Consider the following 72,089-nt stretch of genomic DNA (forward strand, 5'->3'; position numbering starts at 1 on the left):
CAAGGTTCCCATCCTTGCATAACAGAATCACATGAAGATGTGGGGGCCAACCATGTCTCCCAAAGGATGCCAACGTCTTCATCCAAGCCAAGGCCTGGGCCTAGCAGAAGCTAGAGAAGAGATTCAGCACAGGGTGTCAGAGCAGTCAGGGGACCCAACTCTGCCAATCTGTGGTTTAAGCCACTTCCCATGTGGTACCTTTTACAGCAGTCCTACGAAATTAATACACAGAGCAAACTATACAAACTATGAAAAAAGTATGTCCTTCCGTCCCCAGAGATTCTGATTTAATTGTTCTCTAGAAAATGAAGGCAGTTATAGAGTTCTACCAGGTGACGAGGGAAAAGCATTGAGGAGCTGTGCTGGAGGATGGGGCCCATGCTGGGCAGGATCTCATAGCAGGTCACAGTCTTCCCCAGAAGATGCACCTGGAGACATTCCACTTTTTCAGGATTGCCAATTTTGAGAAAATCGTGAGACCTAGATGATGGCTCCTTTATAAATCTTTTTTTATATAACAAAGCCACCTGGAATCCAGCCTTCCTAGACTCCCAGAATTAACATGTCAGAGGTAGTTGCATTACAGCCACAACAATCTATTAGCTTTATGTTATTCAAGCTTGGGCCCATAACTTACATGGCCAGGAGACGATTGCCAAACTTTCGCCTCTGTTCCCACTAGAGAGCTGTGTGAGCCATTGATGTCTGCTGGCTCTCACCAACAGACGCTCTGGCTCCTCGACAATTGTTATTTTTGGGAAGTCCTCCTTGACCCTGAGGTCCTGTTTGTGTCTAGGATTCCCAGCCCTCTTCCCTTCTGTCCTCTGACCCTATGCACCTGTGTGGGAACAGAGACAAATACGAACCTTCGCTAGCCTAGGCAACTGAGACCCCACACCTCATCATGTCTGAGTATTGCTTCTAGGAAACATCCTTGCCAAGGATAAAAGGCTAACATGAGTCATTATCACTTTTCTTTGATTAATAACTTACCAGGGAGACTGATCATCCTAAGACCCTTGGAATAACATTTCCTGTTGTAAAGATCTCCCAGAAGACATTGGGAGGTTAAAGGGAAGCAAGCCAAGCATCCAGCAGCGAGGTGAACTCATCAGAAAGCATTTTGGAACATTTAACTGCTTGTGATTTTTTTTCCTTTTAATCACTGAGATACTCCAAAAGATTACAGAATGTGTGCCTCCAATGAGACAAAATTCTAAATATGGGACAAGACAAGCGTGATGGTCTGCACCTGTAACCAAAGCACTTAGGAACAGAGGCAGGTGGATCTCTGTACGTTTGAGGTCATTCTGGTCTACATAATGATTTCCAGGCCATCAAGAGATACCTGGAGAGGCCAGGTCTCAAAATAAGTAGATGAAGTATAAAAGCAGCCCCTCCAGCACCCACCATCACAACCTCTTTATGCCTGTTCACCCAGTGGTAATTCTACCGATGCCTTTGCTCAAACCTCAGCTGTCTTTCTCTGCCATACCTCTTCGTGTCTACATCTGAACAATCATTCAATTTAATTCAGTACAAATTTTCTGAGCACCTGCTGTGTGTTGGGTATTTTCCAGTGTTAGAGATAATTTTGTGACTTTCCTTTGTTTTGTTTTTTCTTTTTTTCCATCTTTATTAAATTGGGTATTTCTTATTTACATTTCAAATGTTATTCCCTTTACTGGTTTCCAGGCCAACATCCCCCTAAACCCTCCCCCTCCCTTTCTATATGGGTGTTCCCCTCAACATCCTCCCCCATAACCGCCCTTCCCCAAGAATCCCATTCACTGGGGGTCAAGCCTTGGCAGGACCAAGGGCTTCCTTTTCCACTTGTGCCCCTGCTAGGCTATCCATTGCTACCTATACAGTTGGAGCCCAGGGTCAGTCCATGTATAGTCTTTAGGTAGTGGCTTAGTCCCTGGAAGCTCTGGTTGGTTGGCATTGTTGTACATATGGGGTCTCGAGCCCCTTCAAGCTCTTGCTTCATCCATCTTACTAGTTTGGTGGCTGTATATGTATGGGCCATATCTGGAGCAGGCTCTGAATGGGCGTTCCTTCAGCCTCTGTTCTAAACTTGGGCTAACTATGCCCTCCCAAGGGTCTTCTTGTTTCCCTTTTAAAGAAGGAGTAAAGCATCCACATTTTGGTCATCTTTCTTGAGTTTCATGTGTTCTGCGCATCTAGGGTAATTTGAGCATTTGAGCTAATACCCACTTATCAATGAGTTCATACCATGTGTGTTTTTCTGTGATTGCCCTCCCCCACAACAATCCCATTCAGTCTTGGCAGGACCAAGGACTTCCCCTTCCACTGGTGCCCTTACTAGGCTATTCATTGCTACCTATGCAGTTGGAGCCCAGGGTCAGTCCATGTATAGTCTTTGGGTAGTGGCTTAGTCCCTGGAAGCTCTGGTTGCTTGGCATTGTTGTACATATGGGGTCTCAAGCCCCTTTAGCTCTTTCAGTCCTTTCTCTGATTCCTTCAACGGGGGTCCCATTCTCAGTTCAGTGGTTTGCTGCTGGCATTCGCCTCTGTATTTGCTGTATTCTGGCTGTGTCTCTCAGGAGAGATCTACATCTGATTTCTCTCAGCCTGCACTTCTTTGCTTCATCCATCTTATGTACTTTGGTGGCTGTATATGTATGGGCCACCTGTGAGGCAGGCTCTGAATGGGCGTTCCTTCAGCCTCTGTTCTAAACTTTGCCTCGCTATTCCCTCCCAAGGGTATTCTTGTTCCCCTTTTAAAGAAGGAGTGAAGCCTTCACATTTTGGTCATCCTTCTTGAGTTTCACGTGTTCTGTGAATCAAGGGTAATTCGAGCATTTGAGCTAATATCCACTTATCAATGAGTGCATACCATGTGTGTTTTTCTGTGATTGGGTTACCTCACTCAGGGTGATATTTTCCAGTTCCATCCATTTGCCTATGAATTGCATAGTTTTTGATAGCTGAGTAATATTCCATTGTGTAGATGTACCACATTTTCTGTATCCATTCCTCTGTTGAAGGGCATCTGGGTTCTTTCCAGCTTCTGGCTATTATAAATAAGGCTGCTATGAACATAGTGGAGCATGTGTCTTTGTTATATGTTGGAACATCTTTCAGGTATATGCCCAAGAGAGATATAGCTGGGTCCTCAGGTAGTGCAATGTCCAATTTTCTGAGGAATCTACTGATTCCCAGAATGATTGTACCAGTCTGCAATCCCAACTACAATGGAGGAGTGTTGCTCTTTCTCCACATCCTCGCCAGCCTCTGCTGTCAACACAGTTTTTGATTTTAGCCATTCTGACTGGCGTGAGGTGGAATCTCAGGGTTGTTTTGATTTGAATTTCCCTTATGACTAAAGATGTTGAACATTTCTTTAGGTGCTTCTCAGCCATTTAACATTCCTCAGCTGTGAATTCTTTGTTTGGCTCTGAACCACATTTTTTAATAGGGTTATTTATCTCCCTGCAGTCTGACTTCATGAGTTCTTTGTATATTTTGGATAAAAGTCCTCTATCAGTTGTAGGATTGGTAAAGACTTTTTCTCAATCTGTTGGTTGTCTCTTTGTCGTAACAACAGTGTCATTGGCCTTACAGAAGCTTTGTAGTTTTACAAGATCACATTTGTCGATTCTTGATCTTAGAGCGTAAGCCATTGGTGTTTTGTTCAGGAAATTTTCCCCAGTGCCCATGTGTTTGAGATTCTTCCCCACTTTTTCTTCTATTAGTTTGAGTATATCTTGTTTGATGTGGAGGTCCTTGATCCACTTGGACTTAAGCTTTGTACAGGGTGGTAAGAATGGATCTATCTGCATTCTTCTACATGCTGACCTCCAGTTGAACCAGCACCATTTACTGAAAAGGCTATCTTTTTTTCCATTGGATGGTTTTGGTTCCTTTGCCAAAAATCAAGTGACAAGGTGCATGGGTTCTTTTCTGGGTCTTCACTTCTATTCCACTGGTCTATCTACCTGTCTCTGTACCAATACCATACAGTTTTTATCACTATTGCTCTATAATACTGCTTGAGTTCAGGGATAGTGATTCCTCCGGAAGACCTTTTATTGTTGAGGATAGTTTTAGCTATCCTGGCTGTTTTGTTATTCCAGATGAATTTGCAAATTGTTCTATCTAACTCTATGAAGAATTGGATTGGAATTTTGCTGGGGATTGAATTAAATCTGTAGATCACTTTTGGTAAAATGGCCATCTTTACTATATCAATCCTGCCAATCCATGAGCATGGGAGATCTTTCCATCTTCTGAGATCTTCTTCAATTTCTTTCTTCAGAGGCTTGAAGTTCTTATCATACAGATCTTTCACATGCTTGGTTAAAGTCACATCAAGGTATTTTATATTATTTTGGACTATTATGAAGGGTGTCATTTCCCTAATATCTTTCTCAGCTTGTTTCTCTTTTGTGTAGAGGAAGGCTACTGATTTGTTTGAGTTAATTTTATACCCAGCCACTTTGCTGAAGGTGTTTATCAGGTTTAGTAGTTCTCTGGTGGAACTTTTGAGATCACTTAAGTATACAATCATATAATCTGCAAATAGTGATATTTTGACTTCTTCCTTTCCAATCTGTATCCCTTTGATCTCCTTTTGTTGTCTGATTGCTCTAACTAGGACTTTGAGAACTATATTGAATAAGTAGGGACAGAGTGGGCAGCCTTGTCTAGTCTCTGATTTTAGTGGGATTGCTTCAAGTTTCTCTCCATTTAGTCTATTGTTAGCTATTGGTTTACTGTATATGACTTTTATTACGTTTAGGTATGGGCCTTGAATTCCTGTTCATTCCAGGACTTTTATCATGAAGGGGTATTGAATTTTGTCAAAGTTTTTTCAGCATCTAATGAAGTGATCATGTGGTTTTTATCTTTCAGTTTGTTTATATAGTGGATTATGTATATAAAATCATCCTTGCATTCCTGGGATGACACCTACTTGATCATGATGGATGAACGTTTTGATGTGTTCTTGGATTCGGTTTGCAAGAATTCTATTAAGTATTTTTATGTTGATATTCATAAGGGAAATTGGTCTGAAGTTCTCTTTCTTTGTTGGGTCTTTGGGTGGTTTAGGTATAAGAGTAATTGTGGCTTCAGAGAAGGAATTCAGTAGCTATCAGTGTGTTTCAATTTTTGGGAATTGTTCGGATAGTATTGCTATGAAGGTCTGATAGAATTCTGCACTGAACCCATCTGAACCTGGGCTCTTTTTGGTTGGGAGACCTTTAATGACTGCTTCTATTTCGTTAGGAGTTATGGGGTTGGTTAAATGGTTTATCTGTTCCTGATTTAACTTCAGTACCTGGTATCTGTCTACGAAATTGTCCATTTCCTCCAGATTTTCAAGTTTTTTGAATATAGGCTTTTGTAGTAGGATTTGATGATTTTTTTTAATTTCCCCTAATTCTGTTGTTATGTCTCCCATTTCATTTCTGATTTTGTTAATTTGCACACACTCTGTGTCCTCTGGTTAGTCTGGCTAAGGATATAGCTATCCTGTTGATTTTCTCAAAGAACCAGCTTTTGGTTCTGTTGATTCTTTGTATAGTCCTTTTTGTTTCTACTTGGTTGATTTTAGCTCTGAGCTTGATTATTTCCTGCCTTCTACTCCTCCTGGGTGTATTTGCTTCTTTTTGTTCTAGAGCTTTTAGGTGTGCTGTCAAGCAGCTGATATATGCTCTCTCCTGTTTCTTTCTGCAGGCACTCAGAGCTATGAGTTTTCCTCTTAGCACAACTTTTATTGTGTCCTATAAGTTTGGGTATGTTGTACCTTCATTTTCATTAAATTCTAAGAAGTCTTTAATTTCTTTCTTTATTTCTTCCTTGACCAGGTTATCATTGAGTAGAGCATTGTTCAACTTCCATGTATATATGGGCATTCTTTCCTTATTGTTATTGAAGAACAGCTTTACCCTGTGGTGGTCTGATAGGACGCATGGGATTATCTCTATCTTTCTGTATCTATTGAGACCTGTTTTGTGTCCAATTATATGGTCAATTTTGAAGAAAGTACCATGAGGTGGTGAGAAGAAGCTATATCCTTTTGTTTTAGGATAGACCATTCTATAAATATCTGTTAAGTCCATTTGGTTCATAATTTCTGGTAGTCTGTCTATGTCTCTGTTTAATTTCTGTTTCCATGATCTGTCCATTGATGAAAGCAGGGTGTTGAAATCTCCTCCTATTATTGTGTGAGGTGCAATGTGTGCTTTGAGCTTTAGTATGTATGCAGGTGTTTTTTATGTAGTATGTATGTATGTAGCTTTTTTATGTATGCAGGTGCCCTTGTATTTGGATCATAGACATTTAGGATTGAGAGTTCATCTTGGTGGATTTTTTCCTTTGATGAATATGAAATGACCTTCCTTATCTTTTTGATGACTTTTGCTGGAAAATTGATTTTATTCATTATTAGAATGACTACTCCAGCTTCTTCCTTTAGACCATTTGTTTGGAAAGTTGTTTTGCAGCCTTTTACTCTGAGGTTGCATCTGTCTTTGTCTGTGAGGTGTGTTTCCTGTAGGCAGCAAAACGCTGGGTCCTCATTACATATCATGTTTGTTGATCTGTGTCTTTTTATTGGGGAATTGAGTCCATTAATGTTGAGAGATATTAAGGAGTAGTGATTGTTGCTTCCTGTTATCTTCATATTTGGAGGTAAGATTATGTTTGTGTGCTTGTCTTCTCTTTGTTTTGTTGCAAAATGATTAGTTTGTTGCTTTTTCTAGGGTGTAGTTTGCCTCCTTATGTTGGGCTTTATCATTTATTATCCTTTGTAGGGCTGGATTTGTAGAAAGATATTGTGTAAATTTGGTTTTGTCATGGAATATCTTGGTTTCTCCATCTATGTTAATTGAGAGTTTTGCTGGATACTGTAACCTGGGCTGGCATTTGTGTTCTCTTAGGGTCTGTATGACAACTGTCCAGGATCTTCTGGCTTTCATAGTCTCTGGTGAGAAGTCTGGTGTAATTCTGATAAGTCTGCCTTTATATGTTACTTGACTTTTTCCCTTACTGCCTTTCATATTCTTTCTTTGTTTTGTGCATTTGGTGTTTTGACTATTATGTGATGGGAGGAGTTTCTTTTCTGGTTCAATCTATTTGGAGTTCTATAGGCTTCTTGTATGTTTATGGGCATCTCTTTCTTTAGGTTAGGGAAGTTTTCTTCCATGATTTTGTTGAAGATATTTACTGGTCCTTTGAGCTGGGAGTCTTCACTCTCTTCTATACCCTATTATCCTTAAGTTTACTCTTCTCATTGTGTCCTGGATTTCCTGTATGTTTTGGGCCAGTACCTTTTTTTCCATTTTACATTACCTTTGACAGTTGTATTGACGATTTCTATGGGATCTTCTACTCCTGAGATTCTCTCTTCTATCTCTTGTATTCTGTTGGTGATGCTTGTATCTACGGCTCCTTGTCTCTTCCTTTGGTTTTCTATATCCAGGGTTGTCTCCCTTTGTGCTTTCTTTATTGTTCTTTATTGTTTCTATTTCAATTTTCAATTCCTTTACCTGTTTGATTGTGTTTTTTCTGTAATTCTTTCAGGGATTTTTGTGTTTCCTCTCTAAAGGCTTCTACTTGTATACTTGTGTTTTCCTGAATTTCTCTAAGGGAGTTCTTTTGGTCTTTCTTGAAGTCCTCCATCATCATGTTCAAATGTGACTTTAAATCTAGATCTTGGTTTTCTGGTGTGTTTGGATATTCAGTGTTTGCTTTGGTGGGGGAATTGGGCTCTGATGATGCCATGTAGTCTTGGTTTCTGTTGCTTGAGTTCCTCCGCTTGCTTCTCGCCATCAGGTTGTCTCTGGTGTTACCTTGTTCTGCTATATCTGACAGTGGCTTGACCGTCCTATAGGCCTGTGTGTCAGGAGTGCTATAGACCTGTTTTCCTGTTTTCTTTCAGCAAGTTATGGGAACAGAGTGTTCTGCTTTCAGGCGTGTAGTCATTCCTGTTCACTGGCTTTCAGCTGTTCCTGTGGACATGTGTCCTATCAGGCAGGTCACTTGGAGCAGAAAAGTTGGTCTTACCTTAGCTCTCTGTGAGGGCAGCAACCAGAAGGGCCTGCCCCTACTTCTGTGTCCCTGTGCACAGGGGGCCCTCATGGCACTAGGCATTTTCCTCTAGAGTCAGAAATGTGGGCAGAGAGTAGTCTCCTCTGGATTCCCAGGCACATCTGGGCGATGAGCTCTCTCTCCCATGGGGTTTGGGTGCAGGCAGCTCATGACTTTCCTTTCTTAAAAAAAAGCAAATAATGAATTAGTTAACAATAGTGATTGTATATGCTGATTTATCTACGGAATGAAAAATGCATTAAGAACAGGAGAGCGTGAGAGATGACTTAGTAGTTAAGAACACTGGTTAATCCTCCAGTGGACAAAGGTTGAATTCCCAGCACCTACATGACAGCTAAGAACTATCTGTACTTCCAGTCCCAGGGACTCTTATGCCTTCCTCTGGCTTCCACACATAGCAGGCAACCACATGATATGCACATGCCTGCAGACAAAACACACACAAGCACAGACAGACAGACAGACAGACAGACAGACAGACACACACACACACACACACACACACACACACGAAGTAAAAACAATGGGAAATTCTCTAAAGAATAGGAAAAACAGGAAAGTGTTGTTAATACTTCATTTAAGATGAACAGAGAATAATTTCCTGACAGAGTACTGTGACAACAGATAAGTGAAGGAGGGGACAGACTGAATCATCTGGCTATCTGAGTCAAAGGGCACTCTGTGCAGATGTCACAGTCATTAGGCTAGGTTTTGACATCTCACTGAGAGAATACAGAGTCTGTTTATTCATTCCCACATGGCCAACTCCAGTACTGGAACAGATTCTATGCTTAACACTTCTTCATATATTTTATTGGGAAGATAAAATAAAATTTAGAGTTCTAAGTAATCAAGCATCCATGTGTGGGCATGAATGCATACATGGGTTAAATTCAGCTCCTGACTGATAGATCGGTGCCCAAGGAAGAGCAGTTGTGAAATAATCTTTAAGGTCAGCCTGTTTGTTTATTAGTGAGTAATGGACATTGCATTATCTCTGCAGTGTATTATCTACTACATCTGGGTCAAAGACTGCATCAGCAACAGCAGCAGGAGGAGAAGGAGGAGAAGGAGTAGGAAGAGGAAGAGGAGAAGGAGGAGGAGGATGAGGAGGAGGAGGATGAGGAGGAAAGGAAGGAGGAAGAGGAAAGGAAGGAAGAGGAAGAAGAGGAGGAGGAGGAAAGGAAGGAGGAGGAAGAAGAGGAGGAGAGGAGGAGGAAAGGAAGGAGGAGGAGGAAGAAGAGGAGGAGGAGGAGGAAGAGGAAGAGGAGGAAGAAAAAACTATCTTAGGAGAAGTAAAGAAACAAAGAACCAATTCCCTATGGAAAGTTTAAGAGTAAGAATATGTATGGCTTCTGGTTTTGTGTTTTTAAGGGGTTCCTGTGTGTGCAAACATGTGTATCTCTGAATCTATACTTGTTTATTTTGATCTTTTTCTTACTTGGTTGTATTGTCCTATTCTAATTTGTTTGTTGCCATTTTATTTTATTATCATCCCTCAGATGCTTGTTTGTTTTATAACAAGAGACAGAAAGGATATAGAGTTGGAGGATAAAGGTGGTGGGGAGGAACTGGGTAGGGAGATAGGAAACTGTAAAAAGAATATATGCTATGAAAAACACTCTTTTCAATAAAATAAAAATAATAATAAGAAAATTACATTTATGAAAGAGTGAGTATATGATGGAAATGGGCTTCTCAAAATTTACATACGAAGTTAAGAGTCAATAGACACTCAGATGAAATGATTCTCCCAGACTTTGCCTTCACCATCTCCTGGGGGAATAAGTGAGAAGAATCCATTCATGTTCTCCAAGCATGCCTATTTCATAAAAGGTTCTTCTACTGTCACTGTATAACACTGTATCCCAAAACCTAGGTCAGAAACCATACTAATCATTCATGCTTATTGGGAATATAATCTGAGTAGGACTTGCGTGAATGCTCCACCTGTGCTCTGTGTATTATTAGCTGGGACAAATTTGCTTGAGATTCGAAAGCTCATTCAAGTGAACTTCACAGCTAGCAAACCAATGCCGGTGTTCAGTCAGAGCTCCATCCAAGTGTTCTCCATTTCCTCTCAGCACAGGTACCTGGTTTTAAGCATAATGCAAAGATAAAATGAAAAAGAGTAGCATTGTTAGAACTCACCCTTGAAGCTCATATGGTACCTCAGTGTGCTCTGTCAGTCCGGCCAGTCAAAGAAAAACCTCACCCAGGCTCAAGAAGAGGAGACATGGATGAAACATCTCTCTCAATGGAACTATTTCTGTTTCTGGGATCAATAACCGAAAAAAAAAACAGCATTGGGAGACCATATTCATGAACTAGAAGAGACTATACACTGAAAGTTGTTATGAATATTTCTAGCACACTGTAATGACAGACAGACCTCCTTAAGAAACCAAGTTGGTGAAAACAGAACAATGAATAAGAAATCATCTGACTGGTCATATATTGACTATCAAGCCAGTTAGCTATTTATTCGAACCACCTGGAGTGTTAGCTTAATCTAAACATCTTACTGCATGTGCAATTATTTTCATAACATTTCAACATCTCTTAGAAGTGTTAAACTTGACTGATTTACTTTTGAAGGAGAAATAACAAGAGCCTTAGACATGAAGAACAAACCAAGTGCAAAGATTAGCAGTAAGATAAATTAATTATTTATTATGGCTATATATATACATATATATACATATATATATACATACATATATATATATATATTCCATGAGTGTGTGCACATGAGTTCAAGCGCCTGAGAATGCCAGAGGAGTTAGTTATAGATTATTGTGAGCCACCTAATGTGGGCACTGGGAACTAAACTCAAATCTTCCGAAAGAGCAGTCAGTACCTGCTCTTAACTGCTGAACCATGGCTCCATCCCCAAGTGTTAATGCACCTGCTATTAGTAGACAGAATTCATGTTGAGAAAAAATATCAAAGAAGGGGGACAGGTATATTGATCATTTTAGTGATGCTTGCCATGGAAAACTAGTGACATCTGGAGCTGCCAAGATTCAGAAATATATTGACAGTCATGACCCTAGGGACAGTGGAGCTCATAGGGAACAGAGAATAGACAATTCTGTCAAATGAAATTGTGCAAAGTGTTCTCAGGGTGTCTGGCTAAGTTCCAAACCATAACCATGATTAGGCACGTGATTCAAGACTTCAGGAAAAATTAACAGCCACACAGAGAACTTTCCAAGTAGCTTAAAATTAAAATAAGAATACATAAAGGGTATACATAAAGGCAATAACCAAGGAACTCAGAAGTTAACTTTGGGAACAAGCTGAAACATGAGAATATGGAAGGGATACTGAAAGGACTTTTTAACACCGGGAACAGAAATAATGAGGGCTGGAACTTTAATTTCATAGATGAAAGAAATGTAGCAAAGCTTGTGAGTTCTCCATCTTTTCTACCAAACCAGTTGATCTGTTAGTTGGAAAGGATGAAATATATACTGAACCAACGGATAGAAATCAAGTTTGGTACAGGTGTGATATCATATGAACCAAATTATATGCTCTGGGATTCTTATTAGGAATAATTGCATCACAGAGATTATGTGGAGACTAACTCTTGTCAGTTATCACAGTGGTGTCACCCATAATGGGAAAGTGGACAGATGGATGTAAATGTCTTTATAGAGGAAAAATAGCTTTATACTAAGCATAGGTCAACAGTTTCGAAGTCAGAATAAGCCAAGATTCTAATTGCTCTCATTAAAAAGGAGAAATTTTACATTTTCCTGGAATAGACCACTTGGAGAAAACCTCCCTTTCTTTTTTAAAGTAGAATTTCTAGACATAAAGGAAAGGACCAGAGCAATGCATCTATACTGCAACACAGTGAATCCACACTGCAACACAATGCATCCACACTGCATCACAGTGCATCCCATACAGCATCACAGTGCATCCCCACTGCATCACGGTGCATCCACACTGCATCACAGTGCATCACCACTGCATCACAGTGCATCCACACTGCATCACAGTGCATCCACACTGCATCAAAGTGCATCCACACTGCATCACGGTGCATCCACACTGCATCACGGTGCATCCACATTGCATCACGGTGCATCCACACTGCATCACAGTGCATCACCACTGCATCAAAGTGCATCCACACTGCATCACAGTGCATCACCACTGCATCAAAGTGCATCCACACTGCATCACGGTGCATCCACACTGCATCACGGTGCATCCACACTGCATCACGGTGCATCCACACTGCATCACGGTGCATCCACACTGCATCACGGTGCATCCACACTGCATCACAGCGCATCACCACTGCATCACAGTGCATCCACACTGCATCACAGTGCATCACCACTGCATCATGGTGCATCCACACTGCATCATGGTGCATCCACACTGCATCACGGTGCATCACCACTGCATCACGGTGCATCCACACTGCATCACGGTGCATCGACACTGCATCACAGTGCATCCACACTGCATCACGGTGCATCCACACTGCATCACGGTGCATCCACACTGCGTCACAGTGCATCCACACTGCATCACGGTGCATCCACACTGCATCACGGTGCGTCCCCACTGCATCACAGTGCATCCACACTGCATCACAGTGCATCCACACTGCATCACGGTGCATCACCACTGTATCACAGTGCATCCCCACTGCATCACGGTGCATCCACACTGCATCACAGTGCATCCCCACTGCATCACAGTGCATCCACATTGCATCACAGTGCATCCACACTGCAACACAGCGCATCACCACTGCATCACAGCGCATCACCACTGCATCACAGTGCATCCACACTGCATCACAGTGCATCCACACTGCAACACAGCGCATCACCACTGCATCACAGTGCATCCACACTGCATCACAGTGCATCCACATTGCATCACAGTGCATCCACACTGCATCATGGTGCATCCACACTGCATCACGGTGCATCCCCACTGCATCACGGTGCATCCACACTGCATCACAGCGCATCACCACTGCATCACAGTGCATCCACACTGCATCACAGTGCATCCACATTGCATCACAGTGCATCCACACTGCATCACGGTGCATCCACACTGCATCACGGTGCATCCCCACTGCATCACGGTGCATCCACACTGCATCACGGTGCATCCACACTGCATCACGGTGCATCCACACTGCATCACAGTGCATCCACACTGCATCAAAGTGCATCCACACTGCATCACAGTGCATCACCACTGCATCACAGCGCATCACCACTGCATCACAGTGCATCCACACTGCATCACAGTGCATCCACACTGCATCACGGTGCATCCACACTGCATCACAGTGCATCCACACTGCATCACAGTGCATCCCCACTGCATCACAGTGCATCCACATTGCATCACAGTGCATCCACACTGCAACACAGCGCATCACCACTGCATCACAGCGCATCACCACTGCATCACAGTGCATCCACACTGCATCACAGTGCATCCACACTGCAACACAGCGCATCACCACTGCATCACAGTGCATCCACACTGCATCACAGTGCATCCACATTGCATCACAGTGCATCCACACTGCATCATGGTGCATCCACACTGCATCACGGTGCATCCCCACTGCATCACGGTGCATCCACACTGCATCACAGCGCATCACCACTGCATCACAGTGCATCCACACTGCATCACAGTGCATCCACATTGCATCACAGTGCATCCACACTGCATCACGGTGCATCCACACTGCATCACGGTGCATCCCCACTGCATCACGGTGCATCCACACTGCATCACGGTGCATCCACACTGCATCACGGTGCATCCACACTGCATCACAGTGCATCCACACTGCATCAAAGTGCATCCACACTGCATCACAGTGCATCACCACTGCATCACAGCGCATCACCACTGCATCACAGTGCATCCACACTGCATCACAGTGCATCCACACTGCATCACAGCGCATCACCACTGCATCACAGTGCATCCACATTGCATCACAGTGCATCCACACTGCATCATGGTGCATCCACACTGCATCACGGTGCATCCCCACTGCATCACGGTGCATCCCCACTGCATCACGGTGCATCACCACTGTATCACGGTGCATCCCCACTGCATCACGGTGCATCCACACTGCATCACGGTGCATCCACACTGCATCACGGTGCATTTGTACTGCGGCAAGGCTATCAGCACTGTCACACAGTTCCAATGGAGACAGTAAGTAGATATGCAGCTGATTTATTGACTGTTTTTGTCATCTGTCAGTCTTTTCCTGGTTTATGATGGGGCAATCTTCAAACACCACTTTAATAATGGCATACTGATATGAACATTTATAAGTTAAGAAAGCATCCCAATTCCATGGATTTGTACCATAGGAAACTAGCAAAATGAGATTAACATGTCACAGACACACAGGCATGGTTCCATTTTTTAAAATATTTTCATAAGGACTTATTCATTTTTCCATATCTAGGGATCAAACTAAGGTACTCACTAGTGTTGTATAAGTACTCTACCCCTGAGTTTACAGCCTCAAACCCTTAAAATTGTTCTTTTTAGCAAACGGAGAAATATGTAAATGAAGATAACTCTTGTGAGTTATTGGGAAGACTTCAGGACTTTAACTTATAAACTGAATCTAAAAATGATGCTGTTATATTGATTGAGTTCAGTTTGTCGATGAAGACAGCAAATGTCTTTTCTCAGGGGGAGATAAAAGGCACATCTGTAATAGGAGATGGTATTATATTGTTTTGTCATGCTAAAGATTGGTTGCTGTATCTACATTGCCTATCCCAGGAATGGTTACTGGAATGCAAAGAGAAGTTTCAAAGATGACTTGTATTATTAGTAAAAGTACTAATATTAGCAAAAATTAATCAAGAGATCAGTGAATCAAGGACCACAGTTTTTAATACTAGAGCTACAATAAATTATTTGTTTCCCAAGTATAATATTGTTTGTCAATAATTTCTTAGCATATGTTACTGTAATGTATCAGATTTTTCTCATTCTACTGATGGTCAAATTAATGATTTGTACAAAAGGGATAGATAAAATCTCTCAAGTGACCTTTGAATGGCTATTGTGGTTAAGATGGATTTTCTCTTTCCTTGGTCTTTTGTTGGCTCTTCTTGTAATTATCTTATACTTGCCTGTATTAATTAGATTTGCTATAGAGGCAATGCATTCTACTACGGCCTCTACTGCAACCACTATTTGAAAAGAGAAATCTTAGAAATAGAAAGATAGCACAGGCAAGAGGTCCTTATGCACATAGATAAGCACTAAGGAAACCTGTGAGTTACACACAGTCTTATCTCTACAAAGGAAAGAAATGTTTACCAGTCTTCTACCTGGAACACTAGAAAAGAATGTAATAAGACGTGTTAATAACACAATGATCTTTTTCTATCTGTGGGTCAGACCTCACCCAAATCCCCCAGACTATAATGTTTGTTTGTCCCATTCTCTTATGTAAATCTTGAACATTGTTTCTTGGTCCATTAAATCCATCCTTATGAGAGATGTCCCCTGTACTTTACCATAGCCCAAATAATGTCACTTAGGTGTGTTGTTAGCTTAGGTCCAGGCCAATCGTGACTCCATAGGCATTATGTTTACCTCAGTCATTCTCCCTAGACCCTTATCTCTGAGTCTGCAGAACCCCTCTTTGTGGAAGATGCCATATGCACTTTGGAGAGTTTCAATATAAATATGTCTTAAGCCCTATTATACATATGGGATTGCTTTAATTGTCATCAGGAAACTTTTTTCCAAAGTTATAATGTGCTTAAATATGGCTAAAATAAACAGTCTGGTATCTGACTAGAAGTTTGAACCAGTCTAACCAAGTCAGGCTAAACAGAGTTTCATTCTTGATTCCCTTCGGATCATTTCTCTGCCAGCTATGACACTTACAGGGGCGCCCAGATTTCACACATACAAATAAACCAACAAATAAAATGTACCCCACTGAGTGTATTTACTGTTGTCTGTATGTGATGGATTTACACCATCTTTGACCTTGTATAAAAAGTCTTTGACCTTGTAGAACCTATTAGATGTCTTGGCCCTGGAGAAAACAGATTCATGTTCTCCCTCCCTCCCCCAATCTCTCCAGCCATTGACTACTTGAAACTCTTCATTCACAGCCAGAGCCTTGGGATATTTCTTCCATTCACGTTGGTTGCCACAATGCAAGTCATGTTAAGGCAAAACAAGACAGGCATGCTACACCCCTGAAATCTCAATGCAGTTGCCTTCATTCAGTTTTTAATCATTCCGTTTTGTATGGTTCTGTTGTGTGTTGAGTCCTTCAGAGGTGACTGGTTGAGATTGGGTCCTTCCTGTTTAAGACTGCACATTACATGTAGCTGTTCTGACCATTATCTCTTTTCTCCTCTAGCATGCCACCCCATGCAACTGTGTTTTATGGCATTGATTCATAGCACTGTCTTCCTGCAGCTGAAGACTCTAGGCAAAGCATTATATTCTTGGACACATCATCGCTGATGTACTGCACCACACAGGACATACTTGCTCTCTGGTTATCTAATACAAATGACGGCTTCATTTTAAGTGGAGGAGGATGAGGTTGGTAGATCATAAAAGTATTTTATACTGAGGAAAAAAACAGCATCAATTCAAAGGGAAGCATTGAAATATTTGAAATAAAATTTAGTGCCTATGACAGAAAAGAGAGTGACTGGAGGATTAGTGCTTCAGGAGAGGGGCACAGAAAAGCTCTTACATTTTTCCGTTGTCTGTGTTCCCAGCAACCTGTCAGACATCAAACAGAAGAACCTTCTGGATTTATCTCTGGAAGCAAAACTCCCCAAAGATTAAATAAGTCTGAGAAGGATTAGTGAGACAACTGCTGCCCAAACCTGTCTACACAATTTATAAAAATAGATCACTGATTTTTTTACCTTAATAAAAGACTTTTATAGAAAAGTCAAGAATCTGTTTGAATGTGAAATGCTTGCCCTGTAAACCTGGGACAGAGTGACCTCCATTACATACCCGAAGTGGAGTTTTCTCCTTCACATTCATGGATTTGCTCTGTCAGTTAAAATGACATGCTCTGAAATACCAGATAAGGTCAGAGGAACTTGTAAAGGATGCTTCTATCAGTCTGCAAGCCACAGTTGCTGTACTCCCTAGCCCTAGCCCGTGTCTGCTTCAGACCTTAACCTTGTGAAGGAAAATGGGCCTCATGTGGCCTCAGTTTAGCTGAAATGTAAATTCTGTGAGATGGCAATATTCTCAGTTGCTAACATAGTTTGCTAGGAGTAGACACAAATGTGTGTGTGTGTGTGTGTGTGTGTGTGTGTGTGTGTGTGTGTGTAAAATCTTTTTGCTTGATTGCAAGAAGTTATAAGGTAACACTTTCAAGAAGCATGAAAGAGAAGATATGGTAGCCGAAGAATCTTTGCTCTGTTGGTCAAAGTACAGACTGCCCCACACAGCTCCGTTGCCCAGCAACCGTTTGAACTGCTTCCATAATCTATGTGCCAGAGACACCCACCTCAGAGTAGAGGAGAGTTACACTCCTGGAGGCCCACAGACAGATGCCTCATGTCAGAATTATGGAACAGGCAGCTGCCTGAATCACATTATGATAAGCAGATGAAAACTGTGGCAGCAGAGGTTTGCCTTTCTTAGAAGTTGTGTACTGGGGATCACTCATCTTTATTTCCCACTGACTCCTTCAGTCTACTCAGAATGCTGAGGTTGACCTCAAAATACTATCTTTCATGAAAAGAGGAAATAAATCCCTAGCCTGACAAGGCTCATAGTCGATGGATGCAGGCCCAGGGATCCCAGAGACACTGGGAAGCATTATGAAGAATTCACATATGCTGGTTGTTGTCCTGAGTTACTGAGATAAACACCATCCTTGTTCCTAAAGAAATAACATCTAGAACCTCATCAGTCTACCATTCTTTAATCTATGTAGTCTACAGGTCACCCATGTACTATATATGACTAGGACTTGTTGCATGTGTCTGGAAACCAACACTTGAAAATTCTGGGTTAATCATAAAAATATATTTTAATGTGATAAAAGAACATTCTTAGACATGTAATGGATATTGTTCCAACAATTTCTGACTTTGACTTTCTGAATGCAAGTGTCTAATCTGCTTTTGAATCTTGGACTCAAGGAAGAGATAAAACAAGGGAAAAAGTCAAAGAGTTCTTATTGACCCTGTTCACAAAAGCCTCAGTTTTTGGAGAATCAAAGGGTTCCCATGTTAGATAAAATGTTAGAGAAAACTAATGAGAGAGCAGGTCAACAGAACATTTACTGCCTGTTAGACAGAGGTGCCCTAGATGGAACAAAGAGGTCAGTGAAATAGTGAGAATGGAGAATGGTGGACCATTCAACCATACCAGACAGGGGGTTAGCAAAGGGATATTGTGAGGGTCTTGTTTGAGCACCCAAGAACTACATAGGAGCTGAGTAAATATCCAGATCTTTCCAGCCTTTGCTTTACCGATCATCACTATGCTCTAGGTCCAAGTCAGCTGGCTTAGCAGAGGATTGACTTTGTATCTTGGGTGTCTCTGGCAATCATCAAGCAGAAGTGACGGCAAACCAACCTTGAAGAAATTTCTCCCTTATTGTCCAGATATCCCCATAGCACCCCTAAAACCATACAGGCTAATTTAATCGCTCTTGCTTGCTCACCAGAACTAGATGGTAAGACACTCTTGGTGAAGATATCTCACACACATTGGATAGAGAATAGAGAAATCAAGCTGTGTAGATCTAAAACCTTCTTCCCTACTGGCAGAATTCGTAGTGCCAGAAAACACTATGCAGGCTGCTGAAAGGAAGAAGTCATTGTTTTGCCCAGCCATGAGCCCAGAGTGCAACCTAATCAAGATATGTCCACTGGAGCAATAGTGGTGTAGCTGTTTGGAGGGTAACCAAGTATTTTCTCAATGAATACAAAGTCTGCCCCACTGGTAATGTATGCCTTGTACTAAAAAAAATGTGAAAAAAGTTAAAGATAAATAAAAATAAGCTATGGCTGGAGAAATTACCAGCCTGGGGAGACAAACTACTGTTGATGTTTTGCTAAAAAGACAAGTCGATCTAACTTACTTCTAAGTATCTATGGTTAAACCCATAAACTAGGGCTGCCTTCAGTCTTGCTCAGAAAAGTTTCTTTTGGCAGTGGATAATATCTATTTCAAAGACACACGACTGGTCAAAATGCTGAGAGTAAGTCCCTCAGAGTACTCAGCATTAAGTGGGACGTCTGTATCATTCCCTTCAAGGTAGACAGAAGAACAGTGGGCAGATTGTAAAAGATGGCAAGCAAGAAAGAGTACTATAAGCTATTGTCTGATATGGCATGGCCATCATAATCATGAACTTCCAGATGCTGCCATTACCCATAAAACTAAAAGGAATGAACGTTTAGAAGGTGACAAGAAAAGAAAAAGTTAAGAGAGAGTAATGGGGCAGTGACTGTGTAACAATACACTGCATGTATGTTCTTTTTATATACTTGGGTAGGGACCTTGTGAATCTCCCTAGTGAATTATTTATTTCCTAAGTCTCAAAAGCCTCTCTCTTCCCTGGGTAGAATGTTTTAATTGAGAGGAAATTGCTATACACCAAATGATCAGAAACTTGGGAACTGAAAATAGCTGGAATATATTTTTCATATGCAGTGCTATGAACAGCTTCTACCACATACTCTTGCCATCACTATGTGAACAGAGCTGTCCTTGCTCACCTTCCCCACTGCTATGGCTCCTAAGACCTTGAAACCACTAGCAGAAGCAAATCTTTCCTCCTTTAAATTGTTACTGTACAGGTGACTTTATCACAGTAGTATGCAAATAACTTACACAGAAAATTGGTGCCAGGTAAGTATGTTTGACTAAATGCTGTTCTTGGGCCTTTGGAACTAGTTTGGAAATGTTAGCCACAGAAGCCTTAGACTATTGTAAGAAGAAATTGAAGGGCAATTCTTGTGGGAATTTTAGAGACCGCCATGCCAATAGAATTTGTAAACTGTAAAGATTGTACTTGTGAGATTTCAGAGCAGGTAAGAACGCCTTTCAGAATCAGACCTAAATCATTCAGGGCACATCCTGGTAGAGAATACGTCTGCAATTTGCCCATGTCCTAAAATTTTTGATGACACTGAATTCAACCATAACAAACTAATTTGGCAAAGGAAATTTCAAGACAGCATAGAAGTTAGTGTTTGGCTTAATTATTGGAGGCTGCTTTGAGTCAAGTTTACTATGAGCAAAATACAGAGCAGAAAGATGTGGTAAAATGTTTAAATTAGCCAGAAAAGAAAAAAAAAGTGAACTTAAAACTCATGAATAAAGGAGTCACAGATGCAAAACAAATTAAAAAGAAGCCAGGCAACTGTTACTGATTCATTCAGAAGGATGATTTGAGGATGTTTCATGAGTCGGTAAGTGTAGTTTGAATAAGTTTGGCCCCCATAGAGTCACGTGTTTGAATGCTTGGCCCATGGGAAGTGGCACTATTAGGAGGTGTGGCCTTGTTGGACTGGGTGAGGCCTTGTTGGTTGTGGGAGCGGGATTTGAGGTCTCCTATGCTCAAGATAAGTCTAGTGAGGAAGAGAGCCTCCTTCTGGCTACCTTCAGATCAAGATTTAGAGCTCCCAGCTCCTTTTCCAGCACCATGTCTGCCTAGACAATGCCATGCTTCCCCCATGATAATAATTGACTGAATCTCTAAAACTGTAAGCCAGAATCAATGAAATGTTTTCCTTTATAAGAGTTGCTTTGGTCATGATGTCTCTGCCTGGCAATAAAACCCTAAGACAATATAATACCCATATTTCGAAGGCACTGGAGTTTAACAACACAAACTCAACCTAAAGGCATCCCTTTGAAAATCAAGAGCTATCGGAATACTGCACTGGAAAAGTGCCGTCTTTGGAAATGTTTTCCTGGGTTGAGTCACTCAGGTACTCAGAATCTCCCATAGTTCTCTTGTCCAAGAGGACCCAGCTACTGTTTAAACTGATATCAAAACTTAGTGTCTTTGACATGGTGTTCTTTTACAGGTATTCATCACACAAGGGGGTCATGGTGGCTTCCATAAAGATTTTTGAGAGATGACTAGGTCATCAGATAATACACATAGAGTCAGAATCTATAAGAAACCCTTAAAAGAGCTCTGCACAAAGATCTGAGGCCTAAGTCGAAATGGAGACCTAGGATGATGGACATATCAGGAGTGTCAGATAAACACTAAGGAAAATTATAAACATGAGGTGCAGCTATCCCAGCAGGTCATGAGAGCTACAAATAGTAAGGCAATAAGGGTTGGTTTACTCAAGCCTATTTTAAAGTTCTCTTTATGCCACCATATGCCCTGAATACCAATCATGCAGCTATAGGATTTAATATCTTGCTTGGTTTCAGCTTTACTTCATTCCAGTCTTTTTTTTTTCTTATGATCTTTCAGAATGAGAGTGCTTACTTTGTGCCACTGTATATTGGAAATAAGTATTTTTCTTTCTCATTTTACGGGAGTTCACAGGTAAACAGATTTCCTCATCTCTCCACCAAAATTCTGGGCTTTGACTTTTAAACAGTCTAAGGTAGACATAAGTCATTATGGCCAGCAGAAGATTGTCACAGTTTGAGTCAGAAATAACTGCCACCAGAATAGCCAGCCACGACTGCTATTGTGAGGGTTTGTAAGAGTTTGAGGAGATAGGGCCTAGGTAGCAGAGGTAGAAAGTCACTAAGTGTGACTTTGAGGGTGACTCTGACCCGTTTCTATCTCTAACTGCTTCCTGGTCTATCAGGATGTGAATAGCCTCTGCCAACATGCTGTGAATGGAGCTGATTCAACAGCACTTCCCCCTCTACAATGAAACCATATAAAATCATGAATCAGCACAAACCTTCCCTTCCTCAAGTTGTTTATGTCGAGAATTTTGGTCACAGAAATATGAGAGAAATATGCAAAGAAGATGCCCAGGGTGGTGACGAATCATCTTGGAGATTACCAGAGCTAGTCAAGCAGCATAGAAAGATTTAAATGGTTTAAAGATGACTGGAGAAATCCCATAGCAATATTTTAAGAGCATCCTTTAAGGACGTGAGTCTATCTCTCCAGTGAACATGCTGAGTACCAGAGAGGCTAAACAACTCACTCAAGTGTGTGGACAGATAATGGACGACAAATTGAATTCCAACACATCCCCTCCAACTCTAAAGTCTGTAGATCTAACTGCTTGGTTTCCCTCAATATAAAATTATATTCCTAAGCTTCAAGTTTTCAGTTGTTAGATCCTCTTATGTAAATACACACTTAAAGAAAAAAATCATATATTTTACATATTATTTTCACAGCATTATATTTAGGAAACAGTTTTGGGGGCAAAAGGGCCTTAGGTGAGGACTTGACTTCTGACCTCCATTTTGAATGAATGTTCCAATTTTTATTTGTAAGACTGAACAACTTCAATGTTTTGAATTTGTTGTGCCTTCAGGAGAATGGACTTGATTTTAAAATTTCGTCAATTTTTTCTTGATATTTTTAACATAGTATGTCTGAGGAATCTGAGCATGGGACTGAAGTGTTAACATTTTACAGAGTAGGTAGTCAGGATCAGCTCCTCAAAAGAAATGTGATAAGAATCTGAGAAGAATTATTCAGCAACTGAATATAAACATGAACTGGTAGGTTCCAGAAGCAGAGAGCTGAGAGCAAATGTTACTGAATTCCCTTAATATCCTCTTAACAAGGCATAATTCATTGAGATAACAGCACAGAAGAAAGCAAGGAGCTCACTGTAACACTTCTGTGTACTTGAAGGCCCCTCTCAGCCAAGCAAGTCAGACTACAAAAGCTTTGATGTGGTCTGAGGTGATGTGGGGCTCTGGGAAAGGTTTTGTGTTGAAATTCTGGCCTTTGGCCACCTGGGTGAAAAAGACGAAGCTGGCATCAACACTGCCTACTGGCAGCCAAGAGAAGATCTCAGGGTGAGAAAGTACTCCACAGGCAGACCAAGGAGAAAGGGACAGGCCAGGGATGCAAAGGTAGATCCCTGGGAGCTGTGAACACAGGCCCTGAGAGAGGGAGCGGAGCCTGTCGCTCGTACCTGGAAGGGAATGATGGGAGTGCACTGATAGAGCTTGGCTGGGTTTCTCCCAGCTTCAGCTCCTGAGCCAAATACTTCTTGCCTTTCACAGATGAGAATAGAGACAACTCTGAAAATAGCCCAGGGAAACAAGTCTGGACAAAGGAGATGGTTTGTGGTTGCATTACTCTGCCGTTGTCTTGACATTATAATCAGGGTTTTCATGGCTTCTTCATGCCTCTAACAACTGGATTTCCATATAAACACTCAAAACCAAGAATGCAGTCCAATAAATTTGAGATGCTGCTTGGTGTCTCACCACTGCAACCTTCTGTTAATTTATGTGCACAATTGCAAGGAAACTGTAAACCATGAGAAATAAAGAATAGATAGAAAAGGGAAACTTTGAGTTTGGTCTCAAGTCACTCGATAAAATAACATTTTAAAACAAAAATAAAAGGGAAAAAAAACCTTCTACTTCAATGGTTAGGAGTAAGGTATAACGAGTGGGAATCTGAAGGAAAATTACCAAAGAGGATTGTTTTCCTGTATGGTCAACCAACAACCTCCAAGAAGACCTACTGGGTGCATACTGGATGAGATCCTTTGTATATTCATGAGCATGAATTTGCATGTGCATTCTTTGTAAACTGGCCAGTTGCCAAGGTCAGTGAGGTCTCTGCAAAAACCACTAGAAATAGTATGTACAGTACATGGGTTGGGAGAAAAGGTCAGCCCAAGACTGGTTCCACAGCTCCACAGATTTACAGTTCTTAGAGATGATTTTGTTTCCCCCAAGAAACTCCCATGCTCTTCTTCGCATGAAGGTAAGTGCCTGTTTTCTCTGACATTCTTCCATCCACTTTTCATAGATGTTAAGTCCTACGACCTAAAACTCCATTTTGATTTCCCCACCTTTCCCCATCTTAATTCCTTTATTGTTTTTGTCTCTCATGTCTCCAAAGTACAACTAGGATAAGGAATCTCTTGCAGAACATAATGTAGTCATGCTGACGTTGGCAGGTGACCAGAAAATGTAGGTGTTTTTGTCAAGACTGACGCGCTGGTGAGTCAGAAACGTACAAGGTCATCATCAGGCAATTTGGGGTGTGTGTGTGGTGTATGTGTGTGTGTATACACATGCGTGCACATGTATGTGGATCAAGCTTAGGTGCCATTTCTCAGGAGCCATCCAGCTTGCTTTAGAGACAGGTTTTCTCACTAGCACACCGGTGAGATAAACTGGCTGGCCAGCAAGCCCTGGGGACCCTCTTGCCTTCACACATCCAGCACGTGTTTGACACATGTGTGTAACCATGCCTAGCTTGTTTGTTTGTTTGTTGAGATTTTTGTTGGTGTTTGTTCTGTCTTGTTGCTTTGGGGAGGTTGCTTTTGGCTTGTTTTGTTTTTTGTTTGGGAGGTTTTGTTGCTGTTGTTTTGTTTTTGCTCAGGTTGTTGTTATTGTTTGTTTGGGGGTTTGGTTTTTGATTTGTTGCTGTTGTTTGCACTTTGAACACTGCGCTGGGGATGGACTTTGGGTTCTCTTAGTAAAGCAACTACTTTATTAATTGAGCTTTCTCCCCAATCCCAGTACTGGTTGATATTTTAATTAAAAACTGCAGAAAAACAGGGCTGTAAAGAAAGTAAGAAAGGCAAAGGAAGCCCCAGATGTCCTGGGATAAGCTGAACTGGCAGTTGGGATATAGGCAGAAAATTCCATTTTGGCAGCTTGGTCAGAGCCGAATGTTGTTTCTAAATATCAAGTTAGCAGCAAACCTTGGGCTCCATTTTCTTTTGAACTCTGCTCTCCATGGCTTCAGCGAAACTGTTGTGCTCCACCGAGGCATTTGAGAAACAGAATCTTCTTGGTGGCATTTCAAATCTGGCATTTTACTCAAATAGACACTGTACAATTCAATCAATTGTTTAACAAAAACCAGGTAATGGGCCAACAAAACTGGTTCTGCTAATGAGGTTACTGAAAGAGTCCAGGTTCACAGATTTAAAAAACAACTTAAAAAATCAACTGTGTTTGGATTTCTGGGGTGTGAAGGAGTTCCACAATAAAGCAATTCGGTAAAACAATCTCGAGAAAGAAAAGCAACAGGGGCATCAGGATGTTCTAAAGATAGCTGAAGTCATTTGTGCCAAAAAGAATGACCTGTGAAACTGCAGGAGTCCAACTGGATGGACATTTGCAGGTCAAAGCACTCAGAGCCATGATCCCCTTCTGCAAATTCAATATTTTCTGCCTGTAACTGCATTTGGTCACCAAAACACAAAATGTGCTTTTCCTTCTCTGACTTATCCCAACTCCCACAGCTTCCAATGCTTTGACTTCTCCTCATCCATGAAAACTCTGGTCTTTTCTTAGAAAATGGCAAAGTCTAAAAAGACCATCTCAAGTTGGACACTGGTGTCTGGGTGCTGGAGTCAGGTTTCTATGGGAAATAAGAAAGCAGCTTCTTGGTACCTATGTAGACTGATCAAGTCCTCTGTGAACAAAGACCACACCAGACCCTAAAGAAAACTTCCTCATAGCCAGGAAAACTGATGAGTGGTGCTGGTGGAAGAGAGGTAGGCACTCTACGACCACCTAGGAAATGCCTGTGACCTGTACATACTGCTTCAGGAGAATGATTAGTAGTTAGACCCTTTGGAACAGATGGCTCTCATAGTATATTCAGTTTAAGAAGAAATGTTTACTAAAGGTTCAGATTTCTGCCATTTTACAAGACCCAGCTCTAGAGAGAGCAGGTACAAGCAGAACAGATACAAACAAAGCCACCGACATAACTTCAAACAGGAGGGCAAGAGAGGCTACAAAAGAACAACATGTGGTGGTTTGGATCCCATTCCTCCTTTCCCACTTCCTCTCTCAGGAAAGCCACTTAAGAGGGAAGTGAAATTCCTTGGTGACAAAAGAGAGAAGGGATAAATATAAACATTTCCCAAAAGGTTGATGGACTAGATGTGGTAAATGAAATCATGCCGGGTGTTGACTCTGCAATCCTTTGGCTTGGCTCCCTCCTCTCCTGTTGCCCTTGAACTAGGTCATCGCTTCTTTTCCATCGCAAGAAAGAACGTAGGAAAGAACAGCAAGAGGAGGTGGCATAAGAGCCAAAGTGCGGTCCTGTGGGGCTAGCCTGGTCTAGGTCCTAGAATGCCTTTCTTAAGTGTTGCAAGAGTTTTACTGCTAATATGGAAGCAATTGTTACTAATTGAACTCAAGCATAATAGTGTAATCTCAGATCTTTAAACCAAAGTCCATTTATACGCATTCTTACCAAATCAAGAAAAGGTCAATCTGCTACAAATAAAATCCATAATTAAAAGTTATCAAAATCCTGGTCTGGGGGGATTCCATCTCATTGTTTTGATAAATTACATGGCTGTATTCTGGTTTCTACAATTTTTTATCCAGAAAATATGAGAGGCAGTGATATATTGGACGCATTTTCTGAGATACTCCTCGTAAAGTTGACTTTTAAAAATAACTTTTGGTCAGGTTAACCGCTCTAAATTGAGTTTCTTCTTATCAGTCTCATAAAACATTACTAGAAGTGGTCCAACTTGCTATAATTCTGAGGTATTTATTAAACAGTTACTGTATACCAGGTATTGTTTGCATTACTGAGAAAATAATGAATAAAAAGCAAGGCTTCTGGTCTTCTGACATTTCCATTCAGTGTGTGTGTGTGTGTGTGTGTGTATGTGTGTGAGAGAGAGGGGGGGGGAAGAGTAAGGAGGAGTAAGGGAGTAAGAGGAAGAAGAATAAGAAAGCTGACATGTTTCTGTCCTCAAAGAGAAATAAGTGTTATAAAATATTAAATAAGGTGATGTAAGAAAGAATGGGACAACCTACTTTGGGTGGTCAAGGAAGACCTCCTTCACAAAGATAAATTGAGCTGAGGTTTCCACTGAGGTAGAAATGTTTCTTTTAAAGGTCATTAAATGGTGGGTATGATTCATCAACCTGTGATTCCAGCACTTGAAAAACTGAGGAAAGAGAACGGTGAGGTTTAGATCAGCCTGGGCTACATGGTAAGATTAGATCCAAAACACAGAATTATCAGGTATACAAATACTAAAACTTAAAACATTGAGAGGAATTAGCTCTTACACAGAGAAAAACAATAAGACTCATTGTATTTTATGATGTAGAACAGAGTGGGCAAAGTACCATCTGCCAGTCAAATCATGGTCACCACCTGTTATCTCAAAGCCTTGTTGTCACAGCCCCGCCGACACATCATCATATGCCTATGGCTGCTGTATGTACAAAGGCAACAAACAGTTGGTACACTTTGTTACAATACCACAGATAATAGAGTTATATTATCCTCGAAGCACAAAATATTTAGTTTCTTTGCAGAAAATATTTGCTTACTCTTGATTTAGAACAATGTGAATTTGTTCAAAAGAGACAACAGGAAGCCCAGGAAAAGGCATAGATTTCCAAGATAACATGGAAGAACATACAAGCGTAGCTGATCCACAAGGTTGGCATTATTGGCCAAGGAACAGAGCAGGGAAAAGGAGATACTCATAGAAAGAGACATGTAAATATTCTATCTTTGTACAGTTCCTCAGCAATCTCACAAATACTGAATGGGAAATATTGGCATATTTTAAGAAGTCCTGAGGGGTTTTTTTGGTAAAGGTCTATTGGAATCTCAAGTCTGTCATCCCATGATTACATTGGCCAGGTCAACACAACATGACCCAACATATTCCAATGAATCTAAACCATCCCCTGTTAAGGGCTGTACCTTCATTTTATGCATCCCTTCACGTCACTGTATTATCTGCTACTCCACTGTAGTGGGGGACAAACTGTCACTAGGAACCTCTTTCCTCTTGCTTTTCATTGAGTATCTTCTACATAATTCATGATTTCTAAAGAGGAAGATTCTGGCCACATGGCAGCTGAGATGTTACAAAACTTTCACAGCAGAATCTCCCACTCAAAGGGATAATAATTTTTAAAACTCAATTGAGTCGAGACATTCAGCTCTTGTACTTCCGAGCCAGCTGGTCATTTAACACACATTCCGCGCACAGGAAATGTCCCTGTATCACAAACCTCACTAAATAACTATGACAATAAGCTCAAGAATGTTATGGCCAAGGACACAAACAGAGCAAAAGGATTTGGGGAGTTGTTCCAAGGAGAACCACAATATGATTCTTGGTATTTCATGGTGCAGAATAGTAGCTAGCTGGTAAAGTAAGCATGGTGACAACACAGTGTCTGACCAAATTCTAGTACACATTACTAAGTTGTTGAAGAAGCGGATGACAGTAGTGAGCCTCTTGGCCATAATGCAGGAGTAGCCGTTAGGACCATTAGGGACCAAGAAGCAATGCATTTGATTGAGCAAATAAAAAAAAATTATATAGCAGAAGTTTAAAAGATAACTAGATGAGGCATAGTATACTTCTGAATGTTTTAAATATGAAAGCATGTCTACCTATGCAGTAAACACTGTTGCACATTCTGTATGAAAATTCCTGTAGGAGAAAGTTCCTGCTAGTTTGGGCCACATGACAGGCTGCAATGAAACTTTTAACTTGAAGCAGTTTGTATGAAGTTGGATGGTCATCAGACCTTGAAAATGGTCAATTACATGCTTGTTGAATGAATGAATTTGTGTCCTGGCAAAAATAAAAATTTATGCCAAGAGTAGGATACGCTAGTGGAACAGTGGATGGCCTCTTCTTCATGGTTTCTTCCATTTAGTCTTGCCTGTGCATCATGGCTCTCTTGCCTGCCCATGGTAGTCACTGAGCAAAAGGGAGTTAAAAGAAGAGAGGTGGTACCATACCAGGATTACTATTAAATCCCAGAATCCTTATGGATCAAGCAGCTTTGGAATTTTCCCGGCCATATAGTTTTGTTTTGTTCTGTTTTTTAAGTCAGGAACTGAGAAGTCCTGCCCCAAGTTAGATTCTAATAAAACTTTGACAAAAAGAAAGAAGAAAGAAAGAAAGATAGAAAAAAGGAAGGAAGAAAGAAAGAAAGAGAGAAAGAAAGAAAGAAAGAAAGAAAGAGAGAAAGAAAGAAAGGAAGGAAATTAAGACAGATGTTTCTGTATGAGTACATATGAGGTATATCTCCAACTTTAAATACCTATAAATTAAGTATATGTATTTAGTATATTAAATTTATTTAATCTGATTATGTGTATAAAAATCACCTTTTTCTTTTTTTCTTGTGTGGTGCTAATTGTAGCAGACATTGTGTGTGTGTGTGTGTGTGTGTGTGTGTGTGTGTGTGTGTGTGTGTGTTGGGGCTGGGAATTGAACTTAGGGTCTTCACACGTGTTTTAATATCTTCACTTGGTGAATTTAAACCATGGCAATGCTGTCTGACCCACTGACCACAGTTGCCAAGGTTTTGAATTTCACCGCTAAAGTACATGTAATCTGAAAATTCTGCTCTTCTTGGCCTCCTATATTACTTTGTTTAACTAAAAGTCTGCTGTGCTAATGAAGGCATCTATCCATATTGGGAATGAGCCTCCTCTAGAAATCAGTAGGAAGCAGGATGCTGGACTTCCCTCCCTCACTCCTGTTATCTCCTGGATTTGCTAGCCTGATTTTTCCTTTTGGAAAGGCTCAGAGCGCCTCCTGCACATTCCTGGAATTGGCTGCAGTTTTTGTGGGTGAGTAAAAGTCTGTGGCCTTTCCTGATAAATCAGCGGGAGAATAATTGTCAATTACACTCCATCTCCTAGGAGGAAGAAAAGTATAAGATAGCCAGAACTATTAAGAAACCAGGCTTAGTCTGAGCTAACTACACATTGCATTTGAAATGTCCCTCAAGACCCATGTGCTAAAGATTTATCTTCTAGAGTGGTCCAATTTCTAGACTATGGAGTCTAGTCTTTAAGAGGTATCTTAGTGTGGATCACTGAAGTCATGTCCTCAAAGGGGTTATGATTCCTAGAGGATACAAAGTAAATCTATGGAATATAATAAAGGGCAATTATTATGTAATAGTGACAGAATATACATACGCCAGGGCTGGGAAGATGGTTCAGTAGGCAAAGCACTTGACTCCCAAATATGAAAATGTGACTTTTCATCACAGAAATCATGTGGTGGTACATGCTTGTAATTACGACTCTGGAGAGGCAGAAATGGAAGATTCCTGGGGCTCCCTGACCAGCTAGTCTACCCTAGTTGATGAGCTCTGTGACAATAGAAGAGCCTGCCTCAAAGCAGCTGGACAGGACTCCAGAACATAGGATTTGCAGTTGTCCTCTGGCCTCCACATATCCATGTCCACATGGACTTGTGCACCCTTCTTCGTGCACTCACATGCACATTAAACACATACACACACACACACACACTCACATTTACACACACACATACTCACACACACTCACATTTATACACACATACACACACACACACACACACACACACACACACACACACAAGCTGCTCCATACAGTCAAATATTTCTTAAAGAAAATCTTGTTTCTCTTGAAACATCAAAATAATTTTCTTGCTAAATTGAGTCCATCTGAGGACCTGCCAATAGAAAAATTGTTGTAATTTACAAACTTGTTTCTTTCTGTTGTGTTATATATCCATGTTATCATAGAATGATGCTATGGTAGAATGATGCTCAGTGAGTTAGAGTGGTTCAATAAAGGATTACTGAGAAAAGAAATGTGAAAATGAATGAAGCAGTTGTGAGAGACATTTTACATAGCATCTATTAGAGTCCTTTAGCACTCATATCCTAGAAAATACAAGGAAAACACATGTGAGGAAAAAAACTAAAGCCTAACCCTTACCATAATTTTTTGCATTTCCAGAATAAATCCAATAAAAAGGAGGACATAAAATTACAGGTAAGACTAGAAGAATTGAGCACTTCCACTTTTTTCTTGATTTGCACAGACGCAGATGTATTATAAAACCTCTGTACATAGTTTTTATAAGTTTTCTGGTGCATCTGACCCCAACTCCCCTGGTCTCCATCCCATATTAATCTGTGTTCTGACACCTTCTTCCATGCTGTAAACTGGCTTCATCTACAACTTCACCTGATGGTTATTGTTAGGTTTTCAGTTAGGACCGACCAGCTGAAGTTGAATATTTTCTTTCTTTACAACATACAAATTGTCATACATTAAAACTGAATTTCAAAAAAAAATCTAGGCTGTGTCAGATCTAGGTCCAGGCCTCCATGCATTTAATTGGTCATTAAGACATTCTCTATGAAACTACAATGTTCTGGTTCCTTTCTGTTGCCAGATACTTGTGGCTTTGAGACCTTCGCCACTCAGCTGGGGAATGAACTACCATGAGAAATTTCCTCAAATTAGCAGCATGGCTGACAAAGCTATCCAAAATACACGAAAAACTCTTAGGTAGAAAGAGAAGAGCAGTGGTTTCCAGATTCTAAGAGGGAAATGAGAGAATGAATGTTCAAAGAACCCAGGGTCCCTTTCGATATGATAAAAAAAAAAAGGAGCATGCTAGAGTATGTGACGGTTACAAAACACTATCAATGCACTAAAAGCTATTTAGTTTTATACTTCACAGGGGCCAGTTTTATGTGATATGACTTTTACTTTAATTAAAAATGTGACCCAAGGAAGCCTGAAACTAAATTTTCTATAATATGAAGTACCCAGGAATCTATTCAATTCACTTTGTCCCACTTCGGTGTCAAGAAGAAAACTTGTCTTTATTAAGACCAAAAGAGATGTGGAGTCAGTAGGTTTTTGTCAGCATGAATTATTTTTAACTCATGTTATATAATCTATTCAAAGAATTTTCCGGATCTGAGGTGAAACCACAGAATGAAGACACTGCTATATGACTCTGAAATACAAGACCCAGTGTTTAAAGTTTTTAGACTCACCTTAAGCATATGAAGGCTTTGCCTTCGTGTTTATGTGTGTGTTCCCTTGTGTGTGACTGGTGGCTGAGGAAGTCAAATTACCTGGAACTGGAGTTACAGATGATTTTGAGCTAACACATGGGTACTGGGAACTGAACTCGAGCCTCCGCAACAGCAACAAATGCACTTAATCACTGAACCCAGCCCATGATCCATTTACAAAAGTTTGTGCTCAGCTTATATTTGAGAGAAAAATTTTTTTAATTAGACAAAAAGGGTGAAATGTGGGATGATGTCACAGGTGAGGCATTTACAAGATAGAAGGAGGCCTGTCATTGGGTGAGAAGGAAGGATGGGCAGGAGAAAAGTTTGAAGGAAGAGGAGGAGACTGAAACGAAGGGAGAGGAAGAGAGGAGGAAGAGAGCCCGAGAAGCCATAGCAGGACAATAGAGGCTGACATAAAAATCTTGCTCTGTGCATTTACAGGTTGTTATCAATATTCTTAAGGGATGGATGGTACTGGGCTTTGTATGTTTAAGTGGGCAATTATATCTTATCAATTGGATCTAAAAAAAAACAAAAAAGTTTCTGCAAGTCTAGAACTAAAATAAAGGTGGACAATGGAGAAAGAGAGACAACAGACTACTAAGGTGAGAAAAATACAGCTGCAAGGAAGAAAAGTAAAGGGAGAAATGGTGACTTCTTTAAACACATGTATTAGTCACAGCCCAGTTGCGATTTAAGGCAAGAAGCTGCAGCTGTGAACGGGAGGCTAAAGGGAGGGTGTGATTATTATCTTAAATGTATTTATATTAAATCATTACTGAAAGGGGCGGAACGGGACTAGGAATTTGCAGCTGGGAGTAGGGCAGTGGGAACTTAATTCTCTCCTTAGAAATAGATGTACTAACGAGGTCTCCAAGTAGGTCAAAGGGGGCGTCCTCAGCATCTGGAAGTGGGAGGACCACTGCAGAATGCTAGCCTGTCTTGTTTGTCACTTTAAAATATGCTCCTTCCACTCAATGCAGACACCACTTACAAGATTCAAAACACAGGCAATGGAAGGATTAGATAAGGAATTAACCTCACAGTCAAGCCACTTTGACTTCCCAGCTTCAAGGGATACCATAGACTTTGTTACTCCATGTTTTCCTTCTGGTTTGTCTATTTACTGGGGGAAGTACCAACATTCATAGCATTCTTTAGATGTTAGGTAATTTCTTTGGGAGAGAAGCCATTAACCTTCCAGGTAAGTTTTTTTTTTTCTTTTTATCCTTCCTAATTTCATCTAGCACGCATACAGATGACAGCATCTTTAATGTTTATAGAGTGTCAGATGTAGTGTAGGATTCTCAGACCAGTGTTAAGTGACACAAAATGCACGCCTAATTTCCTGCAGCACGTGATCTCTAGGTGAGAAACAGAGAGAGAAATAGGCTAATGGATTTCACTTTGTGAGACCATGAAAAAGCTACAGGAAAATAAGAGCATGCTGGGAGGAAAATAAAAGCTACAGGAAAATAAAGGATGCTGGGAGTTGGGGAGATTTCCCAGAAGGCCTCTGGTTAACTGAGAATATTGTCACTTAGTAAGAAAAAAACACTGTTCTCCATTACAAAATTATAAATTGCTGGGTCTGGAAGAATTGTCCACTCGCCAAAACATTTGACACGCAAGCATGAGAATGAAAGTTCAGGCACTTCTCACATCAACATGTGAAGTGTGGTGGGGAATGACTTTTTTTTTTTTTTTGGTTCTTTTTTTCGGAGCTGGGGACCGAACCCAGGGCCTTGCGCTTCCAAAGCAATCGCTCTACCACTGAGCTAAATCCCCAACCGGGGAATGACTTTTAATTCCAACTCTGAATGGTCAGTCAGAGACAGTGGGATCCTTGTTTTTCACTGGCCAGTCAGTCTCATCTAACAGGTGAACTTCCAGCCAAGGAGAGACACTTTATCAAAGAGATGGATGGTGTTCCTGAAGATGATACCCAAGCTTGGCCTCAGATTCCACATATATGCATGTAATCCCCCCCCCAATGTAACCCCAGATGTACACACAAACACATAGGCGCGTGCGCATGCGTGCACGCGCGCGCACGCACACACACACACACACACACACACACACACACACACACACACAAAAGACTTGGGTTTAAATATGGATTCTGCCAACTGCTAACTGTGTGATTTTAAATGTTATCTTTCTGACGCCTGAGAGCTTATCATCTATGGAAATAGGATTCTAATATCAGCTTTACGACTTTGTTGTAAAAACTAAACCAAATGGATCTGAAAAGCCGGACATATAGAGATACTCAAAATTCTCTCTTAACTGGATAAGGGCTATAAGAGCCAGGCTTTGCACGCTCCTGATGGACAATTCTCAAGTTCTGAGTTTGTTTATCAAGTTGGTTGCTTGAAATTATACAGCCTATTTACATTATTAAAAAATGGAAAATATAATTATTGGGATGTGTTTTTCAAGAAACCCAGTTGCTACTCACTTAACTGTGTGCCACTGACATTTGTAGAGAAAGGACAGATAGACAAAAGTCTGGTTTGGAAATCAGATAAGCTGGATAGCTGTCTGGATATTACAATGGACTGTTTGTCTAGCATTCAACAATCGACTTCATATTTTCTAATCTATACAATGAGAGGGTTGAAGTTGGCTCTAGTTTCTTACTGATGGCCTTTCATTTGATAATACACTAAGCCTAGAGCTGCTAGCACATTATATTTATATACAAGCAATAAATATTCATGTATGTTGATATAAAAAATACATAACTATGTTTTCAAAACATAAACATATCTAATAAGAAAGTAAGGAAAAACCAGAACAATAGCACAAGACATGAGTGCAAGAACTGGGGAAATTGTTTTGGACCTAAGGACATTGATCAGTTCCAACACATTTGAATTTACATTTTTCTGGCCTCATTTAAAAGAGGGGGATAAAGGTCTTTAAAGTCTAGGCCTGGACACAGTATCAAACTGCTCTCCAAACTTGTTCCTCTCTACACAAAGATTAGTGTAGATCAAAGTTAAACTGTATCTTTTGGAAACTACAGGACAACCGCACTCATGGATTCACAGTGGTTGTGGCTGGCTACACACAATCAAGCCAGGCAATCCTGTATCATGGAGAGACAGGTCCATAAGCCACCAGCCTAACTGAGGAGTTGTGTACTCTTTCTAGAGGAAGCTAAGTTGCTTTCTTCAAAGGTGTGACTCCTGTAAATTGACTATGTGTCAGTCTCTATCCCCTGAAGTATAGAGACAGCAAAAATTGGAGTTACTGGGTTATTTTTATAACAGTCTAGACATAAAAATTGATGCATAGAATAGAAGAAGCACAGTAAATCAGACACTAAAATCAATGTTCTTGTTCAGATTTTTGTGACCTGATTTTCATGGTGCACAGCATTTGAAACCTTGATTTGGATGAAGGTGACTCTGGACTTTAGATTCTTTATACACCTGGGAGAAGAGAAAAAAATCCCTTTATCTCAGACTTCAAGTTATTCCCACAAATAAACTCTTCAAGTATGGTGTGTTTACAATAGAATACATCAGGTGTTCAAGGAAAAGCAAGTACCAGGCTGGTAAAGAGGGCAACAACAAGCTATAAAAATCAGATCCTCAAAACCCAAGGGTAACAGATTTATCAGACGAAGTATCCTGTTATAAAACAACCACACTTGAAAGATAAGACTGAAAATATATACAGGGAGTAAGGAAAACAAAAATGGAAACATGACACGTTTGTTTTCTAAATACGTAAAATAGAGCACACAAAAATTTTAAACCTGAAATGATCAAAATTAAATGACCTTGAATGATAGAACAGTTTCATGGCTAAGTGTAGCTTGAACTCAACGAACCTTTTGGTTTGACCCGTGGTGTTTTTAAACAGATTGTCTTTAAACATAACAAGATTTCCGATCAAATTTAAAAACTGTTTGTAAACTGAGATCTCAGAATCTCTAGTGAATTCGCAAGCTAATGATATGGCGACACCAGTTAGGAACTGCCCCATAACACCCCACTGAAACTCTTCCATTGGCTTCAAACCCACTACAGCTGTCCCTTCATCACTGAGGCTGGGCTGACAGGGAGACTGACACCTCCAGAGTAGACTATGTACACTAAGCTTTTCAGGTCATATTGTGTCTGCCACAAGTCCTTAACTCCATCATTGTAGCATGAAAACAGCCACAAGTAATTCTTAAATAAACATGTCAGTATGCTACAGTAAAACATAATATGCACACAATAGGGTCTGTACATGATCTCAAATTCACAGACAATGAAAGTAAAACTAACAAATGAGATTACATCTAACTCAAATGAATCAGCTTAGAAAAAAAGAACAATCAACAGAATAAGACAACCTATAGAGTATATATTTATAAACTCTATATGTGACAAGGGATTAATCCTGTACATAGAAAGAACTCAACTCAACATCAAAAAAGAAAATCTAACAAAAAATAGGCAAAAGGCCAGAATCAACATGTACCAAGACATTAAAATGGCTGTGTTTAAGGAACACTGCTGGGTACTAGTAATCACTCAGGATAAACAAATCCAAGTCACAATTGGGTCATCTCATCTTTATTAGAGTGCATTACAAAAAGATATTTTAATGTTGACAGGTGCAGGAAAAGCAGAATATTTTAAGACAATATTTATGGGAACTGTAAACGTGTATAGTCATTATAAAAATCCACCAATTTTTATAAAGGTGTGAACGTTATTTAAAAAATTATAGACAGAATTACCTCATGATCTGGCCAACTCAGGAATTTTTGTACATCCAAAGGAAATAGCATCAGCTCATTTGTTTCCTTCTTTCATTGGCTTAATCATAATGAAATATTTTATTGAATTTTTTCAAAAAATGATAGTTCTAATAAAATGGGCCTCAGAAAGGAAATAGACAGACTTCTATGTGTTTTTATTTCTTAATCTCATTCTGAAGGACGATACTGTGTAGACAATCTCTTTAAATATAGTCTCTATAGACCTCTTGTTTATCTCACTCTCTGTGTACTTAAATGAGTAAAACTCATCTAAACCCATATATTTCCATAAACTAAATTACTCATATTAAACTATGCCATGGTTAGTCTTATGTTAGACACAAATTGGAGACATTTGAGAAGAGGCATTCTCAAGTGGCAAAAACACCTCCATAAGATTTGCTTATAGGCAAGTCTGTGATGTATTTTCTTAATTATTGATTACTGTGGGAAACCGTAAGCCATAGTGGGTGGTACCAATCCCGTGCAGGTGGTTCTGGGGTGCTGTAAGAAAATGGGCTGAGCAAAGAAATAAGTAGCACTCTTCCACAACCTCTACATCACTTCCTGTCTCCAGGTTTCTGTCTTGATATTCTGTCCTGAGTTCCTTAGTGATGGAGTATTGCCTAGAAGCTAAAATAAATCCTGTCCTCTTCTAGGTCATACTTTTCGTCATGGTGCTTTATTATAGCAATAGAAACTCTAACAAATACGAACTATCCTAGCAATTTTAAGAAGCATATTTTTTCAAGTATTTTAACACTGCCACTATTGAGATGAATCTCCCAGTTACTGTTTTATACTTGATGGTTGTTGTATAATCACATATACAATTAAAGTAAAGACATATATCTGTGTGTTCATTAGTTTGGATTATATGACTGGATTCTGAAGACTCCAATAATGACCATCTGCTTGCTAGAGGGCCAGAGGACTTGATAACTGCTTAATCCAAAAAACCGGAGCTTCAGAACAGAAAGAGCAAGGGTAGCTAATGAAACAGTCCCACTCTAAGTCTGGAAGCCTAGAAGCTCAGCATGGGGGCCTGGGGATGTTGGTGTGATTCTGCAGTACAAAGTTAAAGAAGGTGAGGTCATCAGACTTCCATGGGTGATGACAGCAGCAGCAGACACACTTGCCAAGGAAGAGTGGCACTACACACACTAATTGGGCTCTCCTGTCATCTGTGTTCCATATAGCCTACAGAAAAGTGCCACCCACATTCACGGTAGGTCTTTTGAATGCCAATAATCTCTGGAAATTCCCTCAAAGACATCCACAAATATGCTTGCCTAATCTCCTAAGTATGTCTCAATCCAACAAGTTGACAGTCAGTTTTAACCATTGGTTACAGTTATCGACAAAATGTGGCAGAAAACAAAATCTGAAGCAGGACCTAAAATTGCTCATGCTTATTCAATGTGTTTCCTCACACAAACACAAATTAAATCTCAGAGACTGTGTGTCTTATGAGCTCAGGGTCTTGAGCAAAGTCCCTGCCCTGTGACTGCCTAACCAATAAGCTAACAACAACAGGAACAACTTTTTGATAATTTTCATTTTTATTTATGTATATGTATATGTCTCTCTATCTGTCTGTGTCTGTCTGTGTTGTGTGTCTGTGTGTCTGTGTGTGTGTGTATGTGAGAGAGAGAGTGTGTGTGTTAGTATATATATATATATATATATATATATATGTGTATATATATATATATATATATATATATATATATATATATATATATATATACACATGTGCAAGTGTCTGTGGAGACCAGAAGAGGGCATAGGATCCTCTGGAGCTGAAGCTAAAGGGACTTAGTTGTAAGCCATCTGATGTGAGTGCTATAAATTAAACATGGGTCCTCTACAAGAACCGTAGTGCTGCTAAACACTGACCCACTTCCTTAACCCCAGAAATACAATTTTAAAACAAAAGAAATACATGTGACTATATACTGTGAAAGAGACAGCTCCTTCAACTAGGCTCAGGAAAGTTCATTGAAAATAATAGTAACTGATATTAAGAATAGAAAGTCAGAATCCATAGACTCTGCACTCCAATACATAAAATGTTAAATTTTCAACAACATAATAAAGAAAATGGGTGAGGAGGAGGAAGAGAGAGAGAAGCAGGGGGCAGGATGCAAAGTACCAAGAAAGCATGACCCACATTAAAAGGGAAAAAATTAGGCAATAGACACAGTCTCTGATTGAGCCCAGATGGTAGATTTAGCAAAAACTTCAAAGTAGCTATTAAAAGAATGTTCAAGAAATTAAAGGAAAACCATGTCTAAGGAATGAAAGAAAAATATGAAGATAATTACTCAACAAATAAGTAATCACAATAGAGAACCAGGAACTATTTTAAAACCAAGTGAAAAGTCTATATTTGAAAAGTACAAGAACTTAAAAGAAAGAAAATCTTAATTGTCATGGGCTCAACAGCAGATAGGAGGTGGCAGAAGAAAGAATTCTTATGGACAGAGTCTGAAGACCAGAGAGAAATAAGATCAAAGAAAAATTAACAGACCTTGCAGACCCGTAAACAGGATCCAAATACAAGCCCATATATAGTGGAAGTTCCAGAACATAAAATATTTGGAGAGATAATGGTCCCCAAACCTCTCTATTTTGAGGAGAAACAAGAAATTTAATGAACATAAGACAGGTAAACTCAAGAAGTTCCACATCTATACATATTATTATATAACCACTATATAAAAGAAAGACAAACAAAGCAGTCTTGAAAGCATTATTAGGGACATGACTCATCCAGTGTGGGGACACCACATGAGTAATGAGCAGTTTGAAATCAGAACCAACGGCAGTTAGGAGGCACAGAATGGCATAGCCAAAGACATGAAATGAAACTTGTCAAAGTTCTTTGTCTACCAAAATTTATAAAACTAATATGAAGCAAAGATTTCTCGTGTAAAATAAAACTTAGAGAATTATTCTTGAGGCTTTTCTGAAAGAATACGTGTGGAAACCTCTGAGGGGAAAAGTACCTCTAGAAGGATAAACGTGTGGAAAATGTAAATGCTGGGGCTCCTTCTCCCCTTACGCTTTCAGTGAGCATTCATAAAATAATAACCATATTACAAATTTCTGGGTTTATAGAATCTGTATTATGATACTTATGGTAAGAGCTAAAAGGTCAGGGAAGAATTAGGCAGCAGCAACTGAAGAAAACTTACTGTGTTTTAGGAAACTTAAGTCAATATCAATCAGAGGTAGAATACTATAAATCGAGATGAGTATTATGACTCCCTCTGAATAACCACTGACATAATATCTCAAATAAAACTAAAAGAATCAACAAAATAATGATAATATACTGAAAATATTGAGTCGGTAAAAAAGACAACAGTGAAGAAGTATTAAAAGAGATATGTAAACCAAACAGCAAACTTGGCCAATAAAAATTTACTATCACCAATTACACTAAATGTAAATTAATGTAAATATTTCTAGATGCAGAGAATATAAGAAAAATAAAAATGTAGAAAAAAAGAATATACTACATAAAAGAAAAACCATTTTATTAAAAGATACAAATAAGTTGAAAATAAAAAGATTAAAAAAAGGGTAGCATGAAAACATCAATGAAAGACAGCTGGGCCTCAGTGTACAACTGTTCCCAAACACTAAGAGAGCTAACTCCAAACTTGAAAAAATGTTTCCTGAACTACAAAGAAATATCACAAATCTATATCCAGGTATAATTTTGAGTCATTAACAAAAGTTAAAAAAGAGCAATTCAAAAATTATGCTTAGCAACTTTGATATTGCTTTCACAATAGCAAGATTGAATTCACTTTCATAATATAATATACATATGATATTATAGAATTTTCATTCAATCAAATAATAAGGACCTACATGTATTTGTGAAAGTACAGTCCATATTTTAAGGTATAAATCTCAAACTCAAATATTTAAAATCATTCAAACATGTTTTCTCATAACTGAACTAAAGTTTGAATAACTTAAAAAGCAAATTTAGATATCCCCAAACTAATGAAAATTAAATAACATTATTCTTTTACTATTTTTTTCTTATTCACTTTACATCCTGTTCACTGCTCCTCTCCCAATCACTCCCTCCCGCAATCCTTCCCCCATCTCTCTTCCCTTCCCCTCTGTGCAGGTGAGGTCCCCTGGGTATCCCCCAACCCTGGCACATCAAGTCTCTTCAAGGCTAGATACTTCCTCTCCCAGTGAGGTCAAACAAGGCAGCCCAATTAGAAGAACATATCCCACATACAGGCAACAGCTTTGGGAATAACCCCTACTCTGATTGTTTGGGACCCACATGAAGACCAAGCTGTAAATCTGCTACATACGTGAAGGGAAGTACAGGTCCAGCCCATGTATGTTCTTTGGTTGGTGGTTCAGTCTCTGAGAGCCCTAAAAGTCCAGATTAGTTGATTCTGTTGGTCTTCCTATGGAATTCCTATCCCCTTAGAGACTGCAATCCTTCCTCCTACTCTTCTATCGGAGTCCCCAAGCTCCATCCACAGTTTGTCTGTGGGTATCTGCATCTGTCTGAGTCAGTTAATATTATTCTTAATAACTCTTGAACCAAAAAGAAAATAAAAATATGTAGAAGATACTTTGAACTGAATAAAAATAAAAGTATAATGCTATCTTAATTTAGAACTTACTAGAATGTAGTATGGTATAGCTACTCATGTACACACATGAAGTGATTACAACGAGTACTTGAGAGCCTCAAGGCTTTCCTTCCATAGACAGTTGTCACTACATTTTCCATTCAGTTGCTTACTCCTTGTTGTTGACCAGAACACCCTAGAGGGTGGCCAGATTAATACAACACCATCTCTTCAATTTCCTCATCCCTCACTGTTTTGGGGAGACCTCAAAATTTGTCAAGGAAATAAAAATCGCACCTTTGTATGCACAGGATGATAGCAACCCGGCGGTGTGTTCCTTCTTTACAAAGGAAATGGAGCTGCACAAGCAGAATCCTTCCCATGTGTCTTCTACAGGAGGGATTTGTTAATAGAGAACTGCATTCTTGCCTTTAAGCTGTGTGTGGAGTTTGGGTCTGAAGAACGGAAAAGAATAAATTGTGTGGATGTCTTCAAGAGAAAACACAGAGCCCTCTGGTGGTAGAATTACTATACTCACAGTAAATTCTGCAACATAAGCCTTTTGCTGACACAATGACAAAAGCCCACACATTTCAAATCCAGAAGCTCTTAATCTTCAAATGGGCCTTTCTTTAACATGAGTATAAACTTTTCCTTATGTAGTTCCAGCCATGTGAGGGAAGCAAGGTTTCCTGGCAAGAGTTTTGAAGCTAATGAACCTTTACCCAAGGCATAGCATGCCCTAAGTTACTTCAAACTAAACTTGAGGTTAGAATCATTCTGATGGTACTCGACCACCTCAATCAGAAAATGATTTTCAGGGTCAAAACAGTTTGCAAGCATTGTCGCTTATTTGGGAAAGTAGCCGCACACTATACCCAACATTGGAATCTCTTCATTGTTAGGTAACTATGTTCTTGTAGCATTCCATCTAAGCATGTATCTTATAAGATACGATGGCATTGTTGAAATAAGTGGGAAACCTCGTTTACTTTCTAGAAATATGTCTTTTGAACAATAAGCCAAATTAGCTTTGGTCACTGATGAGTCAAGAGAAATCCCCCACTGATCCCCATCTTTATCCAGCATCACACTACCGGAAAACAAGAAAACACAGAAGCCAGCCACAGACCAACCTCCTACAGAACTGAGGCATCAAAGAAAGCAACAGTTCCCTGTCCACAGACTGAGTTTTCCTTCTACTTTTCGAGCGGGTTTTGTTTGAAGATCATGGGTTTCCCCCAGTCCCAGCTGAGAGACACTACTTTCTGAAAGGGCAAATTGGCTTCAAATATACTGTGGAAAAACATTACCTAAGTGATAGGCAAGGTCAGCAGTTGGGTTAGACATGTCCATTTTATGACTCCCAACATAAGCAAACTTTACCTAACCATGACTGGAGTGATTTCCTTACGGCTAGCACTGGATAGTTCTGCTGCTGAAGCCATCTCTCTTCTTCAGTTTCAATCACACACTTGCATCAGCTCTTTAAAAGAGCCGTACCTCCAGACCTCCCAAAGAGGTATCTATTACCAGGAGTTCTAAAAAAACCATTCTTTTAATTAGATACATTTATCTTTAATCCCTGTTTTGACAGAAACGCTAACATAAACATACACTACCAATACCTAAAACCTTGCTCACAGTGTGGTTACTTATTATACTTGACAGAGCCACTTGGAAAAAAATCACTGTGACCTTTTTCCATCTTTGTGTAATCTCACAACGACCGAGTGTCGGAGCCTCACACTGAAACAGTGGCATTTGCACCGAAAGAACAAGAATGATCCTTACGCTGCTTCTTTAAAGTGGCAATAAAAAAACCTAGCAAGACCTCCGGGCCTCATGTGGAAGCAGCTGCAATATCAAGTGAAATAATTTCTGCAAGAACTGCAGTAATTATAAAACTCATTAAAGTTTACCTACACTTCACTCCTTGAGAGTTTCCACCAAGGACTTAGAAACCAGATGGTCCAAGATCAAGTCTTATAGATAGATTCCATGAAGCGTGTCCATAGTCATGGGAACAACAGAAATATCATGATCTTTGCCAGCTTGTCCTTCTTAAAACTGCATTTAAAGATCCCCAACAATGTAAGCAATGTAAGTGAAATTCAAATGAACTCGTAGATACCAGGTCAAAAGCCAGCCTCCTTCTCTACTTTATGCTAAAGAGCAATTACTGCTTTTCCTTGCATGTCTTTAATGAATGCATTTGCTTCCTACAGAGATACCCAGAGAGGGCTTGCATAATTTGCAAGCTTTGTTTTCTAAGCCCAGCCTTTTCTTATCAGTCTTATCTCTCCTTAGACCCCCCCCCACATTATACCTGGAACTTTCCAGTTTTTGATTCCTTAGCAATGAGAATCAAGTCTTGATGTCTGAGTGGTCTTTTAATGCATGTAGAGAATTGAGCTAACTGATGATCCTGTGACCGGAGCTGAGATTTAGTGGTGGCCACTCTGGAGATGAGAGTCTGGGAAAGAAACATCCTATAGGTACAGCTCAGACTTGTCTCTACCCACTGATTTAAGAGCTCTTTTTCTAAATTGCACGCATGCCTTTCTGAAGTGTTAGATTTGTTGATAAAAGGAGTTAGATTATTAGAAATATGAATATAAAGTGAGTAAGGCAGATAAATTCCTGTTAACAATAGCTTCTGGAGGAGGAAAATTGACCAAAAGCAATTGGGAGAAAGGAGGATAATAACCGAGGGGAAATGGATTTTCATGATGACTTTTGTAAGTGGCAGGAATGAGTAGATGTGAAGACCACTAAGCAATTGAGACTTGATTATCAATGCTAAGGAATAAGAAAATGAGGTATAGTGGGGGTCTAAGGAGAGATAAGACTAAGAAGAAAAGTCAGGGCATAGAAAATAAAGCTTGCAGTTAAAACAATGTGACCTTTTCCCCTAAGTGAAGGAAGCTACCATCTGCACAACCTTTGTATCTAGAATTAACTGTGTAGATTTAGAATTTATGGCTAATAAATTTCAGCCAAGGATAAAATATTTTAGAATGGCCTGGAGATACAAATATGTAAAAATTTACCACATAGGTTTAGTTTCAGAGAGTCCCACAAACAACCTTACATGTGGCCTGTCCTTCCAGATAGTTCTCTCATAGATTCTATCTAGAGTTAGGAGAATAAGGTCAAATCCGAGCTTTATAACTCACAAGCTGCAATAATCTGAGTAGAGTGCTCAATATCAATATATACTGATTCTCACAGCACTGTTTCAAATGACAGTAACATTTTATATTGCAAGGACCTTGTGAATGAACACTAAATGTGTCAGAATTTTAAAAATACCTAAGATCACCTGAACTGAACTCAGACAATCTCTTAGTAGTCCTAATGTCAGTGAGACAGACATCTAGATAGTAAGTCAGTTTCCTCACTTTGACCAACTCGTAGAGGTTGTCTGCACTCTGCTCCTCATAGCCATTATTTCAAAGTGCTGTAGAGTCTTACTAATTAAAATCACAAGTAATATGATAAGCTTTCAAATATTTTAGATACATGTGAACATTATGACTCCATTCCAAAGGTTAACTATAATTGTTTGGTTTGCTTTCATATTTACAACTCACAAGCTTTTACAGTAAAATAACTCCCATAAAGAATGACAAGTAAGAGGGAAGGGGAGAAGGGAAAGAGAAGGAAAGAAGGATGAAGAGAAAGGGAAAGAGATACCTTATTGGCTGATTTCTACTGCTTTATAAGAAGAAAGACAAATTTATGGGGGTAATACCCACATGTCAAATCTAGTGTCTCTGTTGTCTACTTTCCCCGTAATGCCTCAATCAAGCAGTAGTAAAGTCTTTCCATGTGTAGTCCCTTAAAAATGGGACATTCGGCTGAAATGACTTTGAGGTTCTGAAACAGAATTTTGTGCACAGAGAAGAGTCAGGTTACTGTTCCTTCTGTTGTGAGAGTCCAGCAACTGAAAGGGAGAAGGGTTTTTTTAAACTTCCAGAGGTTGGTTTTGGCATCACAGCCAAAATCCTGAGGGACCCAGAACACATCATTTACACCACAAAGTAAGAATGAATGCCAGGTGATGTAATGCATCCACCCACCCAAAAGGAAAAGGGGCCCCTGCCATCTTGGACTAGAAAGACATAGCACCCACTACCTCCCTGCTGATATTCCTCCATAACCTGGCTGAACCCAAAAGACCTTGATAGCATAAGACACTGGGTAGCCAGAGGAAGGGCTCAGCTGAACAGATGACTTCTGGGTTGCCTCCCAGAGCATAAGCTGGAAGGCTGCAGGCCAGTGAGGAAAGACTCTTTCAGCATCCCAGCTGGACTAAGTCATTAGCCCCTACTAGTTAGAAAGTAAGTGTTACTGGACAAGGTAGTAACTTTGTGAAGCTGGCAGGATCAAGCCATAGCAAACAGAGGCTGAAGAATGTTTCAGAGAAGACAGGCTCCATGAAGCTCTGCGTGCCCCCCCCCCCGTTCTATAGAGGAAACTTCCAGACCCAGCCTCTCACACCCTACTGCAAGCACACACTTGGGTATCTAGAAAAGCTGATCAACCCAAGAGAGATCAGAAGGGCCTCCTAGTTGGTAAGAGAACAGAGAACTAGGACCAAACCAAGCCTCAGGAATTAGCAAAGTCCAGGCTTGAGGACTGAAATACAGCTAGGTATAAACCAAAAGAGACCAAAGAAAGATACACACCAGACTCCACATACCACTCCTACATGTTATGTGTGATAGACTCCCCTTAGAGAAGAAAGACAAGGGGAATTCTAGAGAGAATGTGAGCTTGGATAATTAATGTCTATTCCAGCCTAATAAAAGAACAAGACTAAGTTAGTGAAAATCCTAGAACTGAAAGAATTGCCTACTATGAAGCCAAGATGAGTTCTTTAATTGGGTTTAATCTAGTTATAAAGCAAAAGGCTACCTTTTCCGCCAGTGTGCCCAGACTTGTTACTATAAAAACGACATTTTCTTCATTAGTCTTAAGGAAATGTAGAATTCTATCAGTGCCGTAAACCTCCTCAATAGGATATTGTATTCGAGTCAGATTTCTCTTTCACAAGTCAGGAAATTTAAAGAAGATATATGTCCATGACAGGTGGAGAAGCTTCGAAACAAATGGGCATTGGTCTTACCAGTTGCTGGGAAGTCTGTGAAGGCCTCATTGGTGACCTACACTGTGTGTGAGGGCAGCAGCAGTGAGCTGACAGGCAGCTTATGAGCCACCTGGAATAGCTTTGTGAGCCACTCATGGCTCATGATAGAACAGGTAGGGAGCCATGGGGAGGAAGAGGAAGCAATAAAGTCAATAAAATGCTTGAGTGTTGTGGAGAGTTGGAGCTGCAAGAAGTTGAAATACAATAAAAAAGGGAAAATAGAAAAATTAAGAAACAGATTCTTGGAATCACAGGGGATTCTTCAAAGACCAGGAAATAAGAGATATCATCTCCCCTTCCATTAAATAGATCAAGAAAAGGAAACCAACTGAGAAAGCAATCAAGCACTGAATGGAATGGAACTTTCAGGGAACAGTGCAAAAGACAGTCCTGAGAAAGGACTGAAAGAGCTTGAAGGGGCTCGAGACCCCATATGAACAACAATGCCAAGCAACCAGAGCTTCCAGGGACTAAGCCACTAACTAAAGACTATACATGGACTGACCCTGGACTCTGACCTCATAGGTAGCAATGAATATCCTAGTAAGAGCACCAGTGGAAGGGGAAGCCCTGGGTCCTGCTAAGACTGAACCCCCAGTGAACTAGTCTATGGGGGGAGGGCGGCAATGGGGGGAGGTTGGGAGGGGAACACCCATAAGGAAGGGGAGGGGGGAGGGGATGTTTGCCCGGAAACCAAAGAATTATTATTAAGTATTAAATAAATAAAAAAAAAGACAAAGCAAAAAAAAAGTTATCAGGTGATATTAAAAAAAAAAAGACAGTCCTGAACATATGGTTGCTGCTCAAATTCTTAAGAAAAATTAAGACCTTTAAAAATCAAATGGAAATAAAAGACAAAGCAAATAGAAAAATGAGAAAAGCCAAACTTCTCACAAAAGAACTTATACTAAATATTTTATGTGTAAAATTGTTCTTTTAAACAATGTACAATTTGTCTGAGAGAATTCTAACTTTAGTGTAGCAGAAAGAGTTTAAGAAGTGACTATTGCCTTCCCGTTTCCATCTGCTCCCAGAGCTAAGGCTGTCCCATAGCCCTCCAGACCCAAAACCTGCCCAGAGAGAGCTGACCTCCCAGCAGTGCTCTCACTCTTAAGTGCACGGGTGAAATTCCACTTTTGTTCCACTGACTGTCCAAAGAAGAACTCAACAGGAGTGCACAGGGCACGAAGAACTGCAGAGGACACTGGAACAGGACCTTTCCGGTCTCCACCTGCACCCAGAGCTAATGCTGTCCCACAACACCCCAGACCCAGAACCTGACTGAAGAGAACTGATCTCCTAGGAGTGCTCTAACTCCTAAGATCACACGCTCACAGGCCCACAGGAAAGATAAGCTCCAGCCAGAGACAGCAAGACCAACTGACACCAGAGAAAACCAGATGGCAAGAGGCAAGGGCAAGAATATAAGAAACAGAAACCAAGGCTATTTGACATCATCAGAACCCAGTTCTCCCACAGTAGCAAGTCCTGGATATCCCAACACACTGGAAAAGCAAGATTTGAATTTAAAATCACATTTCATGATGATGATAGAAAACTTTAAGAAGGACATAAATAACTCACTTAAAGAAATACAGGAGAGCACAGTAAACAAGTAGAAGTGCTTAAAGAGGAAAAACAAAATTCCCTTGAAGAAGTAGAGAAAAACACAATCAAACAGATGAAGAAATTAAACAAAACCATCCGGGATCTAAAAATGGAAAAAGAAACAATAAAGAAATTGCAAAGAGATGCAAACCTGGAGATAGAACACCTAGGAAAGAGATCAAGAGTCATAAACACAAGTATCACCAACAGAATACATGAGATTGAGGAGAGAACCTCAAGGGCAGAAGATACCATAGAAATTATTGACAAAATAGTCAAAGAAAATGCAAAATTCAAAAAGGTCCTAGCCAAAAACATCCAGGAAATCCAGGACGTAATGAGAAGACCAAACATAAAGATAATGGGTATAGAAGAGAGCAATGATTCCCAAATTAAGGGCCAATAAATATCTTCAACAGAATTATAAAAGAAAACTTCCCTAACCTAAAGAAAGGTATGCTCGTGAACATACAAGAAGCCTCAGAATTCCAAATAGATTGGACCAGAAAAGAAACTCCTCCCGTCACATAATAGTCAAAACACCAAATGCACAAAACAAAGAAAGAATATTAAAAGCAGTAAGGGGGAAAGGTCAAGTAACATATAAAGGCAGATCTATCAGAATCACACCAGACTTCTCACCAGAGACTATGAAAGTCAGAAGATTCTGGGCAGATGTCACACAGACACTAAGAGAACACAAATGCCTGCCCAGGGTACTATATCCAGCAAAACTCTCAATTAACATAGATAGAGAAACCAAGATATTCCATGACAAAACCAAATTTACACAATATCTTTCCACAAATCCAGTCCTACAGAGGACAGTAGATGGAAAACTCCAACACAAGGAGGAAAGCTACACTATAGAAAAAGCAAGAAAGAAATCTACTTTCAACAAGCCCAAAAGAAGATAGCCACACAGACCTAATTCCACCTCTAACAACAAAAATAACAAGAAGCAACAATCACTTTGCCTTAATATCTCTTAATGAAATCAATTCCCCAATAAAAAGACATAGACCAACAGAATGGATAAACAAGACCCATTTTGCTATATACAGGAAATGCACCTCAGTGACAAAGACAAACATTACCTCAGGGTAAAAGTCTGGGAAAAATTTTTCCAAGCAAACGGTCCTAAGAAACAAACTGGAGTAGCTGTTCTAATATTGAATAAAATTAACTTTCAACCAAAGTTATCCAAAAAGATAAGGAAGGATACTTCATACTCGTCAAAGGAAAAATCTACCAAGATGAACTCTTAATTTTGAACATCAATGCTCCAAATGCAAGAGTACTCACACTCACACTCACATAAGAAACTTTACTAAAGCCCAAAGCACACACTGCTCCTCACACAATAATAGTGGGAGAACAGAAACCAAACAGAGACACACAGAAACTAACAGAAGTTATGAACCAAATGGATTTAACAAATATCTATAGAACATTTCATCCTAAAACAAACAAACAGAAATACCTTCTTCTCAGCACCTCATGGTACTTTCTCCAAAACTGACAATATAATCAATATAATTGACAAACAGACCTCAACAAATACAAGAAGATTGAAAAAACCTCATGTATCCAATCAGATGACCATGTACTTCAATAACAACAAAAACAACAGAAAGCCCACATACTTATGGAAGCAGAACAATGCTCTGCTCAATGACATCTTGGTCAAGGAAGAAATAAAGAAAGAAATTAAAGACTTCATAGAATTTAGTAAAAATGAAGGCACAACATACCCAAACTTAAGGGACACAGTAAAAGCAGTGCTAAAAGGAAAACTCAAAGCTCTGAGTGCATCCAAAAAGAAATAGGAAAGAGCATACATTAGCAGCTTGACAGTACGTGTGAAAACTCTAGAACAAAAAGAAGCAAATACACCCAAGATGGTGTAATCAAAATCAGAGGTGAAATCAACCAAGTAGAAACAAACAAACAAACAAAAAAAAACTATACAAAGAATCAACAAAATCAGGAGCTGGTTCTTTAAGAATCAACAAGATGGATAACCCCTTAGCCAGTTTAACCAGAGGACACAGAGAGAGTATCCAAATGAACAAAATCAAAAATGAAAAGGGAGACATAACAACAGAAACTGAGGAAATTCAAAAATTATCAGATTCTATTACAAAAGCCTACAGTCAACAAAACTGGAAAATCTGGAAGAAATGGACAATTTTCTAGGCAGATGCCAGGTACCAATGTTAAATCAGGATCACATAAACCATGTAAACAGTCTCATTACCCCTAATGAAATAGAAGCAGTCATTAAGTCTCCCAACCAAGAAAAACCAGGACCAGATTGATTTACTGCAGAATTCTTTAAGACCTTCATAGAAGACCTAATATCAATGCTCTCCAAACTATTCCACAAAATAGAAACAGAAGGACACTACCCAATTCATTCTATGAAGCTACAATTACAATTATACCTAAACCACACAAAGACCAAACAAAAAAAGAGAACTTCAGACCAATTTCCCTCATGAATATCAATGCCAAAATACTCAATAAGATTCTTACAAACCAAATCCAAGAACACATCAAAATATCATCCACCATCATCAAGTAGGCTTTATCTCAGGGATGCAAGGATGGTTCAATATACGGAAATCCATCAGTGTCATCCACTATATTAACAGAGTCAAACAAACAAACAAACAAAAAAACCACATGATTTTCTCATTGGATGCTGAGAAAGCATTTGACAACATTCAACACCCCTTCATGATAAAAGTCTTGGAAAGATCAGGAATTCAAGCCCATACCCTGTCATAGTAAAAGCAATATACAGCAAACCAGAAGCCAACATCAAAGTAAATGGTGGGAAACTTGTCTAGACAAGACTGCCTACTCTCTCCCTACCTATTTAATATAGTACTTGAAGTCCTAGCCAGACCAATTAGGCAACAAAAAGAGATGAAGGGATACAAATTGGAAATAAAAAAGTCAAAATATTGCTATTTGGAAATGATATGATAGTATACTTATGTGACCCCAAAAATTCCACCAGAGAACTCCTACAGTTGATAAACAACTTCAGCAATGTGGCTAGATATAAAATTAACAAAAAACAAATAAACTCAAAGGATTAGCAGGCTGAAAAAGAAATTAGGGTAATGACACCCTTCACAATAGTCACAAATATTATAAAACTGTATATATACAGTTTGACTCTAAACAAGCATGTGAAAGCACTGTAGGACAAGAACTTCAAGTCTCTGAAGAAAGAAATTGAAGAAGATCTCAGAAGATGGAAAGATCTCCCATGCTCATGGATTGGCAGGATTAATATAGTAAAAATGGCCATCTTGCCTAAAGCAATCTACAGATTCAATGCAATCCCCATCAAAATTCCAGTTCAATTCTTCATAGAGTAAAAAATCAATTTGCAAATTCATTTGGAATAACAAAACCCCAGGATATCAAAAACTATTCTCAACAATAAAAGAACTTCTGGGGGAATCATCATCGCTGACCTCAAGCTGTATTACAGAGCAATAGTGATAAAAATTGTATGATATTGGTACAGAGACAATGGAATAGAATTGAAGACCCAGAAATGAACCCACACACCTATGGTCACTTGATCTTTGACAAAGGAACTAAAACCATCCAGTAGAACAAAGATAGCATTTTCAACAAATGGTGCTGGTTCAACTGGAGGTCAGCAGGTAGATGGATGCAAATTGATCCATTCTTATTTCCATATACAAAGCTCAAGTCCAAATGGATCAAGGACCTCTACATAAAACCAGATACACTCAAACTAATAGAAGAAAAAGTGGGGAAGAGTCTTGAACACATTGGCACTAGGGAAAATTTCCTGAACAGAACACTGATGGCTTATGCATCAAGAATAAACAAATGGGACCTCATAAAATCGAAAAGCTTCTGTAAGGCAAAGGACACTGTCAATAAGACAAAATGGCAACCAACAGATTGGGAAAAGATCTTTACCAAACCACATTCGATAGAGGGCTAATATCCGAAGTATACAAAGAACTCAACAAGTTAGACTCCAGATAATCAAATAACTCTATTTTTAAAACGAGCTATAGAGCTAAACAAAGAATTCTCAACTGAGGAATATTGAATAGCTAAGAAGCACCTAAAGAAATGTTCCACATCCTTAATCATCGGGAAATGGAAATCAAAACAGCCCTGAGATTCTACCTCACAGTAGTCATAATGGCTAAGATAAACAAAAACTCAGGTAAATTTTCTGCCTGGGCCAGAGCTGACCCAGCCCCACAGCTCTCTGTACCCAGATCCCATGGGGGAGAGAGCTGGACTCTCAGAAGTGGGGACAATCATGAGAGCTCTGGGGAAACCACTACTTCTGCTCACCTTCCTGACCCAAGAGGAACCTGCCTAGAGCTCTCTGGACATAGAAACCTATCCAAAATATATTATGCCAATAAGTATAATATTGAATAAAAAACAAGCCAGAGAAAATTATATGGTTGTGCATATAATTTTAAGGTAAGTAATTTTAAACTATATAATTTAGGTATGTATAAGCAGCAAAAATCTAAATGACCTTTTCTTTTAATACATCAGAATAATGGTTACTTTAAGAAGTGGCTTAAGAATCATATTATGTATAATTTTCCAAATAATGGGGAAAGAGTTACTAATAATTTAGGGTCAGTAAAATAGCTCCATGGTAAAGGTACTTGCCACAAAGTCTGATGTCCTAAGTGCCATCCTTAGGACCCACATGATCAAGAAGAATGGTGGCTCCTACATGTTGTCTTCTGACTTCCAGATGTATAGTCTGGAACATACATGCATGCACACACAGAAAAATGAATAAGAACAAAATATAAATGATGATTTATTTAAAAACAAGGCTAAAATTATGAACACTTTAAGAAAGTTAAATAGAAATTGGTATAATGTAAATACAAGAAATTCAACATTGGAAACGAACTATTATTGAAGAAGAAAAATGGTGACAGTGTATCAAATACTATTCCTGAAAGAAAAAAATAATCTAGAGTATAAAAATAAATAACATAAAGTAAATTGACAGCTTACATAGATTTGGTCATATTTGGAAATAATCTCACTTTTGTTAAACTTGAAAAGTCCAGCTGTTAGAAGTCTTGAAGGCAAAAAGACATTGGACTTAAATAGAAGGACGAATGGTTCTTAAAGAGATAATGAAGATGAGTTCTAAAGCCTATGTACAATTTATCCTAACAAAGACTAATGCAGGCAATGAGAACAGCAAAGGGGACATTGTAGGTGAGGAAGGATCTGGACTTATTCCAGAAACTGAAAGGGACCTCCTTTGCAGGACAAGGGTAACATTCAAGGTGGCAAAGGAGCAAAGCTGTTGGAGCAAAGATAAGAGGAATTTAATGTGCTGATTAATCTCAATTGTCAAGAGGATGAACCTCCCAGGAGAAAAGCCTTTAGTCATTCTTGTGGAGAAGTATCTCAGTTCGGTGGCCTAACCTGCCCGTAATGTATGGCATCATTTCCTGGATAGTGTTCCTGTCATGTATGAAAGGTAGACCAGGAGTCTAGCACAGCATCATTACTTTGCTTTCTGGTTGTGCATGCAGTATTCCCAGTTGCTTCACCCTCCTGCAGCCACTGAAAAATGAGACCTTTGAATTGTGAGCTGAAACAAATCTTTTCTCCCTTGAGTTGCTTTGGTTGGGTATATGAGGAGAGTGCTTTCCAGGGAGTAATTTATTTACCCCCTTTATTGTAAGAAAAAGCCTGACTCCTTATGACTAGCTGACCTAATATAGTTTCTTCATGATGACACAAAGAATGGGGACTTTGACATAAACAGCCACAGCATCCTTAAACTGCCCATTCTGTGTTTTTCATATGCAATATATACATTGTTTAACATAGACAGTTGAAAGGACAGATATGAATCTGATGCTTTAAAAGAAACTTTTCATTTTCTAGAGCTGAAGGACGCAGATGGTCCACATACAACTTCAGGGCATTCGTCACTCCTTTTTGAAGCAGTAAAGGTTTCTTTCCCTCACTTTTTAAAAATATCTCCAATTATAGATATAGATGAGGCTATGTAGACCAGGCTGGCCTCACAGTTCATTTGATTTCTTATATTCATCATGGCTGAAAGAGAAAATAGAAAGTGGAAAGATGGGTAATTGTTTTCATTACTTGGTAAATCTTGTCAAAAGCAGAGTCAACTGTGCTGATGGTATAAATACACCTAAACACGCTAAAAATACCTCCTTTGTCCTAGCTCAGTATTTGTTGGATTCTGTCCTAAATGTAATTCAATCACTCACATCTCATGCAATGGTATGCAAGCTAAACTCACCTAGATTCTATATAGAAACCTATCCAAAAGCTTCAGACACAGCCTTATTTTCAACTTGCTCCTTCTAGTCCTCTTTATGTATATTACCTTTCATTAATAAACTAGTCATGTCAATGTTTGAATAGTATGAGCAATAGATTGTTCAAGAAACAAAGAATGACCATACTGCTGATGTAACAAAAGTAAATCCACAGTGAAAATCAACCCAGGTAATTCAACATAACAAATTCATGATGAATTCCTACAGTAAATATAGAGGATAGGCAGATACGCAGATAGACCTGTTTTTGTCTCAAAGTCTATCTTTGTGAAATTGTGAAATTGAACAGTCATGGAAAGGTCAGGGTTGTTTTAAACTCTAAGAGTCTAATTTCTATTTTAAAAGCATCTTGCTCCCTGGATTCTCTTCTGTAATGTCCTTCCATTTCTTCCTTGGGCTCATGAAGCCCATGCAGGTAAGGGAAGATTTCACCTACTAATTGTCATACTAAGAGAGTGAGAAAAATTTAAGACACATGGTTTAGCCACAGATTTAAGATAAGTATTGAGTTCTTTCTCATATTTGGTGTAGCAGGAGCCATCCCAAGATAACAGATGTACAGGCAAGTAAGATTGGGGTTCAAGAAAAGAGGTCATCAAGACGTCAACTTTGGCATGAGGCCATGGAATTTGTGAGAAGAATAATTCTCAAGTATCTACCCTTTACTGTGATACTTTTCTGTTCCATTCAAATTTCTAATACAATATACAAACAAATAAAATAAAGAGAGAGTTTTCCATCCTTGGAAAAGGCCTCAGATTTTTTCAGGATTCTTCCTTCCATCTTTCTTCACCTATCACCTGGCCATGGCAAGTAGTCAAAAGAAGAGAAACCTGGATGTGGGGACCTAATCTCTGGCCATCACCTTTGTGTGGCAAGTACCTTGCTCACTGAGCCATCTCTGCAATGCTCGATTTCCCTCCTCTTTCATTGCAAATCTGCTTGTATTGCCCAATTTTGCTTCTGAAATTTCCCTTCCCACTCTCTCAAGTCCCTGAGTCTGGCTTTACATGCCATCAATTCATTCTTTTCATAATTTCTCAGCATACACTCTTCTATGGCAATATGAAAGTAGATGGGTTCCTAAAACAGAAGAATTTGTTCAACTATTCCAGACATTTTTTCACACCTCTCTCCCTCTCTCTCCCTCTCTCTCCCTCTCTCTCCCTCTCCCTCCCTCCCGATCTCTCTCTCTCTCTCTCTCTCTCTCTCTCTCTCTCTCTCTCTCTCTCTCTCCCCACACACATACACACACCACATACCTGTATCTACCTCCAAGTAAGAAGAAAGAATATTTAATTATAATTGCTCAGCCTAATGAGAATTAATCTGTGAATATATATATATATATATATATATATATATACGTGTGTGTGTGTGTTTGTGTGTGTGTGTGTGTGTGTGTGTGTGTGTGTGTGTGTGTGTGTGTGTATCCACTTTCCTTCAAGTCTCTTGACCTTGACATGAAGAAAATTCCAAGCCATGTTCTTTTGGGCAAAGGTTTCTCTTATCTAAATATACCTTTTGAAGCCAGTAGGAAGAACTTGTTGATAAGTGTTTCAACACTATGCTTTATTAAAACAAGTTATTTCTGTTGTTTACTGTGTGCTTAGACCCTGATGGAAGGCAGATCTTCACTGGTACATTTTTGTGCAAATTCCTTGACTTTCTGTTTATAAAAGAAAGTGAAGACCTTTCAGGGCTATTTGTTACCACGCCCCAGTAGCCAACAATGAAGATTATCAACTGCTTAGGTTTTCACTTCCTCATTAGCTTTCCTAGAAGCAGGCGCTGCCCCCAAACCCAGAGCTGTCCTCCCATTTAGCTTTCCTCATTCCATTTGACTCAGTGCCACTTAGATGATGGAGCATGGTGAAGCTCCAGCGAGCCTTGGAACTATCTTCCACACAAAGAGAGTAACCTGAGTAGGCTTTCTGCAGGACAAACGAATTATCCACTTCTCATGGAGCCTTTTTACAGGATTACAAAATGAAGGCTGTCTCGCCCAAACCCATCTTGAATCTATTCCCAAACACACTGACTTCTCTCATTCCCAAGGTGAGATTCTTTTTCAGTAATGATATTTCCCAGCCTTTGGCTGAGAGAATCCAGAACACACATGCGTACAGTATCTCCATGTATTAGTAATGGTGAGCCTTACATAGACTTATTATTATTATTATTATTATTATCATTATTATTATTATATTATAAAAGCATATTTCAATATGCTTGTATAATATAGGCATTTGTAACACACTTCATTCCGTTAAAAGTTAAATAGCTTCTCAGGTATCCTATAGCTATTATGCTGCTGTCCACTTTAATTGAAGGAAATTTTACTGGTAAGATTTGGGACATACGGGTAATATTGAAATACTGCAATTTTCCTCACTGATATGTACAGCATTCCTTTGTGCATTTCATAGGGAGAGGAGTGAGGAATGGAAAAAGTAACTCACGAGCCCCATGTCACATACCCTGTCAACATGACCCTCAGAACACTCTTGACTTGGAATCTTTTGACCTAATGACATTAGGATAGTCTACTCATAAGAGAGAAGAAACGTGGATATTTTCTCAGGCAATAAATGCTTTTAGAATACTTTAACTCTGTTCAATAACCTATAGGAGCTACTGTGAGAGAAAGATGAACAGGCACGTTGTGCCTGGCTCTCCTCAACACAGGGTTCCGAAGTGATCCTTGTAAAGCTAGTCGTTTCCTGAACCTCACTTTAACAGAAAATGTATCATTTCCCTAGGCCATATTTAGGTACCACCATTGGGCAGGTAACTCAGGATACAATTCCAGAGCCATAATATTCCTAATTCAACTTGGACACGCAAACCACTGTCCACTGTGCAATTGTCTGCTTTGTACCACCCAAATTCACTTCATAGAAGATTTTTTTTATCCTAGTTCCCCACCAGTTCTTTCTAGTTTCCTCTAATACCTATCACAAAGTCTAACTTTCAGGAACACTGAATTCGTCAGCACAATCCACTGCAGCACTGACGATAATGTAATGCAGATACACAAAGAGGTGTTTGTCACTGGCCCTGCTAAAGACCAGAAGAGCTAATCTCCCTTCTGTGATTCAGTTGCAGGGAAAGAGAGGTTCTGTTTCTTTAAAACATATATATATATATATATATATATATATATGTATGTATGTATGTATGTATGTATGTATGTATGTATGTATATAACCAGTGGCTAGATTAGCAAATAGTCTTTTTCAAGTTAGGTCATCTTTAACAGTTATGTAGAAGCTGACCAGGAAATTCAAGAGCGATGTAAAATCAGTTTGCTCAGTAAACCTGGGGAAAAGATTTGATCTTGAAGTTGAATGTGCGTGGTCCTCCTTACACAGGAACATTTAGAAAGACTAACTGGATCTAAGTGTGGCTTGACTGTTGTTTTTAAGTACAAGAAGCAAAACTACTGACTGTTCCTAAGTCTTGTAGAATTGAAACTGTTGACTCACCAGTACCATTCAAATTTACCAAGACATACAGAAGGAAACACTTCCCAGGACTATCAATTGAGTAGAAGAACCAGAACAATTCTTTATCTAATGCTTTCATGCCGAAGGGTGGGACTTTCTTCCTTGAAGCCCGGTCTCGCTACATCTCTATTCCAGCTGGTCCACACTGCCAAGATCTAAGTGGTAACTATGTGTAATTTTTTTCCACCAAGCCTTGAACTAGCCAAAGAGTGAAGAGAATAGAAGATGAAAGAACTCAGAATCTTGAGCCTGAGTAAATAATCACCAAAATTAGGTTCCTTTCCCAGTGTAAACCCTACCTCCTCCATGAAAGTACAGCTTGGAGGGGAGGCTGTTTTCAGCAACTCTAAATCAGAGGAAAGACGTAACTAAGAGAATATGAATGTCATTCATGCTTGAGTACAGGAACCAGAGGAGTGGGTAAGGAGCAAAACAGAAGTGCCTCTTCACAGAACTTAGTCTCAGACATGGAGAAGCAAGGCTGGCCAATGGGACATGTGCCAGGGCACAGGTAAGCTGAGACTTGCTAGCTCTACAAAGGACATGCATGTGAGAAGGCCTTGAAAGTAGCCATTGACAGACAGGAACCCTAAGTACAAAAAAAATGAGGATAAACCTGAAGCCAATTGGAAAGTGACTGGTACCAGAACACCGAGATGTTTGGTACCGAATGATTTTAACTGAGTGGGTTTTGCTCTGTTGGTGACTTTCTGGGGATATAATTCAGAACCTTCTGCTTTTTAAAAAATATATATATAAATTAACAAGCAAAAATCTATTCATCCACAGAAACAATGTTTTCAGGTATCACGTGGGAGCCAAACTAGACACAGAATCCAAACAGTGGCTGCTGAGGTTAAGCAAATGTTCATTTGCTAGTAGACATGGGTAAAGGTCCTAATATCATTTTGCCTCTAGAAAAAAAATAGACATAGGTTAGCTCACAGAAATTAGTAACAGGATCGAGTGAGAGAGCCAGATTATTAGTGTTCATGCTTTTGTTCATATCTGAAATGCAAATATCCCCCTTACTAAATTTATAACTACTTTTTATATTTTTTAAAAAGCAACTCTCCATGTGGGGAAATATCGATAAGCAGCTAAAATGCTAAAGAGAAACGAAAGCAACTTCTATGCAGCCAAATGACAGCAACGAAAAGGGTCGGTGGAAAGAAAAATGAGGAGGAATTAAAAAGGATCTGAGAGATTATAATAATGGTGCCTAAGGTCAAAAAACGAAAGGCGGAAATGTAGACTATCAATCATGTAACCTCCAGGCAGTCTGCTACAACTCACTTCGTGGCTGTTGTTTTTAAAAGTCACAAATTATAACGTCTCCCTGAAAAGTTTAACTGTCAGTGATCCCTCCTTAAAACACGAATCCATTTTACAGGATCTGTGTACTGCGCAGCTTTCTTCCCCACGGGGCACTTTGCTCTGTGATGCCAGGTTCCTCTTTGCTCTCTGAGGTCAGGTTCCTTGGTAATTTTTTTTCACTACTGAAGTCCCAACCTCTGGAACTTTGCCTGATGCTGTAAATGCTAAATAAATATCCTAGGGAGGAAAGAGGAAGGAAGGAAGGAAGGAAGGAAGGAAGGAAGGAAGGAAGGAAGGAAGGAAGGAGAAAAGCCAGGGAGGAAAGATGAAGGGAGGAGGGGAGATAGCATGTAATTTTAAGCAATAATCCGGATTCCTAATTTCTAAGTAGCATAATTTGGTCTAAATAAACTTATTTGTAAATATTTTGAGGGAGCATTAATATCACTGATGCACCCAGAATTATGGGCATGCACAAAAAAATAACTCACCCAGTGAAATAAAAGACTCATTCATAACGTTTGGAAAACATGGGTTCACACGGAATGGCAATTTAACATGGAAGGAGCTAGAATTTTGGTAATGTTACAACAACCGAACCAACTGAATACTTAAATGAAATAATGTAAGAGTCTACGAATATAAATACTAAGTATTTTGATATTAGTTCTTGGAATTTTTATGGTTATATTTTTCATTTCTGTGCTTCATACTTCATGAGAATTCTCGTAAAAGAAGTAAATTGAAATTAACCTTACAACAGCCTTTGGAAGACTAATAAAGTACCAGGTCCAAGAACAGCATGGCATTAAGATATGGTCTTCAGGGGCTGGGGATTTAGCTCAGTGGTAGAGCGCTTACCTAGGAAGTGCAAGGCCCTGGGTTCGGTCCCCAGCTCCGGAAAAAAAAAAAAAAAGATATGGTCTTCAATTCAAGAGATATGGGTGTTTAATCCCAGTAGTATCTTCAACCAAATATGTTTTGAATTCTTCAACTATAAATAGAAAGTAATAAATTAACTCATTCAAAATGCAAAATTTGATAATAAATAGGAATATCAGGAAATCAGCAACAATAGTTTGTCTTCTTGTACAGAGACTTTTCTTTCCAAGTTATTTATTTACTTTACATCCCAATCACAGTTTCCCCTCCCTCCTCTCCACCTAGTCCCTCCCTCTCACCTCACTTTCTCTACCCCATCTATCCCTCCTCCCTTTCTCTCAGAAAAGGGAAGGCTTCCCATGAGTATCACCCAGCTTTGGCCATACCAAGTTACCATAACTAGGTGTGTCTTCTTTTAGTGAGGCTAAGCAAGGCACCCCAGTCAGGGGAAAGGGGTACAAAGGCAGACAACAAAATCAGAGACAGCTCCTGCTCCTGCTTTAGGAGCCTCACATGAAGACCCAGCAGCATAATTGTCACATATGTGCACAGAGGGCCTAGGTCACTCCCATACATGCTCTATGGTTGGCAGTTGAGCCTCTGTGGGACTGTATGAACTCACGTTAGTTGATTTTGCAGATGTTTCTTGTGGTGCTCTTGACTCCTCTGCCTCCTTCAATCCTTCCTTCCCCTCTTGCTCAAGATTCCCCACACTCCCTTCTTTTAAGCAATGCATTTTTATCCTATCATTTCCTTTAATTCAACTTTACCTAGATCTTCCTCCTGATCACCCAACTTCATGTTCTTTTTCGCTCTTAAAATAAAAGAACTAAACAAAACAAAACCAAAAAAAAATGAAAATCAATTTCTACCATGGAGTCTGCTTTTATTGACCAACTAGTTTTGAATAGGAGGCCTGCCCTGAAGTGTGTTCGTATACCCAGTATCAGCTCAAAGTGTTGTGACGAAATACACAAGACTGGTATGTGCTCAAACCATAAAAAGAAGTCTCAGCACTGAGTGGGGAAGTAAGGTAACCATGAAGTCCTACCCACAACGCAGAAGCTCTTGGTAGTTGATAGGTGACAATAGTGGGGAGCCACAGACCCGACAGTATATAAGCAACAGTAATAGGATGCAATGAGCTCTAAAAACTTGATGACACGGAGTTGGTCTGTGGCTCTGCACTGTTGGAAAGTTAACTCTCTCTTTATTGTCACCTATCAACTGTTGGGGGATGGCTTTGGGAGGAGATGGGAAAGCATGCGTGAATATGGACAAAATACAATGTATCAAACTCTCAAAGAACTAATAAACTAAAAAAATAAAAACAGAACAGACATAACATATGGCCATGTGCTTATAATCTCAACACTGGGAAGATGGAGGCAAGTAGATTACTGAGGCATGGTGATACCAGATATTTAGACTACTTGGTGAGTTTCAGGCCAAGGAAGACCTTGTCTCAAAAAGAAAAAGGAAAAAAGGAAATGGATCCTAAAAAATAACATCTAAGTCATACCCATGCATACAATATGCACACATATTTATAAAGGTTTTAATGACTTGGCAAAATGTAAGTGTAGTTACCTAAAAATAAAAGAACTAAAGTTACTTCCCAATGACATCGATATATTTCTCCCTTAGTTTATGGAATAGAAATCGGGGATATAGAGAGTTCTTTTCAAAATAGTACCTAGAGAGGAGTTCTGTTTCATCTCCAACTTTCTAACAGCTATCTAGAAATTAATAAATAATAAAATTAATTTTTCGTTGCTATCAAATGATACAAGAAAAGAGAGTTGTTTTTCTTTATAGTGTTGCTGAACGTGTTGGCCTTGCTCGCCTCAGTCAGTAATATATGACAGTGCGAATACAACAATGCCCGGGCATCCTACTTCAGCAAAGCAGGTACCAGACTTTATTTGGAAGGATTTCCCATGAATTTATATTTCCTAGGTTGCCCAGTTTTCTTAGTTTTGGATCAAATGGCTAATTGTGAATTAAAATATCTTCTCATGCCTCCTACCTGACCCACAGCCCAGGTCTCTTCATGACTTGGCTCGAATATCCTGGAAAGCCAGCTGAAATTCAATCTTGGTCTGTAAGCCTTGGCAAAGCGTGTGCTCTCTTCCCTTTCCAGAGGACCCCAGAGGCCAGGGTTTCTGTGTTTGTGTTGGTAGGCTTTCCCCAGTACAGGTTTACGTCACCTTTCTCAAGGTCTCATGTCGATCATCCCTGATATCGGTCACTACACTCCAGAGAGAAAATTAAAACTTCAGAGACAATGATAAATATAAAAGTTTCTATAGCATTTTCCAAAATGGTCAGTATATTTCTGGACACCCTATCTTGAAGCCCCAACCCTCACCCCAGTGGTTTTCTTACGTGATCTGACATACTGTAGCATATTGAAGGATCCACTACATTGACGAGTCTTCCTTCTTCCAGGGGCCCACAGACCTATGTGAAAGTCTGCCAGGTACATTAAGGCTGCAAAGTCTACAAAGTGGGCCACTCCTACCGTTAATGTAAGATGGGTTTCAGCATAGCATCTCCCCATACTAGAATTCCAGTAAAGGAAATCTCAAAACTAAAATCAGCTTTTCTTTCAAAAATATCTGCGATTTCTTCAAGTTAACAGTGTGCCTGAGACAATTGGAATTTAAATTTATGATTGCATTAGGCTCCAAGGTGGCTTTCTAAATGAAATGACTCTAAAACTCATGAAAATAAAAAGGGGGAGAGAGAAAAGTGAAGGGTCATAAAAATATCTGAAAGCAAGGGAACCCCTTCTGACCAGCATACTACTTAGTAGATTGACCATAAAAGTTTTCTTTAAAAGAAAATCAAGAATAAATAAGAATGTAATCAATATTAAAATACACAAAACACCTTAAGCTGAAATGTCTATTTATCCAAGGAAAGTGTTCCCTGTCTTACAGCACATAAATAAAATACCTGTGTGTTCTAGTTTACAAAAACGTTTTAATTTTGATTTTTTTTTGCTTCTTGAAGATCCAAAAATCTAACATTTCAAGAAGTAAAATTTTAAGTAAAATTCAAATTTCCTGGGGAATTTATAAATATTAATGGAAAACACATGGTTAGTGGTGGTCTGTACTTCTCATCAATCACTAGTAAAGTTCAAACTGTTAAGATTTTAAATACAGTTCAAAAATATGTTTGAGGGGACTGAGAAGACTGCTCAATGGGTAAGACCATTTAACTCTGCAAGTATAAAGAGCTGAGTTCATACTCCGAGCATTCATATAGAAACCTAGAATGATTGCAAGCTCTTGTAACTCCAACCCCAACACTGGGAAGCTGATGCCAAGAGGTCATTGATCTAAGACATCAAAATGCCAAGCTTCTCATTTAGTGACAGACTCTGCCCCAAGGGAATAAGACAGAAAGTGACAGAAGTCTCCTGGTGTCCTACTCTGACCTCTACTTGTACAAATATATACACAACATGCACACATTCATATAACTTACGAACATACAACACATACTATATATATTTTTTCCCCAAAATGATCCTGACCGAGGCCAGATTATATAAATGGACAATTTGGGGCTGGTTAAAAAAAGAAAAGAAAAGGAAAAGGAAATTTGAAATTAAGATCAAATTGGTTCCAGAAGCTTTTTAGATGCCTGGTGAGCTCCACAGAAACTTTGACCAACTTTAAAAAGAGTCATAACCAGAAAAGCATTCGGGTTTCTGTAACTTCAAATGTACGATAACCAGGATAGTTATCATACTTCACCCACCTCTGGTTTAGGTATGCATGGCATACTGATTGTGACCTGTGATCACAAACAAGTACCCTGTTATTTGAACGATACAACCTAGTTACTTCAGAGATCAAATTCCACTCAGCTCAATTGAATGGTGTTTTGGCACAGTGGAGTATATTGGAAAGCATTAAATGAAAAAGTACAACATCTTCCATTACCACATTGTTAAGTGTATGGTCCATCTGTTCTGACCTGGAGATAGGTGGCTCTCTCAAATCTCGGCCTTGGGATGGCTGCCTATCTCCTGAGCACTTTATACCTTTGCCTTTTAGATTCTGAATTGCAGGTTTTGTCCTCTTTTCCATAGCAATTGTCAGACTTTTAGAGGCAAATGTGTGAGTCATCTTCAGCCTGACAATGACCTTATAATTACAAAAAAAATGGTTAAATGTATTTAATATATTTCATTTTATTAATATATATAATGATTTACCATTTGCCCTCCCTGTTAGGCTGCATTATATATACTTATGTTTTTCATTATATATATATATATATATATATATATATATATATATATATGTAAAATGGGAGGTGCCTCATTCCAATAGTCCCACTAAATGGTGGTAACTTTTGTTCTGTAAAGGAGAGGGCATGGGGAAAGAGAGAGTAGCACTCAGAGAAAAACCTGCCTGTCATTCCCTAGTTGACACATACCTTTTTGTTTGTTTCTTTGTTTTTTGAGACAAATTCCCCCATTGACCTTGCACTCACCCAATTGGCAAGGCTGATTTGCCTGTCAGTCCCAGGGATCTCCTATCACCACATTCCCAGTACTAGGATTCCAAGTGTGTGAGACCATGACTAGCTCAAACCCAGCTTCTTAGAGTTGCAAGACAGGTACTTCACTAACTGAGCCATCCTTCCAGTCCCACAAAGACTGCGGTAAGATAGATAGATAGATAGATAGATAGATAGATAGATAGATAGATAGATAGATAGATAGACAGATGATAGATAGACAGATGAGAGAGAGAAGGAGGAAGGGAGAGAGAGAGGAGAGAGAGAGAGAGAGAGAGAGAGAGAGAGAGAGAGAGAGAAAGAAAGAGAGACCAGCTAGTGTGAACCATCAGGTCACCTTTCCAAATACAGCCTAAGTCTTGCCTGTACTGCATTAGGAACATGCCTTCAGAGGTCAGCCAGTTACCCTGAGGTGTGTGATCTGATTCTGAGTCGTGGCAACAACTCCCTCCCATTTCTTTCTGGATTTATGTCAATTTTGTGAATTCTGCAGCCACAGAAGCTGTCATTCCAATTGGCACCAGTTGACTTAGTCTCTGACCAGGGAAAGACTATGACATAATTTTCCTCCCATTTTTTTCAGGATGGTATAAGCAGCTGTTGGCAGAGCTTCAGATTATAAAGAAAAGCCCAGGATTGACTTCTGCTGTGTGCAACACTGCTTCATAGAAAAGAGGAATAAGATGACATGTATTTTTCTTTCCTAATGTGTCTTTGGACTGGTTATCATTTCCTCAATTATAAATGGACATTTAAAAAACAAATCATCAGGCTATAATTGCACATTTTTATATAAGTCAAACAACTCTTACGTAGCTAGTATCCTTTTGTTATTCATGCTCTGTGGGTTGCCTGCTTATGTTTTTGACAAGTGTTATGGTTCTCCACAGGATAAGCGCATGACAAGATTGTATTTCCTGGCCTTCTGCAGTTGTTAGTGTTGTCGTGGCTATTCCAATATGGTGGAATTTGAGTCATGATGAAGGAGCAAAGGAATGCCTCTGTTGATTTCACAGTGCATACATATGCATAAGATCTGAGTAGATCCAATTTTCTAATATTCATTATGTCCATAAACTTAATAGAAAATTTCCATCCTCTCTTTCCAATTTTATTTTTACCCATTTTCCTTATTCATTTAAAAAAAATCCTCTCCATTTTGCTGTAGCACTTTAGTCTTCCCACTGAGGGCCAAATTGATGCAGATGTGAGTACAATTTATTTAAATTATTTAATTTCAAGTTCATTTATTCAAAGAATTTCCATTAGCAGATGTGACTGAAGGATTGTATTACTCCTCTTAATTCTGTTACATGTTCTTCCCCTAACACCATCGTCCTTCAGCTTGCAGCCCACTCTGGGTCTCTGTAAATCAGGGCCTTCAACTGCAAACAACAGAAGTATCTTCTGGCTAAGGAGTAAGAAGAAATCCATTAAGATATTGTCAAGAATGTCACCATCAATGGATGACTGAAGTTGAACAGCTATGTCAGTTTCCATAACTAGAATGTAATCTGTTGAGGAAGCAGGCTCAATTGATTGACTACAAAGAAAAAGTATTATTTCTTGTTTCTTCAGTACTGACTCCTAATTCAAATTCTGATGTAGGTACTCCTGATATGGTGTGACTGTAAATAAAGTTAGAAAAGCAAAACACAGGCATTTTCAGCATCTGCAGTAAAGACAGCCTTTTTTTCCATGCACCACACACAGGATGGAGAACTAAATACTCCTTTGACCTTTTACTAAGGGTTTAGATGCTGAACCAGAGAGAATGAAGAGCCAAAATAAATGAGAAGTATCTATTTTCAGCATAGCAATTTCATACATAAGTGAAGAGACATGTGGCTTCAATTGACTATGGGGACAAATATCCGTGGCCCTGTTCATCGCAGTGCACATAAACCATAGCTACTATTTGGAAAATGAGATGAATTCGTGAACTTTACACCAGTTTTCATATTTTCCTTTACTATTGACTGTGTAACAAAAACTCTCTCTCACCACCACACCCCACACACACATTCACATATGCACACTTCATATATGCATATGTCAGGAGTACTTCGTCTATCCACACAGTCAGGTGGAATATCTAATTGTCATGAGCAGAGTAACGAGCCCACTTGTCCACTCTCCTGGGTGGTTTCCACTGTGACTCTATTTCCCAAAGTGCAGACTAGATGTCAATATTAAATCAAAATACTTTATTCTAGGCTGAGGAGATGGTTCAGCATGTAGAGCACTTGCTTCTCAAGTAGGAAGACCCAAGCTTGAACATCCGCGACCATGTTAGAAAGCCAGGTATGGCATGTGCACTTGTAGCCCTATTGCTAGAGTAGAAGTGGAGACAGGGGGCTCTGTGGTGCTTACTGACCACTAATCTGGTAGGAAAAAAATGGTAGTTCTGGGTTCAGTGATAGACTGTTGTCTCAACAAAGTAAAGTAGAAGGTGATGGAGGAAAATACCCAAGCCTGCTCTATCTCCACAGGCATGAGTACCTCTATACACATACCCAAGTGTAGCCATGTGTGTATACATGTGCATTAAAAGGTGAAATAAAATGTATCACTCCTCAGGCTGAAATCTGAAGGCAACTTTGCCCCACCATGACAATGTACCCGGAAGTATCCACTGGTGTGATTTAACCAGCTGTGAAATGAGGTATTCGGTAACAATAAAGTCCAAAAGTACTTCTAGATGCTAAATTTTATAATCCCATTAGTCCCAGTCTGAAAGAATTGTTCAGGACTGTGCTGGGTACAGCCTTCTGACCTAATGATTCCCTGGGCATGGCAGACTCTTAACACACACTAGATATCAGTTGAGTAATAAATAAACATTAAAAGGATGAATGGATGAGGAAATGAATGAGCATTTCTCTGGTTATTTGTTAAAGTGTGACCAGGTCAATCTGTGGACCTTCCTCTAATTATCTTTTCAATTAACCCATGTCTTTCCTTTCCCCTATCCCCAAGACTAACACGATCACTAAGAATTGCTCACTTAATGAGATAGAGAGATGGCTCAGCTGTTAAGGGCTAACCCCCATAATCTTAAGATGATTTATAATAAAGTTTTTTATTTACCTTTTTAAACCTTGATATGGCTGTCATATTTTTCCATTCACCCAGTTTTTTAAAAGTATACAACACAATGGTCTTTAATATAACCACAGAGTAAAATCATTATCACAAGTTCAGAGCCTTAGGAGAGTTAGGAGAGGGGAGGTGGAGGGGAAGAAGGGAATGGGATCAGGTACAGGGGTGGGGTGCATCAGGAAAGAAGCCCAGAGGGCCAGGAGAATGGATGGAAATATGCCGCTTATGGGGGTGGGGAGGTGGTGGGACCCTCTAGAAAGTCACAAAGTCCTGGAATGTTAGAGACTCTCAGGACTCAATGGGGGTGACTTTAGCCAAAATGCCCAAAAGTGGGGAAAGGGAATTCAAAGCATCCACCTACAGTCAATAGGTAGGGCCTCAAGTGGAGGGACAGGGTTACAAACACACAGTGAAAATGTCTGACCCAGAATTGTTCCTGTCTAAAAGAACTGCAAGGACAAAAAAATGGAGAAGAGACTGAAGGAAAAGCAGTCCAATGACCAGCTCAGCTTGGGATCCATCCCATGAGGGAGGAGGAGGACCAAGGTCTGACGCTGTTAATGATTATATGATGTTTCTACACACAGGAGCTCAGCATGGCTGTCCTCTGAGAGACTCTACCAGAAGCTGACTGAGACAGGTGCAGATACTTATACCCAACCATTGGACTGAAGTCCTAGACCCCTCTGGAGGAATTGGGGGAAGAACTGAAGGAGATGAAGGGAAGGGTGACCCCACAGAAAGACCAGCAGCTTCAATGAACCCAGAGCTCTGGGAGCTCCCAGAAAGTGAGCAACAAACCAAAAGCATGCATGGACTGGTCCAAGGCCCAAAACACATATATAACAAAGGACTGCCTGGTCTAGCATCAGCGGGAGAAAATGAGCCTAATCCTTAAGAGAATTAAGGCCCCAGGGAAGGGGAATGCACCCTCTAGGAGGCAAAGAGAAGGGGGAACAGGATAAGGAACTGTGGGAGGTGGAATGAAAAGGGAGGACAACAAAGAGAAAGTAAATAAATAAAGTAATTAATTAAATAAATAAAAATCACATATACTGTATCTGGTATTCTCCAGAATGCACTGATGCAACACTGACCAAAGAGCTTGTGAGGGTTCAGTCCATCATGGCAGAGAAAGCATAATGGTGGGAGCTGGTCACATCTCAGCCACAGTCAAGAAACAAGAGAGCAGTAAATGCTCGTACTCCACTTCCTTTCTCCTTTTTTTGTTCAGTCCAGAACCTAATCCCATGGGATAGTGCTGCCCCAACTCAGGTGGGTCCTCCTGGAAATATCCTCATAGATACACCCAGAAGGGTGTTTCCATAGTGACTCTAAGTCTAGTCAGATGGACAGTGGTGATCAGGCATAACACTAAGTTAAGCTTGATCCTTCCTCCCTAACCCCAACTCTAAAGATAACACTAATCATGCAGTCTCAATAAATTTACATATCTTGGACATTTCATAAATAAAATAAATGTGTGTGCTTCATAACTGGCTCCAAATATTTTATTTTTATTTGGATATTTTATTTATTTACATTTCAAATGTTATCCCCTTTCCTGATTTCCCCTCCAGAAACCCCCTATCCCACCCCTGCTTCTATCAGGGTGTGCCCTCACCCACCCACTCCCACCTCCCTGCCCTACACTGGGGAATCAAGCCTTCAAAGGACCAAGGCCTCACGTCCCATTGATGCTTGGCAAGGCCATCCTCTGGTACATATGCAGCTGGAACCATGGGTCCCTCCATGTGTACTCTTTGGTTGGTGATTTAGTCCCTCAGAGCTCTGAAGGGTCTGGTGGGTTGATATTGCTGTTCTTCCTATGGGGTTGCAAACCCCTTCAACTCCTTCAGTCCTTTCCCTAACTCCTCCATTGGGGTCTTCATGCTGAGACCAATAGTTGGCTGCTAGTACCCATATCTGCATTTGTCAGGTGCTCAGAGACTCTCAGGAGACAGCTACAGCAGGCTTCTGTCAGCAAGCATTTCTTGGCATCCACAGTAGTATCTGGATTTGGTGTCTGTATATGGGCTGGATCCCCAGGTGGGGCAGTCTCTGGATAGCCTTCCCTTCAGTCTCTGCTCCACACTTTGTCCCCATATTTCCTTTAGACAGGAGCAATTCTTGGTTAAAATTTTGGAGATGAGTGGGTAGCCCTATCCCTCAACTGGGGGCCATGCCTAACCTCTGGATATAGTCTCTACAGGTTCTCCTTCCCCTTTTTTGGGCATTTCAATTAATCTCATCCCCTTTGGGTCTTGGGAGGCTCTTGCTTTCCTGGCATCTGGGACTTTCTGGTAGCTACCCCCAGTTCCCCATCCCCCATTGCTACACACTTCTGTTCCATTTCCTTACACTCTGTATATCCCTCTGTATATCATCCCCGTCTCTTTCCATACCTGATCCTTTAAACACTTTGCCCCTCCTCCTCCTCTCTTCCTCCCAAGTCCCTCCCACACCCTACTTCCTGTGAATATTTTGTTCTCTTTTCTAAGAAGGACTGAAGCATCCACACTTTGATCTTTCTTCTTCTTGAGCTTCATATGGTCTGTGAATTGTATCAAGGGTATTCTGTTCCATCCATTTGCCTAAGAATTTCATAATGTCATTGTTTTTAATAGATAAGTAGTATGCCGTTGTGTAAATGTGCCACGTTTTCTGTATCCATTCCTCTGTTGAGGGACATCTGGGTTCTTTCCAGCTTCTGGCTATTATAAATAAGGCTGCTATGAACATAGTGGAGCACGTGTCTTTGTTATTTGTTGGGGCATCTTTTGGGTATATGCCCAAGAGAGGTATAGCTGGGTCCTCAGGTAGTTCAATGTCCAATTTTCTGAGTAACCTCCAGACTGATTTCCAGAATGGTTGTACCAGTCTGCCATCCCACCAACAATGGAGAAGTGTTCCTCTTTCTCCACATTCTGCCAGCATCTGCTGTCACTTGAGTTTTTTAATCTTAGCCATTCTGACTGGTGTGAGGTAGAATCTCAGGGTTTCGATTTGCATTTCCCTGATGACTAAAGATGTTGAACATTTCCTTAAGTGTTTTTCAGCCATGTGAGATTTCTCAGTTGAAAATTCTTTGTTTAGCTCTGTACCTTATTTTTAATATGGTTGTTTGGTTCTATGGAATCTAATTTCTTGAGTTCTTTATATATTTTGGATATTAGCCCTCTATCAGATGCAGGATTGGTAAAGATCTTTTCCCAATCTGTTGGTTGCTGTTTTGTCCTATTGACAGTATCCTTTGACTTACAGAAGCTTTGCAATTTTATGAGATGCCATTTGTTGATTGTTAGTCTTATAGCATAAACCATTGGTGTGAAATACAGGAGAGCACAGGTAAACAGGGAGAAGCCCTTAAATAGGAAACACATAAATTCATAAAGGAAATAAAGGAAAACACAATCAAACAGATGAAGGAATTGAACAAAACAGTCCAGGGTTTAAAATAGGAAATAGATGCAATAAAGAAATCACAAAGGGAGACAATACTGGAGATGGAAAATCTAGGAAAGAGATCAGGAATCATAGATGCAAGCATCACCAGTACTAACATAGTAAAAACAATGGCCATCTTACCAAAAGCAATCTACAGATTCAATGCAATCCCCATCGAAATTCAAACTCAATTCTTCACAGAGATAGAAAGAGCAATTCTCAAATTCATATGGAAAAACAAACAAACAAAAAAAAAACAAACCCCAGGATAGCAAAACCTATCTCAACAAGAAAAGAACCTCTGGTACAATCACCATTCCTGACCTCAAGCTATACTACAAAGCCATAGTGATAAAAACTGCATGGTATTGGTACTGAGACAGGTAGATCAATGGAATAAATGAGAAGACCTATAAATAAACCCACACACCTGTTTTTTAATACCAAGTAAGCCAACATTTTGTGTTAATTGATTTTAATACTAACTTTTCTAATAATTTGTTTCTACTACTTATTGTTATTTTCTTAATATTTCCTCTAGGACTATACTTTTAAACTTACACAAGTACTTCAAATGATACTCACTAAATCATGGCAATACACAAAAATTGTCTCTCAAACTTCTATTCCTAGTCCTCTCTTTGTGCCATT

The sequence above is a fragment of the Rattus norvegicus genome, chromosome 5 (genome assembly GCF_021556685.1).
Source record: "Rattus norvegicus strain SHRSP/BbbUtx chromosome 5, alternate assembly SHRSP_T2T, whole genome shotgun sequence".
Lineage (NCBI taxonomy): Eukaryota > Metazoa > Chordata > Mammalia > Rodentia > Muridae > Rattus > Rattus norvegicus.